Source organism: Cupressus sempervirens, chromosome 10 (assembly GCF_028749045.1).
Source record: "Cupressus sempervirens isolate cs-2001-9-10 chromosome 10, ASM2874904v1, whole genome shotgun sequence".
Lineage (NCBI taxonomy): Eukaryota > Viridiplantae > Streptophyta > Pinopsida > Cupressales > Cupressaceae > Cupressus > Cupressus sempervirens.
Window position 1 is genome coordinate 433,242,723 of NC_143127.1, and position 72,089 is coordinate 433,314,811.

Below are 72,089 nucleotides of genomic sequence, written 5' to 3' on the forward strand. Positions count from 1 at the left end.
AGCTTAACAACTTCGTGGTAGGGTGGTAAAACACTCCTACAATATTCTCACCCTTCTATTCTTAGATAGATTCTGAAGCTCATTTCAACATCGGTTGTCATGGTTAGACCATTTGATATCAAGTATTTGGTATTGGTAATCTGGTAATGAAATTATGATTTTTTTAAATTTGAACACACACACACACACACACACACACACACACACACACACACACACACACACATATATATATATATATATATATACACACACACACACACATATATGTATATATGTATATATATACGTATATACATATATATGTATATATATATATATATGCGCATATATGCATATATATATATGTATACATACATACATACATACATATATATGTAGATATATACACATATATATACATATATATGTATATCTATATATGTATGCATATATATACATATATATGTATTTCTATGTATGTATGTATCTCTATATACATATATGTATATATATATATGCATACATATATAGATATACATATGTATGTATATATATATGTATGTATGCATATATATACATACATATGTATATCTATATATGTATGCATATATATATATATACATATATGTATATAGAGATACATACATACATAGATATACATATATATATATATATATATATATATATAAACATATATATTTATATATATATATATATGTGTGTGTGTGTGTGTGTATATATATGTGTGTATATAGATACATACATATATATGTATATGTATATATATATGTGTGTGTGTGTGTATATATATGTGTGTATATAGATACATATATATATATGCATATGTATGTATGCATATATATACATACATATGTATATCTATATATGTATGCATATATATATATATACATATATGTATATAAAGATACATACATACATAGATATACATATATATATATATATATATATATATAAACATATATATTTATATATATATATGTATGTGTGTGTGTGTGTATATCTATGTGTGTATATAGATACATACATATATGTATATATAGGTACATACATATATAAATATACATACATACATATATATATATATATATAGATACATACATATATAGATATATATGTATATGTATATGTATATATATACATACATACATATATATATACATACATATATATATATATATGTATGTATGTATGCATGTAAGTATGTATATGTATCAATTTGTTTTGCAAGGACAATCATTACAATTTACTATATGTTACCATGTCTATCCTTTTGTGCAAGATCAACCTTAATCTTCATTTACTGGTAAATATGAAAGGTTTAAATGTGTTCTTTAGGAATTTGTTGTGTTCATTGGACTAATTGGGTTAACTGTCAACATTCTTTACTGGGATACATAATATTGCATAATCATTTCTAATTGTTTAGTGGTTGTCAACATTCTTTACTTAGATACATGGTTGTCAACATTCTTTACTGAGATACATGAAATTGCATAATAATTTCTAATTGCTTAGTGGTTGTACCAGGTACTGACAGTTTGAGCATTTATATCAGAACTTGGTGCCAACAATATTCTATTTTACAATTGATTTCATGAGTTACTCTTACTGAATGCATGAGAGCTGAATTGTATTCCAAACAGATTTTGAACAATGAGTATCCTTCAGATCAAAAATTATTCTGAATATTACAAAAAGAAACAACATTAACAAGTAGCCTTAATCTTTAAGAAACGAATTTTCTCACTTTGCTCTCCTTATCTCTAATCTGTCAGTCTCCCAATTTATTTATTTGTTTAGGTCTACTTATAAAATAGAGAACAGATCTAATCATTTGGCATTTACTTTTCAAATTTTTCAATAATGATCTGCCATTTGGAGATAGTCTTGGAATTCCATTCTCCTCAAATTGAAGAATGGTTGTGACCGACTTTTGAACAATTAAATCTAACACTAAGAGATATTTAAGCTTTTGTCAGATTTCGTAGCTGAGCTGGTGAGATGTTTTGTTTTCTAAAACTCTCCTAGGATAATCTAATCTCTTTCAAACTGACTTATAAGATGTAAAATCTCCCATTGAAGTAAGAGCTGTTACTGTTTTGTCTGGTTATTGCAGTAGTAAAGATGATGGGAGAAGTGACCTTTTGCAATTTCTTGCACAAGGAATGGGTGGTTTGCCATGTGTTCAAAGAAAAACGCGAAAGCCATGCAGACCAGCAGATTGGCTATCAAGCTCAGGAAGGTGATGGGCTTGTTGATATACCATTTGAGTCCAATGAAACCCTCTGATGTACTTAAATGCTGATTATCCTTCATACTGCTACTGGAATGCTGATTATCTAGCAAACTCAGACTAGGATGTTGATTACTGGGGATTTTTATGGTATGATCCATTCACACAAATATGAGGACCTGACTCCACGGTAAAGATTACAAATGAATTGATCATATCTATAATCTATAACTTCTATAATATGTTTCGAAGTACATTACTATCGAAGATTTGATTACTGCATGCTCTTATTATCAGCATTTGATTCTCTTATTTTGGAATAATACTTGTTCTTATTGTTTTTACATTCTGTCATTTGCTCATTTCTTTTGGTTCGAGCTGGATTCTTACTAATCTACTCTATTCTCCATATAATATCATTTCTGATGTGAATTGTTGATTGTCCAGGTGATTAAATAATATTAATCCATGAATGATATCGTAAACCCATGAATGATGTGTAAGATACTAGATACTATATGATAATGACAACATGCATTTATTCCTTACACTGATCTTTTAACCTGACCTAACATAATATCTTATGTGCTTATCATGGATTTTTTCGTTTTAACCTGACCCAGCATAATATCTAAGCCTCACAGAGAAGCAGAGATTAAGAAAATTTGCAGGTAAGCACCTAAAAGAAGCAAATAAATAGCTATAGCAGATATACTTAAAAGAGAATACATGTTTATTTATTCCCATTTCTGATTATATGGGCAACTATCATAATCTCTCTGTTACAGATTTTTGTCCAAATAGTTTGTAGATTTTGTATGGACTTTGCGCTTTCAGAATATTCGAAGTGCTCTGAATGAAATATTTCTTATCTAAGTCAAGTACATTGCATATAAACAGATATCAGCACTTTCAAAATATTGGAAGTAGTAATAGTTATACTCTGAACTAAATATTTATTTATTTAAGTTAAACCATATTACATATAAGCAAACATAAGCAATTTCAGAATAGTGGAGGTGGTAAAAGTTTTAATCTGAATTAAATAATTCTTTATCTAAACTTAGTATATTGCAGCTAAACAAACAGAAGAACTTTAAGACTATTGACAGAGGTAAAAAAAATTGATTACAAACTAAGTGTGTAAGGATAAGGATGACTAATGTTTTCCTAAAAAGTGCTAAAATGTAAGTGTCAATTGGTAGCTTTCTGCAACAGTAATCAGTTTTGGAATGTCTCTTAATAGTAACATTTACAATAAAAATGTAGTCCATGGTAAATTATTTGTGGAGCCTTTTACTTGACCATATTTGTATGTGATTTGGTTGTTTGATGTTAAGATATAGGATTTTGGATATTGACAATGCAAGTTGAAGTTATTATGAACAAAAATGGTGAAGAAATTGTCATTTCAAAGTGTCCACCCATACATGACCCCAATTAAACTTATAATTGTTCATTGAAAATCATCAATATTAAAAATTTCTTATGAAGAGAAACAAATATGAAGGAACACTATACACTATATGTTTGATTCCTATTAAATATATGTATTATAAATATTTTGAAGAACTAGATTTAATGACATCTTAACTATGAAATTTCATTAAACAAATTCATTTAAAGGAAAAAGAAAATAAAATGTCTACACATTAAATTAAAAATATCTATGATATAAAACTCATTTTTCTTTGTCAAATGGTATTATTTCTTTCCTCCATTACCTTCAATTTTCACAACCTAGAAGCCTAAAAAATTGAATGGTAATAATGGCCAAGATCAAGATTTTAGTCAATGACAAGCAACGTTCTTGGTAAAAATCTATTGTAGGGTGAAATAGAATTATTGACAATAGCTCTTAGATTTTAAAAAGAAAATCTTTCTACATGACCTAACTAGAGATGTGAATAGAGGCATAAATAAAAAGTGGCAACTAAAAGTTAAACAAAAACTAATCTAAATAGAGTTTGGAGAATTATGTGTTAATAATAAAGAAAATCAAATGCATAATATATTTTTATTAATTCTCAATGCATTTGTAACTTTCATATTAACATTATTTAACTCCTACCCTTGTTTTGTCATTTGACCATTTTGGTTAGCCTTGTCTCTTTGTTTTTAAATTAAAAATATTACTTTCCATAGTAAAATTTCATCATCGTATTGTATATGGGTGAACTTATTAGAATTACTTACCTCTCAGCAAAGAAAAAAAAGGTTTGCAAAACCTAAAAATTCCTTCACTTTAGAACAAAGCCAAGCACCCTATTTTGAGGATAGGAAAGAAATGTGTCCTAGCACTTTTGTGTGTGACTATGGAAACAAACTAAATAATGGAGATTTTTAGTTGGATATAGATGCCCTCTTGGATCAAGTTCTACCAAAATAATGTGGAGATGCTAATATATTGTCTCATCTCACAATAATGACATTTAGACAATATCTTTATAGGAAAAACCGTGACTAAAGTAGACAACAAAAAGTTCAAGCTTTTGAATGTTTGTGGTTTATTCAATTAATTTATTGTTTATTGCATGTATGCAATCCCACATACTCTCAAATGATGACATATGAATACCAAATTAAAAGAAAAATCAATGCTAAAACTTCATCCCAATAATACTTTCCACATCCCAAACTTTATTTGCCTAATGGAATTAGTTGGCCACTAAAGTGGGTTCGATTAAAAAATTTCAAACTGAAACGCCTAACCCTTTGAATTGATCAATTAATCACCTAGTTCTGATTAGATTTAAATTCAATCACTATTACATAATTTAAAAAATCATTTTCCCCCTTCTTGCAAACTATGATTTTTTTCTAGGAAGCCTTTAAAACTTGCTTTAAAAACTGACTAAATCAAACAAACAAACTCTCAAATCTGATATATCTACTCCTTGGTTCACACTCTTTTGCCCTACCAAATTTCATCTCATGATGACATATGGGTCAAAATAAATTGACTTTCAATGTTTGTCACCTGAAAATGCCTACAATCAAACATGTCAGAAAAACATTAATTGTGTTTGGATTTGGCTTTAAAAATAGGTCAAATCGACACTTGAAGGCATGAAAACTGGGGCATTAGTTCAATATCATATGAAAAATACAAATCTATGATTTGGGCTCATGATAAATAACTAGAAAATTTTGGCAAGTGTGCAAAATTGGGTTCCTAGAATTGCAAAACTAGGAAGACTAGCAGAACACTGATTTTCACAAATGGAATGGACTTGGTAAAGTGTGCAGATAGATTTATTAAGACTAGAAAATATACACACTTAAGTATTTTCAAAGTAAAAAATAGTGGTACAATAAATTTGAACACATGTATAATGGATTCAAAGTTATAACATCCCAAATAGGACTACCAGTCAATCTGTACTTTTAGACACAAGTGAAAAATCAAAATTTTCTTTTAGAATTGTGTTTGAAAACTAGTCAAATGGACTCGTGCTAGGCTCAAATCTAGAACATAGAATGTATCTGAACCCTAGAATCCAATTCAAAAATAATTTCTTCAATAGGGTCAACTAAGTCAAAGTTATAACTATTCAAATAGGGCTTCGCAGAATTCTAAATAATATACATCAGCATTACAACAGTAAATAACCAACTTCTAGGATTCAAAACCTAGTCAAAAAATATCTAAACAACATGAAATATAAAAAATAGATTCTTTGATATGCATATGAAATATTCCCAAAGTGGCAAGTCATGAAACTTAATTAGGTGCAAGATATTCAATTACAAACTAGGCTTCCTATTATCGTTTGACAGTTAGGCAAACATGCAAATTTGAACAATGCTCAAAATGAAACTTCACAAAATGACTTGGAATAAAAACTTATCATTATGGGATGCATGCATATATTGAATGAAAAGTTTTAAACACTTGAAACACAACATAGGCCTCAAAGTGGAAGCTAGGTACACATGCATGAAAATCTCTTAGAGGGGATCAATTTGTCTCAATTTTTAGAATGGTACTCAAAACCAAGGCTTCCACTTTGATTTGTAACACTAGAATTGATTATTTAATCAATGAGGTCAGAGGTGGTGGAACATAATTATGTTAGCTCAGAATCATTTTTGTGGATATATATAGATGTTATTACCATGTGCACAAAATCTATTTGAAGGATTGCATGAGTTACAAGAGAATAAATGAAAACTCATCGGAAGGAAGTGACATGCAATTTAGCTAAGCACACTTAGATCATAGTTGAATACATATTCATGATGATTTTTTTGAGGTAGTAGAATCTAGATTTCACTTGATGAAGGACACTTAATAATAGCATGTGATTTATTCAATATTAGTCAATTATTTTGTTATGGTTTTTTGGGATATGTAAGCATAATAAAATGTGTAATTTAATTTGCTAGTGAGGTCCTACATTATTCACTATATATTGGTAAATCCTCAAGGTTGGATCAATTAGTTGGTAGGAAAAGGTCTACTATCTCAAATTGGGTGCACTTTCCTTTTTAATACCTTTTAGCTCCCTCTTCATAATTCCTTTTGCAGAACATGGAAGTACCTATGCTTGATCCATTTTTATCCTTATTTCTTCCTCTTTCTACCCTATTTCTCTTACAATTTTCCTAAGCCTCCTGTGGCTCCCCTAACCTAACCTCTAGGGTCAGATCGCCCTAGGTCAATTTGGACTAGACGAGGTTATTGCATGTTCACCTAGGTCAACCTAGTCCTCGGTAGTTTCAAGGCCCAAGGCCTAAAAGGCTTGACCTATACATCTAATGATATACCAAACATCAATTACAAATAAAAAGAGCTAAAGTTTATATTTGCATAAGTAAAGATGCATAAGAACATATTTACAAAAGGGCTAGTGCAAAAGAATCATTTACACAGTTAATGTCGAACATTAGTGAAATTTTTTATATTAACCAAGCATTACCATATGGACTAAGTACTTCAAATGCTAAATTGGTGTATAGGCCATGTTATATGGAAGATATCAAGCTATATAGTGAAGACCTAGTTCACAAGGCACAATAGCAACTGAGATAGTTGGCTTCCACCCACATGAGTACATAGCATTAATGGAGGCCCTAATGCAAGCCAAAGGAAGTATATATCAAAATTTGGCAATATATATTGTTAATTTATTTGGCAATAGTCATCAATTTTGTATTTTTATATGAACTAAGTCATAGGCTTAAGGGGGTCCCTCTTATTATTATTGTAATGATTGAATCATGACAAAGTGTATTTGCCACTAATGGCAAAGGGCAATATTGTTGGTATCTCTAATTGTTATCTATTAGTGTCAAACACATAGTCATATAGTAGATAGAGTTAAAAAGTCATCACTACGATCAAGCTACTCTATATATGTTGAATCATGTAAAGAATTTTGTATAAACATGTATATGTTGAGCTCTATAGGATCCGATCAAGTCTTAGTCATGAAGTATTTTCAAATTATAAGATGATTCTAATGATTTTCAAGTACTTTGAGAATATTGATGTCAATTTACAAAGAATGTGTTGAGCATAGTATATACCAAATGTTAGCAGAATTTATAGTGAATACCGAGTAACATAAATAGTAAAGACCTATCATAGGTTATATCATTAGATATGGTAAAAATTCTAACCCTAACAAGTTAACTTTATTACTGTAGTTGTCAAGATTTATGGCTATCATTGCTACCCCAATTTTACCTTCACCTTGGAGTTTTTCAAGGTAACCAAATCTCTTTGTTATGTTTGAACATTTCATGCATGTGATAGACATATTAGAGCTCCATATAACTACATTTTGATTTTATAACTTATGCATGTATTGCATATGAGATGGAAAATTTGGTGAATGCACTAAAGTATTAAAAAGGTTTAAAGTGTTATAGATTTTGATTCAACCCCTCCCTCCCCTCTCAATATCTTATTTTCTCAATTAAGACATTAAATAGAAAGATTAAACAATATTATTGACATTGATAAGCATGATGGGGAGGTGAATTTAAAAAATGAGGAGGAGAGATCTTTGAATTCTAAAATGCAAAAGGAAAATTTTAGCTTAGGTGAGAGGAGATCTATGAGGTTGAAAAGTAAAAAAGGAAAGAATTACATGCAAGAGAGTAAGGAGGAATATCACCACTCTTAAATGGAGGACAAGGCTAAAGAAATGAAAGTGGAAAAAACATAGAAGAAATATGGTTATTATTTCTCTGATGAAGATGATTTTGATGTGGACGTAGTAGAAATGGATGATGAGAATGAGTTTTAGAAGGAAAAGAGAATGGTGGTGGACTTAGGAGTTATTGGAGGTGATGAGGGGATTAAATTTAATGAAAAAATCGAAGATGGGGACATGGAGAATTCACTACCCAATGTTCAGAGGAGGATGGAAGTGTTTAAGAAGGATTACTTTGATAAGTTTGTAGAAATTAATCAGAAGATTGATGACCTAAATAAAAAGTTCAAATTTTGTGTCACTAGTCTTCAATTAGGAGAGGGTATGTCTTCCATTTTGAAATTTTAGAAAGAGATGATGAGAAATGCTATTTTTCAGTTCATTAATGGGAAAAGAAAACTAAAAATAGTGAGCCACGCTAACAAGGAAAAATGCAAGGAGATAAAGAGTGCCATAGTGATTAAGAACTGGATAGAAGAAATTGGGTACCTAAATGAAGACTAGGAGAACATAACAAAGGCTACATATTTAATTACCTTTACTTTGGTATTTTTTAATTCTTAGTACGTCCTATGTTATTCTATTTTTTTAAAGACTTTGAACCTCTCGATTATGCAAAGGTTTTATCTAAAAATTGTTAAATTTTTTAATCCGCACTATTGTTGGGGTAGGAAAACTTGGAATATGGTTAGCAAGTTTGCTAGATTAAACATAGGTATAAGTATAGTTTATTCTAGGTACTTAAAGAACATGGATAATTTTGATTAAATTTGTTGTTTTAGTTGGGTAGAACTCTAACTACCAATGTTAGAGTGTGCATCTCTGTTGCTTGGTTGTAATGGCCCAGAGAAAAGATGGTTGTAGTAATTTTCTATTATCTAGGTACATGATCCTCTTCCTTCGTTTTCTAGTCAAAATATTGGAGTTTATGGCATTGTATTTTGAAGGTTTGTAATTTGATGTAATTGTACACTCAGTTTATATATTAGATTGATCTTTTGTTTACATGGTTATAAGAATTTGACTTGGATATGAATAATGATTTATTTGGTCTAAAAGTTGTACAACATTGTAAGTGGTCTATACCTATAGGTTACATTTATGGCTTGGATATTAAATGTATTTTCCCATAAATATTTGATTATTTATGTATATTAAGATTGGTATCTTGGATTTGGATTGTCTATGGTACAAGATTGCCCACTTTTAGATTTAGATGCTTGGCTTATGGATGCAATAATGGAGCCATGGAATTCGGCATGATATTATTGGATATACAAGAACTTCATGTTTCTCATTGCTTTAGATTATTGATTTAGTTATGGTGGTATATCTTCTTGGTTACAGATTATAGTTATTTGATTTTCTTTTTCAAGGTCTCATGATGTGTACTTTGAATTATTTGATGGTGTGATTGCTTAGTTGATTCTCATAGTTCTATAACATTTTTCATCATGATGTCACACATATCTTGGATACATATTTTAGTGGGAGCTTTTGATAGTGATGCTATAGCAATGGAAGACCAATTTTTGTCTTGGTTTGTATCTCCTTGGTTTTAGTTGTTAATGAAACATTGGTTGTGTGTGTAGACCTAGGGAATATTCATGTAGGAGATATATTTTATGGTTTCGCGAGTGACTTAGTAGAATGGTTTAGTGAGATTTATTGGCATTAATAAATTTATTGAGTGTTTGAAGATATTGGAGGATGTCCAACTTCCTATTGTTGTACAAGAATGTTTGATCTTTGCAAGGTGTGCTTTTTGCTAGTGTTTATCATCATGGTTTGTGGAGATGGTTGCATCTTTAGGAATCACATGGTCCTTAATAGAGGTATACTATATTCTTTCATTTGACATGTAATCCTTGGTGTTGGGATGGTTTCATTAACCAGTCATGGTATACTCTTGGTACACATTTAGAGTTTTGACGTTTCATGGTATTTTTATATGGAGCATGGTATCTTTTTTGGTTGAGATGGTTTAGACCATGTTGACATTTTTATGTTGCTAACGTTATGGTTGGAACTTTGCCATTGACCTTCAATTAGTTTCTCGATATTGAGTAAATCGATCATTTTTTATACGTGTCATGATATTTATAATTTGTATTTGGTGTTGGCATACATTTATTGGTTACGAGTGCTCAAGGATACTTAGAGAAAATGTCGAGGTTAATTTTTATTGGACTAGAGATGTATTTTTCAGGATGGTTGATAGTTTTTGAAGAAAGTCATAGGACAATTCAACTAATATAACTCAAAAGAAGATTTTTCTTAGTTGAGTCTTGGTTGGATACTTTGATATCTTGATAAGCCTCATCCCCCACTCTTGGTCTATTTGGCAGATTAGTAGTTGAGAGTTGTAGCTCATTGTCTCTCTCAAGGGCATTAACTTTATGCTTGTATTTTATTGATATGTTTCTTGAGTTATGATACATGAGTTATTTTCTGTGGGTTCTTTTGAGATGTGGTTTAGTATTGGTTATTTGCTTGTACATATGTTTTTTTCTTTCTTTCAATATGATTGAGTTTGGGACATGGTTTGTTTGGGAATATTCCATGGTTTAGGATTGGTTTATGAGTTTTCTCTTTTTGTGAGAGGCTTACATATATGATTACTCATATGGTATGGTTTATTTTTTGTTATACCTTTTTCATTGGAGTTTTATGGAGGAGATCTTACATGGCACAATTTGCATCTAGAAGTTGGGATAGATGGGTATTGTACAAGTTATGATTTGAATGGTTTCTCTTTGGTCTTGGTTACCTTCCTCGATGTTTGGTATTGATTACAATGGATTTAAGATTAGTTCAAGATTTTTTTCTCTAGTTTGTGTTTGTGCATGTCATGTGAGAAATGACATTATTATTCCTTTATCTCTTTCCTATGTCGATGTGGAGAATTTGGGAGAGTTTTGGAGACTTATTATAAGAGTTTTTCTAATATGTTATTGGTTTATATGTTTTTGATGTCCTTGACACTACATGGAAACACTTCTATGCTCAAGATGTTGTGAGTGCATTGGTTACATATTCAATGTTATGTTTTTTTAGTGGGAGCTTCTTGGTGTATATGTGCAGGTATTGTACAAGAGGATTGTAATCATAGGTTATAAATTTGATATGTTAAATTTTGTGGGATTCACTTAGTATACATTTCAAGGCATTGATAGTCATATGGGTTGGCACTTATTGTGGGTGCTAGTTTAACTATGGATTTTTTCAGCTATAGATTGATATGATTATCTGTGGATCAAGTGCTTGGTCTTGTAATTTCAGTAGTTATATGATTTTATGATTCTCATGTGACAGGTTGGGGTGGTTTTCTCTATGGATGGCTTCTTTGTATGTCCAAATGTAGTGCCATAATAGGTGGTTGGATAAATCATGCTTTAGATACCAGAGACATTGAAATTTTTCTTGTGTATACCAAGATAAAGAAACGATATACTTTGATTCATAATAGTGGATGTGCTAGGAGGGATTATCTCCTTGTTTTTTTTATGGCTATACATTGATTCTATGAAATGTATACAACAAGTATCTATTGCACACATTTCATAATATTGTTTATATAGAATTATTTTATTTTATCGTGTAATGTTGGACCTAGATGGATGTGCCATATCTAGAGATTCCCATAGAATATAGTTGATGAGTTGTCTTAACACATTGTAATAATATTTGATGTCATTACTTAATATTAGGGAAAAATAAATTGAATGCCCAATATTAGATGTGGGTCAATAGGGGTTTGGTAACATATAATTTATGTAATACCACTTGGTGGTTTTGTGGGAGATTGTTACTACAAAATAAACCACAAGCTTAGTTGTTGATGCAAGACAAGAGAGACATGTTAGCTAATAGAGTGGTTGTGACTGGGTTATAAGCATATCATGGGATGTATGGATTCATGATTGTTTACATGGTTTTCTTGATTGTGTCTATAGCTTTGAAGGCTTCAATGGTTGTATTGCAATAGTGTTTTTGCTTAATAATATATAGTGATGGATGGTTTAGAGGCTAGAGATTTTCCCTCAATAAGGGCTTACCAGGATATATCTTCTATCCCATTTTTGTAGGTATTGTATTTCTCTCTTGCATGTGGATTTTAAGTGGTTATTTTGTTTCAAATCTATGATGGGTTATGAGAGAATGGTGATATTTTTAGTAGTAAGTTTCCCTACATAATCTTGATGAGTTGAGTAATAAGTTACAATTACCAATAGACTAGTCAATGTCATATTTTTCAAGAATATATTCCTATAGTTCATAGTAGTGTGACCACATTTCTAGGTGTAATAATTTCTCTTTTCATCTCTCTTACTCTATTTTTCTTTCATACTAGTAGGAATAGATTATGAAGCTATGTTACTTACACATAAAACCTAATGCTCATCATGTTCATGGGTTTGTGTTTTCATGTTTACCTTTTTGATGATAGATTATTATGCCTTAATTGAAACACCTTAAGAAGCATTAGATGTATGTTTTTGATATTAATAAGCAACCAAAATGGAGGCTAACACATACAAAGAAGAACACAAACTGAGAGTCAGTTGGAAGTCATTACAATGCAATTACCTAACCCTCTTCTTAACCATCAAAAAGCCTTTGGATAAAGTGCTTTTAAAAATACTACTAGAATAAACCATTAGAATGTAAATATTATACATAAACATGGCCATAATATATATAGAGGCCATTGAACTAGTCTAGTAGAAATTAACCAAGAAAGCCTATAGGCTACTAGAAAACCTAATAAACATAGAACAAAAAAAAAAACTAAAAGCCCACCAACCAGTGCTAATTCTCCGTGATCTTGTTCCTTTGATTTTATAGGAGTAGCCACAACCAATCATCCACCATGAAATCATACAATGAGAATGTTGTCTCCCTGTTCTTTTCATCCTTAGTCCCTTCCTTGTTATTTAGCATGAGGTAAAGAGTGGTGGCTGCCAATTGCATCACCCACATCGAGAAATTGGCTACACTATCAAACTTGTCTTCAAGTTCCAAATTTTTCTTGACCATATTCACAATGGACTTCTCTAGCCTCTCAATCTCCTAGATTTCATAAACTTCATTAGTTTCTCCTAAAGTGGTCCCCTCTAGTTGTTTGTGATCTCCCCCCAATTTGTTTAGGCTTCTTCCCATCATCTCCCCCCATAATCTTTATTTTTATTTGACTCCAAATATTCCCCATTCTTATAGGTGAAGTAACCATACCTTGTTCCAAAACATTTTTCCCTTTCTCAAAATCTAGGGTTATGGTCTCTATTTTGAAGGTATAAGAAACCCTAGAGGGTAAGGAGCTATTTAGTTCCTCCTCCATTAATTCTTTCATTTTCAAAATTTTCTTCCTCTTGCTCCCCACAGTTCCTTCTAGTAGATTTTTGTTTGGGTCTAGGGTGACACTTCCTTCCAGAGGTAAAAGTTGAAGTAGATTTATTAAATTTAGCCAAACCAGGGTTGGGTAAGGAATTTTTTTCTCTAGATTTATGTGTTCCCTCTTGATAGTGGTGCCAATACTATCGACATTAAGGACATCAACATTCTCCATTCTTATCTTCTAGATAGAGGTAATGGTATCCCTATTGGTCTAGGCATGAAGGGATGAGGAATTTTGTCCCATGTCTATGATTTTCAAAGATGAAGGGCTCAGGCTTGGGATTTGGAGGTGAAAGCCTTTGTTAAATTTAAAAAGGAAAATAATTAAGGCTTGGTGACAAACGAAAAAAAATTTCCTCCTCTCCTTTTTTCTTATGTTCCACACATAGTGTTCCATGGAATGTAAAAGAAGATGGGGAAATGAATTTATTCCTTATTTCTAAAATGGTTCAAGATGGGGAAGTGTTAATAGTATCATACCTTGAGTCTGCCTTCCAAGGTTATGTATAACATTATGACATAACAAACCATATCATGGGGTTCTAAGAGATTTTCTCTGGGCAAACCCACCATGGAAGCAAATCGGGGTTTCATTAGAAAAAAAAAAAATTCCCCATGCTTGTCATGTCCACCACCATAGCTTGCTTCCTTCAATTTTTACCTTCTATTTCCAAAGTAGAACCATTAGCAATTAGCTCTTTAGTGACCTCGAAGGAAACTCCATTGATGCTAACCCACGAGTTCTCCTATGAGTCAAGCATTAGATATATGTTAAGTGTTAACCAATAGTTTGAAAAGCTTTTGAGTTTATTGAAAATAACTTATTGACCTTGGTTTTAGTTAGTCTTGGGAGCTTATCACTTGTAAGAAGGATTGGGGCCTACTTAGACACTTTACAATTGGACATATTGAATTAGAAATCAACTATTTAAAAAATAATGCAAATGAATATGTAAATCTTTATAGAGTGTTATTCCCCAAAAAATTACCCCCCTAACTACCATCCACTTTTTTTAAATAGGAATGTTGTCATTATTTTCTATTAGTACGAACATATATTATGTCATGCTTGATCTTGAGTATGGTTACTTAAAAGTGATTACTCTATACAAATCATAATTTAATGTATAAACATTATATGATAGAGACATAACTTAAAGGGAAGGTAAGATGTTGATAAATAATAATAAAAATGAAGGCTTATTAGTACTTGCTAGTAGGCTAAGTACTATTGTGATACTTTTTGAATTTTATGCTTTAACTAGTTATTAAATTTTTTGGTTTCTATGACTTTAAAAATAATTAATTTTTAAAAAAAATTGAACTAATATGTTGTATAGCATAGATGTATGATTATTTTTGAATTAATAGCAGCCAAAACAAGGGGGTTAGCCCATAACAAAAAATTGGTCAACTACTAGAGGAATACCATCAAAATTAAACTATCCCCTATTGCTGCTAGAAACAAAAACAAAGTTCACTACCATAATTAAGAGAGTATCAGCATGCTTAAACAAAATTCTTGTTATCAAACTTAACAGATTTAAAAAAAATATTAACGAAGGCATAATGGTAGGTGCAGTATCATGGTCAACCAAACTATGCCCTTAAGTGGCAATAAAAATTAGAAAATTAGTGTTATGTCAAGTTGACATGCAATTTTCTACTTGTTATTAACTTTATATCAAAAAGTTGAGAGAAAATAATCTCTATAAAATTGAATCTAGTTTCTAAACTACTAGGACTTATCTCAAAAAAATAAAAATTGATTGGTCAAAATTTTGAATTTTAATTTAATATTACAAAAATTTCAGAACAAAAGTAAGAAGTAGACATATGTCTGACCACCTTAATCAAAATCAAATGATAATTTTTTTAATAATATTCTAGATATAAGTAGTAGACTCATGCCTAGATGTGATACATATTTTTGGGTATTTTTAGTCTATATAAATAATTAATAAATAAATTTTGAATTTACTATTTTTGGAATTAAAAAACTCTCATATCTAACCACCTTAACTTATTAAAAACTTTGTAAAATTCAATTTTTCATTTTTTTCCATATATTAGAAGAAATATAGAATGTGATGCATCTTGTGGATTTAAAAAATGTTGTACCATTTGAAAGTTATAGTTTTTTTTTAGGTAGTGTGTCAGTCAACACTTTATACATAACTCCATTAGAAAATAATTAATAATTAATTAGTAAACTCATAATTTCATAAACATTACATTTATGGAAAGATAAGAATACTCTTAAGAAACCCTTTTCATTTCATCAAATTTTGGTGGAAAAAAAGTTTTCAGCTACATGTTTGTAGTAAAAATCACATAAAAATAGGCCAAAAGCACATTTTCAAGATGTTTTTAAAGTTGACCATATAGGTTTGGTATCAAAATATATAGTAGACCTTATAAATATATTAATTGTTTTCATTTAGTATTAGGGTGGGTGGAAATAAAGTTGGAATAGATTTTGAAATGGTTTGAGATATTTCAGAACTACAAATTTTTCAGATCACCAGTTTTTGGCACACCATGATCTTGCACATACCCATAACAACCTTGCAAACTAATAAGTTCGGTAACCTGCAGATTAACAACATAAAAAGAAAAAGAAGGGAGGCCTTAAGATTTTTTGGCCTCTTTCCTCCATAGGAGGATGTTCACCCAATCTTCCACTAGGAAGTTAAATAGCATCTTAGAGTCCTCCTTAGACAAGTCCCCTTTAGCATCCTTGAGTAGGCATAGAGTGGTAGTAGTTGTGTGTGTCACTTTTACCATGAACTTGGTTAGTTGGTGTAGTCTCTCCTCTAGGACATGGATTCTCTCCCACACCTCATTACCAGCCTTATGCAAACCACCTGGATGGCCATCAATACTAGTCTTAGCAGTATCCTACACAAACAGAGGGTTAGTAGCATTTTTAGAAACAACCTTAACAAGGGAGAAGATCATTATGGGTGCAGGCATCCTATCCACTGTATTAGAGAACTGATCCTTTGTTAGGTCCACACACCCTAGCTCAATTGTCACCAAAACATGCAACACATCCTTATTCTCCTTTTCATCACTCAAATTTGACCTAGAAGAATCCAAAGCCTCCTCCTCCACCTCCTCCATACCTCCCACCCCAAGGTTAACCAATTTTTCTTTCATCCTCCATTTGGGGCAGCCCAAATCCTCTAAATCCAACTCCTCCTCTTGTGAGGCTCCCTCCTTCAACTTCATCTTAGCATTAGATTTCACTAACCTCCGTTACCTCCTCCTACCCCCTCTCCCCTCATGCTCCAATTCCACCACCTCCTACTCCTTCCCTTTATCCTACCTCCCACTTTTCCCCATGGGGGAGGGATTCACTAGGGACCCACTAGGTGAAAGATGTGGGGTAGGGGCTCTGGGACCTGTAATCCTAAGGGAAATCATTTGGGATTGTAGGTTCAGATGGTCAAGAATGTCAATTTCCACAATCCTAGTGGGGGCCAGGGTGAGGTGGAATTGGTACAGCCTAAAAATTAAACCCTAGTGTAAAACTATAAAATTGACCCCCTTTTTGATTTTTTCTTTCACATCAACAACAATATCCTCTAATTCATGTAGCAGGAAGAAAGGAAGTGAAATCAAATCATGGTGGCGAAAATGATTAAGGAGAGGAAAGTGATAGTAGTAGCAGACTCCATACCTTCCTTCCAAGGTAAGATATTTCATCAAAACCAAACAAACCTCATTCCAAATGTCAAGAAGCTTCTCTTGTAGGAAACTACCTCTATGCTAAATCGGTTCCACACCATCCATGAAAAAAAATTGCAGGCTCATATAATCTATCACCCTAATCACCTTCTACCATTTCCTACCCTTCATGGCCAAGCCTATCACCAGAGCAATTGCCTCCTCCAAAATATGAAAGTAGATACCATTTATGGTAACTCTACAGTTCTTCCAGTAGTTAGCAAATTGCATAGAGAAATTCTCCTTGTGCCCATTAAATGCCTCCACAAATGAGACAAAAACAACCCTCCTTTAGTAAGTACCACACGAGGGGCTTCCTCATATTTTCATCAATCACAACCAATTCAATGCACATCAATTCACCACCCATCTCTGCAATTTCTTCCTCTCCCCTCTTTCTCTTCAGAGCCTAGATAGGGTTTCTAAAGAGGAATTCACACTTAGGCAAAAAAACCCAAAAGTGGAGATGATAATCACAATTAATAGTAACAATGAAAACAAGCAACTCGGTAAGAAAGATTACGTGCTGGCCGCCATGATCTATCCCCAAATCATTTCTATCATTCCCAATGCACATCAAACCTTGAAAAATTAATTCCTTTCTTTGCATGGTGTATGATGACACATTTAGGGAAATAAATAAAAAATCCCCCATTTTAAACTTCCAATTTTTGGGCCATGTGTATTTATTATTACATGTACTTGATTCTTTACTCCTTGCCACTTGTACTTCAAGGACATGTCCTCCCCACTAGCTCAATAGCATAAAAAATAACTAGCTAGGACTCATCATTTCTCACTTTGTGGTTCACTAACTCCCTTACCAACTTTGGAAATGCATTTAAATCCCTCCAACATCTAAGCCCCTTCACCCTTAATCTAATCAATGTCATTCCATCAGCCACACTATTTCCCTCCAAAAATATGTGATTCAAATCAAACCTATTAAAAATGGTTAATAGGTACTTTATATCATCAGTCACATGTTTGATAGCCCATCCCTCACTGATATTACCTTTGATAGTCTCAATAATTATTTTAGAATCTCCTTCAATTTGCACATCCCTCTAGCCCACACTTATGACCAATTTTAAGCCCCAGTACAAGGCCATCACCTTCGCTGTATTGTTAGAAATTTTCCCTAACTAACCTATATATGCCAACAACATCCTTCCCTTACTATCCCTGACTATCCCTCCCCACGTTGAACCCTCCTTTTTGGTTGCACCATCAAAATTGAGTTTGACCCAATTAGGAGGCGGGGGTTTCCACCATGTTCTTTTTCTAGACAAAAGATTAGAATTATCAATTTCCATAATCCCTTATGCCAATGACCAGCACTTGGCCACCCTCACCTCAAGGGTAGAAGGGGGAAACACTAGTTTTTTCCACTTGGTGCAACTAATTTTCTCGAATATCAATTTGTAGATCCTTTCCACCACAACAAACTCCTCTCTCTCCTCATTCCTAAACACCCTATTATTTTGCTCTTTCCAAATACCCAAATAAACATGGTGTAGAATGATCTTTAATTGATAGCTCAGGAGGGGGTCTGTAAAGGGGCCCCTCCAGTTCATTACCAATTGCCCCATATCCACATTAAACACCCAATTCACCTCCAACATCTGAAGAATTCTCTCTCACACCTTTGAAGCAAAACTATAATGCAAGAATAAGTGGTTGATGTTTTCTTCCTCCATTTTACACATGATATTTATTTGGTAATTGAAATCCCCACTTCTTTAATTTGTCTATAGTGAGAATTTCCCCATGAATGGTGGTCCACCAGAAAATATTGATCTTCAGGATTAAGTGATTAAACCAAATATTCCCCCAGTCATTAGGTTCAAGATTTTTGTCAACCAATAATTTCTAGGTAGATTTAACCGAGAACTCCCTCGTCAAGGTAGCCTTCCAAATGAACTCATCAATCCTGTCTCTTCCTGAGATTTTGTACTCCTCCAACAAAGAAGTAAGATTATCGATTAGCTCCCTTCCAACCATAACATTCTATTGCAACTTTTCCTTTTTCTACCTTCTTCCCTTACAAATAAAATTAGTTACCCTTCCAACCCCTAGTCCTCTAGGTAATACCAGAGAGACCCAAACTTTGTTTTTATTAAAGGTTTATCTATAAACTATAGATCCTCCAAAAAATTAATTTGGTGACCATTCCCCACAAGCCACCTAACACCCTCCTTCAAAAGGGTTCTATTTCTCACAATATTTTGTCAGATTTTAGAGCCCATACGAAGATCATTTCTCCAGGTACAATGAGAGAACATTAAATTTTCAAGGTACTTAGCTCTCATAATATTGCACCAATTAGATTCTCCCTTCATCAAGTTCCACCCCATCTTAGTGAGAAGCACATTGGTTAGATCAATTATCTTCCTTACTCTCAAACCATCTTTTTGCCTCAGTTTACAAACCATTTCCTAGCTGACCAAACTTATTCTAATCTTCTCACTCCCTCCAAACCAAAGGAAGGTAGGTTGAATTTTCTCCAATTTCTTAGCCATACACTTAGTTATTTTAAATAAGGATAGGAAATACACTGGTAATCCTTGGAGGGAAGAAATCAGGAATTGAAGCTTGCCCACACTACTCAGGGTTTTACCTTTCCAATCAATCAATTTTTTCTCCATTCTTTCTAGAATCCCATTTTAAAAGTTGTTACTCACATCTTTCACGATTAATGGGAGACCCAAATAAATATTCAGTAGCTTAGCAATGTTGCATTCTAAAATATTAACAATCCTCCATTGAATCTCAGGGGGGTATTAAAGAAGAACACATTGCTTTTATCAAAATTGATCTTTTGGCCTATGTTCACTACATATATCTCCAACACTAACTTCCAAACTCTAGCTTCACCCACCGAGGACTCCCCACTAAGAAAGCTATCATCCACAAACTGTTGAATCACTTCAGGAGGTAGAGTGGAAGTAGGTTTAATGCCTTTGATTATCCCCTCCTCCAACTTTCTCATGAACACTCTTCCCAGGACTTTACTAACCATAATAAACAAGTAGGGAGAGATAGAGTCACTCTACCTAAGTCTTCTCTCCCCTAAAAAATTTCCCGAAGATGACCAATTAACCATCAAAGAATAGCTTACAATTTCCACCATCAACTTAACCAATCTAATAACCTTCTAACTAAGGCCTATCCTTTCTATAACTTTATACAAGAAGGTCAAATTAATCCTATCATAAGCTTTAGAGATGTTGAGTTTCAATGCCATACTAGGGTTACCACTTTTCTTCATAGAGTGGAAGACTTCATGCATTGTTATAGCAGCATCAAGCATTTTTTTTCCCTAGAACAAACCCGCTTTGGGTTTTCCCTATGAACTTATCCAGCATTGACTTCAACCTATTCAATAGAATTTTAGAGAAGATCTTGTAAGTAGTATTACATAGACTGATTGGCCTAAAGTCAGAAAGGACCTCTAGGTCTTTTACCTTGAGAATTAGTACAATGAAAGTTTTATTGATACATTTAAGAAGGTTCCCAATTTCGAAAAAAATCATGGGCTGCCCAAAGGAGGTCCAACTTGATAATCTTCGAGAAGTGCTAAAAGAATGCCGATGGGAAACCATCTGGTCTGGGGGATTTATAAGCTTTCATAGAGAACACTACTCTATGGACTTCCTCCTCAATCACCATTTGCACTAACTCCTCATTCTCTTTAGCTGATATTACTATGGGCATCGAATCAATCAACCATTGCCTATCCTCCTCTTTAAAGTCTATTTGCTCTTCTAAGTAAGAGTTTTTGAGGTAAGCCATCACCTAGCTTCCTATCTCTTCAGGCTTAACTAACATCACATTATTGTCATCTTTGATGTTATCAATTATGTTTCTCCATTTATAAATTGAGGAAGATCTATGAAAAAATGTAGTATTCATGTCACCTACTTTGAGCCATAACACACTATACCTCTACTTCTAGTAAGTCTCCTCCCTTATCATGTTTCCTTCCACACTTTTCTGTATATATCCTCCTCCTAGATAATGTTATACGTGGGTATGCCTTCTTGCATAGCTTTCTGGAGCTCAATAGAACTTCCCTTCCACCTCAACCTTAGTCTGGAAGATATCACCAAAATATTTTTTTCATCTAGGGCTACACATTTCTTCTTACAATATTCTCTAGCTTAATGGAGAGTCTATACATTGTTGTCCCTTCAATTCCATTCCCCACCACTTGGCCACCCTAGAGTAGAAGTCAAGATGGGATTGCCACATTATTTCATATCTAAAAGGTCTTGGGCCCGCCAAGGAATTTTCTTTGTATTTAAAAAGGGTAGGGGCATGCTCCAAGACCGTCTTGGGTAGTCCCATAAGAGAGGAGGAAGTTAATCCTTCCCATCTAGCTAGGACCAAAAGTCTATCCAATTTGACTTGAATAAGGTCAACACCCTTCCTATTATTCAACCATGTGAACTTCACTCCTAGCATCTCCATGTCCATTAAATCATTATTAAAATGCATGATTGTTAACATTACAATTTTAAGAAACTATTTTTCGTAAGATTTGAGTTGTTAAATTCATTTAGCTCTTATAATGGCCAGGTAGATTGTAAAACTAAGTTTTTTTAAGAGTTTGTTTTTATTAAGGTGAATATGATTCATTAATGTTTAATAATTTTAACGATTTGGTTTAATTTTTTATATTTTAATATTATATTTTTTATAATATAATATTTATCATTCAATTAAAAATGCTAAAAAGATATCTTTCATATATTATATAATAGTTTAATAGTTTAAGAAATATTATTATTATAAAAATATTATTATTTTCATATTTAAATATATTTGTAATATAATATTATCAAATGACATATATTAATAGAACATATATATTATTAAGTATATTTATAAATAAAATTATAATTATAATTATAATTAATACAATTATAGAAAACTATAATTATCTAATATTTTTTAAATTAAAATATTTTATAAAGTGTAATAAATTTATTAAATTAAAACTATATTTATATAAAAGCTAAAGGCAAGTACTAAGCCACTATGTGTATCATATCATAGGATTCACACAATTACTATTACTTTATGATTATGTGCTACCCAGTCATAGCATGAAAAATTGAGTGGCTGAGATATTGGCTCTAATCCCAACATTTGGTTTATAAGTCAATTTCAAAAAAGGATGGTTTGTATTTAATTATAACAAATAAAAACCAACATTAAGCTAGGTAAAGGCCACATATAATTAATACTAATGATAAAAGCCTAATATTAAAAAAAAGAACCAATAAATATTAAACAAGAAAGACAATAGCTCATGATTACTGGTAAATAACTTCTAAATGAATGTGAAAATATTTGCGGTGTTGTTGGCATAATTATGGAACTTTTCAAAATCAAGTTAGCTCAGCCTTTGAATTCAAAGTCTGTGGCTTGAAACTACCAAAGAAAAAGGAAAAAAATTCAATGGCTGTTAGGGTTTATGGCTTGGAAAAGTACACTTAACAACTTTTACTTTGTACCAATTATTGTGTAAATCTTGTCTTCATTTGATTAAATTAAATTTAGTAGGTATTGATTAGATTTCTTGGATTCACAAAAATAAAGTCCCAATGTGATAAGACAATCAGACTCATTTTATAATGTGATAAGCTTTGAGCTAGGGTCATGTTATAATGTGTTCATATTTTAAAAGTCTATAGACCTGTTAAAAGTTACCCTAAAAGGATTTGACAAAACCCTCCTTTCTACAATTACCTCCTGTTACATTAGAGGATTTCCCTTCTACTATTTTTGGAGGATTTCTGTTTTTAGAACAAAAGTTTTCATAGAGGGTATATTGGGGGCAAGAGATTGAAAGCTTCAGAAAAGTGTTGGTTTTGGAGGAAATTTCCAAGACCAAGTACTCCAGGTAGGGTTTATAAAAAAATTGCACTAAGTATTATTGATATTTATGATCTTAGTCTTTATCATAAATTGCTGAAATTCTATTTTGAGAACTAATAGGGTTTTAAGAGAAAACCTATAGAGAACATTTGACTTTGAAAGGTTATTTTTAATGTTGGGCTTTCCATCTTTGTTAAAGCAATTGAGGTATTATCATAACTAATTTTTTTGGGAAGGGGCCGAAGGGCCAAAGTTTTAATAGTAAAATATGAAGAAAATGAAACATAGTTTGAACCAACAAAGAAGCTGGAAGAAAACCAAGAAAGGAGAAAAACATAAGGAAACAAGGATCACTAACCCGGAACTTCTTCCATTAGATCTAAGTGAATATAAAGATTTTTATAATTATTCTTTAGTTTGCTGAAGACTCACTCGAATTGTTGAGGGTTCAGTCCCTAAAAGTCATCCTTCCCTACCCTTATTACCTCAACATCTCTCGACTCAACCTCTATATCCTTCTAGGGCTTATTATAGAGTGCCTCATATTTATCACCAAAATGTTTGTCAAAATATGTACTATAACAAGTTGGCATTATGAAGAGTTTATTTAACACCAAAATGTGTATTATAACCATGAATAGTACTTTTGCTTAGGTTTATTTGCTTTGTCAGGATAACTTGTCAAACCATGCTACAGTACCGGTCAAATGTAGAGCTAATTCAATTTGGTTTATAATTAGTGAGCATTTCATTAGTTGATTTGTGGGTCCTGCGTCCTGGTTATTTGATTTGTTACATGGTTGTGCAGGTAGATGTGAATCACTGTCAGATTCACCGATGATGTTCTGATTTATATTCTGAGGAAGAAAATTACGTATCGAATGGTGGATGTCACCAGCGATGCACTAACGAAGCTCCGTGGCCTTTTAAACATCATCGTTGAGAAAAATGTCTATGACACGGAACCTTGGAAGCTCAAAGGTATTCTGAACAATGCAGTCATGTTCTTCTTATGCATGGTGTCTCAGATAGTAAGGTGATTGTACTTGATATGGTGTTTTCCTTTTAATCTGAATGTACCGAGATAGGATCATACTTCTTCACCCCCACGAAGAACATATACCCGTTCATAGGAAGAGGCAGTCGAATAGACAGACGCACAACAGCTGGCTTATGGAAGAGCATAGCTGAGGAGGAGGCTGTTCTCTGCAAGCGGAATCATGGCAATCGAGGCTTAATCAATCATCGCATTGGAACTAAGAAGACTTTTCTCTTCAAATCAAATGAACAAGAAACAGACTGGAGAATGCATGAATACAGTCTTAGGACAAACCACACTAATCTTCCTCAGGCAAGAACATTGAAAAACTTTTAACCGTAATATACTTAGATGTTCCAAATAAAAACCCTTCGTTGTGTACTTTAGCTCTAACTCTTCTCATGGAAGTTTTCAAAATCACAAGAATATTTTGTTTCCCAGATATCAATCAAAATCAATGTTAATCTTTATATATTGGTGAGTTTGAAAAGTCTCAAATGAGTTCTTTAGGTATTCGTTAGATTAATTAGACTAACTGTCAACATTCTTCTTTGGACTATAGGACATGGCTTAATCACTTTTTGTGATTTAGTGGATTTAAAGGGTATTCACAATTTGATCATTTGGTGTAATAGAAACCTTAATTTGTACAAGTGAAATCAGAACTTGGTCACAACCATGTTCTCCTTTGAAATTCACCATATATTGTCATGCCTGTTCTTTTGTGCAAGATCAACCTTAATCTTGGTTTACTGGTAAATATGAAAGGTTTAAATGTGTTTCTTAGGAATTTGTTATGTTCATTGGACTAATCGGATTAATTGTCAACATGCTTTACTGGGATACATGACATTGCATAATCATTTCTAATTGTTTAATGGTTGTATCAGGTACTAACAGTTTGATCATTTGATATCAGAGCTTGGTCACAACCATATTCTTTTTATGAGGTCCCGGATTTTTACTTTGGCCACATCTAAATGTTGACATTGAATTGAACCTTTCTGACTACTTACCTGAGGTGGATCAGCGTTGTGAACCTGAAGACCGTATTCTTCCATTCTCCACTCTGTTTCTTGTTCATTTGCTTTGAAAACAAAAGTCTTCTTCGTTCCAATGCGATGATTTGTTAAGCATGGATCGTCATGATTCTGCTTGCAGAGAACAGGCTCCTCCTCGCCTTTGATCTTCCATGAACCAGCTGGTGTGCGTCTGTCTATGCGACTTTCTCTTCCTATGAATGGGTATTTCTTCTTCGTATATGATAAGAAGTAGGCTCCTATCTCTGTACGTTCACATTAAAGAAAACGCACCAGACCTTAATATCTCAGAAACCTTACATAAGAATAGCATTGCTATATTGTCGAAAATACGTTGGAGGTCCCAAGGTGCACTCTCGTAGACATTTTTGTCAATGATAATGATGTTAAAAGCGACATAGAGATTCGTTTGTACATTTCTGGAGATAAGTATCTGTCTCAGAATGTTGATCAGCACTTTATCAGCTATCATCCTGCACACATAGATTCTGCTCCTGTCAGCCATCTAACTATATGGATTTCCAATTTGCCATTGGTTAGACTGGTTCTTTTTATGGGGTCCCGGTTTTTTACTTTGGCCATTTGATATCTGAAAATATTGAGTTTATGGCATTGTATTTTGAAGGTTTGTAATTTGATGTAATTGTATATTCAGTTCATATATCAGATATGTATAATGACTTATTGGGTTTAAAATTTGTGCAGTGTTGTAAGTGGTATATACTTATAGGTTGCATTTATGACTTGGATATAGATTGTCTTTTGCCATCAATCTTTTAGTATTTATGTATATTAAGATTGGGGTCTTTGATTTGGGCTGTCTATGCTACCAGATTGCCCATTTTCAGATTTAGATGAACTTGGTTCATGGATGCAATAATGGAGCTATGGAATTTGACATGATATAATTGGATATACAATAACTTTTTTGTTGCTCATTGGTTTAGAATTTAGATTTGGTTACGGTGGTAGATCTTTTTGGCTACTGATTATAGCTATTTGATTTTCTTTTTGAAAGTCTCATGATGTATACTTTGAATTATTTCATGGTTTGATTCCTACTACTACATACAAGAGCATTTTAAGATGTTTCTTTCAGACAAAATTAGCATTTTGTCTTTAAAATATAAAGTCTTAATTTAATTAATTTAAGTTTTTAAAAAAAAATTTTATTACCTTAGTTTTACAACTACGACAAAACAGAATATGCGTTACCCCCAAAAGTGAAAAAGACATGCATTTTCACTTTCAGCGAGCGGACGAATAGCGGGGAAGCAAAATGTTAATTCGTTTTAGGATTAACAGATTGATCCAAATTGTATTGCATCTTTATTCTTCCAAAATGCAAAAGAATATATAAAAATCTCTAGTTGGAGAGTACAGTTGGAGGATATATTAGTTTATGCAGTGAAATCTTTTCTGATTTGTGAAAGGGGTTTTTACCAGGTACCAGGCAAATATGTCTATTTTAGTTTACCTGCTTATTTCATTACCCGCTACTCTTTTCTTTAATGTGTTTGATATTATTTATCTATAGGGTAATAGTGATCTTCTCTTTTGTTCTTTCTTATGACATGTCTTTTTCAAAAGTGATGATCTCTTCTGTTCTTTCTTAAGGTACATCTTCTTCAAAACAAGGGTTTTGTTGAAAAAATACTAAAGATTTACATTCAATTATACATTTTCAGGTATCTAATGTATTACTATTTTTTAAATGAAATTTTCTGAAATTTTTCTGATTTGGGGTTTGGAAAAATAAAATAAACATTCAAAAAATCTACAAGTTGTAAATGTTGTGATATAAATTCTCGTAAAAAATCTACAGACTAAGTGATCTTATCCTCTGTTTTTTCTCAAGGCACATCTTTTCAAAAGAAGGTTTTGATGGAAAAACTCTAAAGATTTACATCGAATCATACATTTCTAGGTATCTCATGTATTACTGTTCTTTAAATAGATTTTTCTAGTTTATGTTTCTAAAAAATAAAATAAACATCAAATAAATCTACAAGCTATAAATGTTGTGATATAAATTCCCCTCAAAAATTTTGTAAGGTGAGTGATCTTCTTCTCTGTTCTTTCTCAATGCATGTGTTCTTCAAAATAAGGTTTTTGATGAAAAAGCACTAAAGATTTAAATGCATTTTTCTTATTTGGATTTTAGAAAAACAAAAAAATGATCAAAAAAATATAGAGGCCATAAATTTTCTGATATAAATTCCACTATAGAAATCTATAATTTATTAATATAGACTACATTTGGACTGATGAAGTGAGGGAACTAAAATTTCTTGGGTCTCATAAATAGTTTAGGAATTATTGCATTTTGGCTACATAATTTATGATTTTATTATTCTCTCATATTATTTGGTTATTACATTAAGGCTATTTGGTAATCATTGTGGCTTTATAGTTTAAGATGTAAAAGACTAGTTCAATGTTCCCATGGCATCTCATGGGTACTCTTCTGACATTGCAAGCAACTCTTCCTAATAACTTAAAAGCAACTAGTAATTTCTGACTTAGATATCAAAGTTGGCTACTCTTCAAAAATTTCTATTGTTTTGAAACCTAGGTTAATTGTGTGATTTTATTTTAGATCTTAGACAAACAATTGAGAAAAAAAATCACCAAGCAAGCAAATTATCATCTATAAGACATTTGGACATAGGATTAGGCTTTCCATCTTTGAACACATTATTTGATTGCATCATTGAACTTTTAGTAGATAATGATGTTGGAAGATATGTTAGAAAGTCTAGATCTTGAATTTTTATAAATTAAGCTCATCTTCAAACACATTTGCAAGTCATTTGTTAATATAGTTGGGCTTTTGCTGCTAAACACCGTATCCTCACCAATAACTTTCTGGGTGTTGCTATTGCTCTCCATAATTTTCATTTTGAGCTTCCTCTTCAAATAGGTATGCTAGAAATTATTTATCTCATTATCAATTCTCCCAAGAGGTATCAAAGAAATCTCAGACCACCTGTAACTCATCACAATTTCATAAGATATTAGTAATCCATTACTATTTTGTATAGATCTTAGTTCTTTTTATTGACAATTTTGATGGAAAGTATTTACTCAAATAAATGACAACAGAGTGAAATATTTGAAATATTTTTTCCATTAATATTCCTTATTCTTTCATATTCTTTCATGTGCATCAATGATAATTATTTTCCTGGTCTCAAGTAATGATACATCTAAGCCTGCAACATTTTTGGTACCTATGTAGGCCTGGATTAGAAAATCCAAAGCATTCATTCAATCCACCATTGATAAAATAATATAGAGAAACCTCGATTTTATTTTCAAGGTTATGTTTAGTGCTTTTACCCTATTTCCCCTTTTCCCACTTTTTCTATTAAGTTATCTTTTCATTGTTGTTAATAAAATGTATAATAACAACCACTTATTCACCTATGAATCTTCCATTAAATCCAATTGTATTACTATGATACTGATTTTTCTTTTAACAATGTTTATTTTATTAGTACACTATGATTAATTAATAAAGGCTATTCAATTCTTAGGTGGCAAAAAGAAAAACATGAAGAGCAAGATGAATTACGAGGGCCATCTCATGGTGAAAGAAGATGCGTTGATTGAAAGGAGCTTCATTAGTAGACCAATATTTTTTTTTGGAGCAAGCCATTTGTAGGGTTGTTCTTCCAATCCAAGAGCTTCAACAAAGTCATTGAAATCCATTGCCAACTCTAAACCAAATTTTCTAAAGGGAATAGCTCCAAAATCAAGCATTTCTCTTTTCAAAACCCCTTCTTATGTGCTAGAGGTGAACATAAACTCTCATCATAGACTAAGAATATATCATGTCGAGAATGAAGGAAGCATTAATAAGGAAAAAAAGTTAAAGTTGTAACTTGATTCTACAAATTTGTACTTTTAATTTTATTTCATTATAGAGTTTCCAAGATCCTCTGCTACCAGATTGTTCTAATTAGAAGTTTATTAGATGGAGTTATACCTTATTTTGGTTGCATCCATGTTTTAAATATTTGTGCATGCAATTCTTTACAAAAACATCCTCACAACTAAACATTGAGATATCCACAATCTTTCCAAATACATCAACTGGTCAATGTCCCCAACGTCAACCCAAAGCATTCAAATGGCATTAGTTTAATTAACAATCCCAAACATTCGAAATATGATTGTATGCATTTTAATAGGCCACCTATAAATTGATGCCCTCAAGAAACTACAAGATAATCACATTCGTGTCATCAATTAAAAAGAATATCACCAAAAAAAAAGACCTATATGCAACAATGAAAGATAGATAGACAAGAAACCATTCAAATTACCTCAGTAGTAGACAATTCAAATCTAAATGTAGAAATTTCATGTAGAAAGGTTTCTGTAACTTACACCTTTGTATCAACTAAAATTTTCGTAGAGTTTCCTCTTCCTCTATCCCATATCATAGTGCTTTCCAAAGAGTTGAGTCTAATTTTGCACCTTATATTGCATAGGATGTCGTAACTTGATCACTTATAGATGAGATGTTAATTAGTCTTCAAGGGAATGATATTTGAGTAAAACTTATGAGATAGATGCTTAAAAGACATTGGATTTTGAGTAATTAATGTCATTTTTATTATTATCAAATCTTGTGTTTCAACAAAGAAACGTTGAGGGTTGAACTAGAGAAGACTCTAAATCACTCCACCACAATTAAGTGTTGAAATTTATACTCCATTGATAGTAATATATCATCTGTAATAGAAAAAAGACTATTTACTTTTAAACCTTTAATGAATGAAATCAACAACATTTTTATTTGAACTATCTATCTATTTTTTATTTGTGTAAACTTTTATTTATAAGATACAAATGCACTCTACATACTTAGCAAAGCAATCTTGATGTAGAGGCTGTCAATATGTAATTGGGAAAAGGCTTTGAAAATTGAAGTACATCTTTCATGAAACTGAGCATATTGAATCAAATGAAAAAAAATTAGTGTCACACTAAGATTCAACCAACCAAAATACTATTAAATTTATGTCTAATGTTAATATTTTCTCTAATGTGCCATCAATAGTACATATTTATGGACTTGACCTTTGTCAATACTTCTAATAGAACAGAGGAAGTTGCCCAAACAAATGAACAGATGAAGCTTCCAACCAGAACTTATGATTCTGGAACCATGGGAAATGTGATTTATTAAATGGTAGGTACAATGGGTGAATATACTCATATGCATTTTTTATCTTGTAAAAAAACAACTATATTTGTATTTTAGGCCTTGAAGCCATAAAAAATGTGATTTATTAAATTTTGTTCATTCAATGCTAAAAGAGTGTTTCAAACAGTTTCCACGCAAACAAATAATGTTTTAATTTTTTTTTAAAGAGTCAAAGCAATTGAAAAGTAAAGTAGATTCATTCTATTTTAAATCCATATAGGGCTTGAGTCTAGAATATTCACATGAAATGAGCAGCAAGTGCTAGAATAGAGACATTACATTCAAAAAATAATGAGACAATTTTCACCAAAAACTTTAAATATCTATATTACTTGAGCCAAGATAATTCACATGAAATGAGCAGCAAGTACTAGAATAGAGAAATAATAGTCAAAATACAATGAAACAGTTTTCACCAAAAATGTTGTAACTTTCTTAGTTTTTCACAAACAAAAGTCAAATTAATTGCAAAATAATGTAGAGTCACCTTTAAATCCATATAAGAATTGACTTGAGAGAATTCACATAAAATGAGCAGCAAGTGCTTGAATAGAGAAATTATAGTCAAGAACAATGAGAACAATATTTTTCCTTATTGAAGCTTCTATTATTGTTGCTTCCTTTTTGTGACAATTTCAATATTATTTGGCTTCTTAGTAGTATCTTTTATGTTCATCTTCATAGTCTATTATTGGCACCTCATTTCATTGAATTATATTTCATTTTTTTTATTGTATATATTATTTTGCAACATACAATAGATTTATACAATGGTCTAACTATAATATTTTTTTGAAATTTTTATATAGATCAAGCCCCAAGCATAAAATTATGAAATTTTGTACTCAATTTGGTTTTAACTTGTTGATTTGGTTTTGGTTTGTTCAGGGTTCCTATAAAGGTAAGCATGAAGATTTTGTGTTTAAAAGTTCTTTTTTTTGCTATTTTGGGTGAGTTCTTTTTTTTTTTTTGGATACATGTATTTAATGTTTCATTATCTATTTACATAATAATCTTGACTAGCATCAAAATGCTTTTATTTACATCATTCTATTAGGTTTTCTTCTCTGTATTCATACAAAATGGCAAATTAGGTATTTATGTCATTATCAAACCACTGAAGTACATTTAATAGGTAGCATATAGAATAATATTTCTTGTCTTTGTTATAATGAAAATATTGAAATGGCCAGTAATGTAAAATAAAATGTTTAAGAGAAAATTATACTAATTTTCTTTTTGAAATCACTAAAACCCTTCAAACTAGCAAACAAATCAAAAAAAATCTTACCATACTACAAAACTAGGGGGATTTGATGTGGAAGATCAATTAAATAATGATTCAAATTATTCTAACATATTATATTAAACTACTTGAGACATACAAGAATTAATATTAGGTAATTCATCCATATTTTCAAAGTTTAAATTTTTTGTAGTTGTATTAGTCTCATTCTCTTCAACAAGATGTAATTCTCAAGTTAGAGTTTGTACTCTTATTGTTAGTAGTACAAACAAAATTCAGGGAAACAAAACATCATCGATGTTCAAATGAATCTGAGAAGGAACTTCTCTAGGTACAAATGATACTTGAATGAAATGATTATTTCAATGAAATGATATGTTTCACTTGAAAATGCTATCAAAAGAGGAAACTAAAGAAGCAACAAAGTTTGTCGGTATCCATAGATTGAACTATGTAATTTATATATAGGAGATATACTGTAATAGGCATATGGATATGAAGACAATTTAAGAACACAATTTCTTTGACCTCCAATGCTGACGCTATTCATCTACATTGAAAATGTATAAGAGAGGGTGATCTTAAAACAAGAAAATGCACTTAAAACTCCATTTTTTCAAAGTCCAAAATTATTTGTAAGTTTTTGCACTGATAAATTGTAACATATCATACACCTAAGAGGTTATGTTCTCTTCAAAAATAAGTGAATCAAGTTAAACGTTGCACTCTTATTATTGATGATACATAGTCTATTTAAAAAAAATAGCATATCATCTGAATAATTAGATGAATGCATACCAAGACCTACTCTAGGGACAAATCAATACTAAAATGAAAAGATATATTGCAGTTGTAAATGGTGCCAAAAGAGGAAACTCAAGATGCGAAGAATTATTTGTACTCATAAATTGAAGTATGGAGTTTTTGTAGAAGAGGTATACTATAACCAACAAATTGGTATTCTTATAATTAATGATATGCATACTATATTTTATCACCCAATTATTGATCAATTTAATTAATTTTTTTAATAAAAGCCACTTCCAAATCCCAATATTCTTGAAGAACCTATGGATGTCACTTATGATAGCCACTCTCAAGATGAACAACAAGACACATTTATGGATGAAAACACTTCGCATATAAATGAGGCTGGTAGTAATGAATTTATCCAAGACTTCTACACATCTTCAAAGAAGTTCTTGATTCTCCCATTCCTCAATTGGCTAGGACACCTCTTTTCTCAAATGCAAATACTTCTATATTAGCAACACTTATGTTGTTGTTGATCTTGAAGGTTACACATGGATTGACAAACACATTCTTTATAGATTTATTATGGTAGGATTTGATATTCCAATGAATTAATGTAGTAGATGTCTTAAGATTTTCAAATATTGTGTATACTTATCTAATAAAATGTATTTATTACCTTATGTAGGCTTTTGGCAAAGAAGATTCTTCCAAAGGACAATAAGTTGCCTCATTCACATAGAGAAGTATCTTTAGTGATGAAAGACATCAGAATGGAGTTAAATACATATGATGCATGTCCAAATGAACATATTTTATACTATGGAAAGAATGCAAATTTGCAAAAATGCCTAGTGTGCCACACAGATAGGTATTGTCAAGATCAAGTTTCCCAGAAGGTTCCTTATAAAGGACTAAGACACATACCACTAAAGCCAAGGTTTGAAAGGATGTTCAAATGTAGAGACTTGGAAAAATATATGAATTATCATGCATAAACAAGAAGCCAAGATGGTGTCATGTGTATGGCCACAAATAGTAAACATTGGAAAGAGATTGAAGAAAAATGGCCACATTTAAGAAATGAACCAAGGAATTTCTTTAGCAATGGATGTTGTCAATCTTTTTTGAGAACTTAGAACAACATATTTTGTCTGGCTAGTTCTAATTATTAACAAAAATCTTCCTCCTTGGATGGCTATGAAAAAGGAACATGCAATGTTAACCCTTATCATAACAGGTACTATAACTTATAAGTTAAGTGTTTTCTTGAGGATTATATAAAAATATTTTAGTTTAATTAATTTATTATTATAAAAATTTTGTTTGCATAGGGAAGTATCAAGTAAAAGATATGGATGTACTCACGGATTCCCTTACTGATGAGCTACATGAATTATGGGATGGTGTAAATATGCATGATGTGTCAAGACCTATCAATGATAGAAACTTTATTTTTCATGCAATCCTTATCTGGACAATTCATGATGCCTTGGGGCTCTCTATTTGTTGCAATAGTATATTATAAATTATATTTGTAATTAATTTTCTCATTTTATTATTCACTAACTATGGTTTCCATATTCATTTTAGGGTTGCAAACAAAGGGGAAACATGGTTGTCCATCATGTGGGCCAAAGACTTGGTATATGCAATCAAAGGATCTTAGTAAAACTATTCATGATGAGTATAGACAATTTCTATCACATAATCATCACTATCACGAGTAAAATAAGTTCAATAGAAAAGAAGTGGAAATGAGGAAGCCAAGAAGGATGACCCCTACTAGGTGGAAATCACTATATGACAAAAAAGAAAGGACATGTTTTCCACTAGGAATGAAAAGACTATCTATTTTCTACAAATTACCATATTATGAGAACTTGTTGATAGCCCACCTATTTGATACTATGCACATTAGGAAAAATGTGGTAGAGTGTTTATGGAAACATCTTAATGGAACCAACCTTAAAGCACAAATAAAGTTAAAGAAGGATCTCCAAGTTGCCATTATTATGCCAAACATGTGGTTGCATGAAAATAACTCATTTGATGTTTCTCCATGGATTTTTACATCAAATGAGAAACAAAACATTATTGATACAATGAAAAGAACAACATTTCCTTCAGGCACCCTCATTTGATGTTGTTCCATGGATTTTTACATCAAATGAGAAACAAAACATCATTGATACAATGAAAAGAACAAGATTTCCTTTAGGTTTTGGTGCAGAATTAAAGAACTTATTCACAAGAGATAGATTAGAGTTCTTAGGGCTAAAAACATATGATTGGCACAACTAGATAAAGGTAACTTTGTAGAATGTTATATTTATTTGCAACATAACTAGAAATTTATTTCTCTTAGTGATAGAACAAATTCAGGCATAATTTAACTTGGTTTATGTAAACAATCTTCTAGTATGTGTTGCCTGTAACAATACCAAGCACTTTTGATCATGATGTCATGTTAACCATTTACAAACTATCCAAATATTTGAGTTATTTTCAATCCATCCTATGTATACTCTCTCATGACTCTTATCCTTTGAAGTGCGATAATTGTAATATCTTAATATATGCTTATACTATTATTTTTAACAAATAATAAGCCTTCCTTATAACACACTAAATAATATTTGTAGGTGTGTTTCATCTAAAGAGATACATCAAGATGAATTGAATTATTGGAAGAAGAATGTTCCACTTTTGATGTGTGATATTCAAATGTTCTTCCCTCCAAGCTTCTTCAATTCTCAAGAGTACTACCTTGTACAGCTAGTAGAGGAGATTGAACTATGTGGTCCTATTCATATTCAGACAATGTTGCTCATGGAGAGATATATTAAGGTTTTAAAGAAATTTGTGAGGAAAAAGGCTCAACTTGAAGGGTTCATGGTTGAGGGGTACATGGTTTTCTAGACAATGGTTCATTTGAGTGAGTACTTACCTGAATTGCATCTTGAAGCACCACGATTATGGGATTATAAAAAACCTCAATCATTTGATGGAGAAAAATTAGAGGGTCAAGGGACTTCAAAGAGGATACAAGGTACATGAAAATGTTGCAAGTAATTATTTTTTTCTTATTTTTTATAATACAACTTTAAATTATTATTAATACATTCAATAATTGTATTTTCAATCATAGATGCTAAGGTATGGGAGTCATTGCATTTATATGTTACATACAATTCCGACTTTATGTTGGAATGGATGGAGAAGTACATTGGACAAAAAAACTTAGAGGATGAAATTGCATGAGCCAATATATATATAATAGACATGGTCCAAATAATGTTTGAGGACTTCCGGCAAGCCATAAAAGAAAATGGCCTAATAGATGCTCATGGCATTGGCTAAAGACCAATATTGAGCATGAAGCAACAAAGAGGAAGAATAGAGTGACACAACAACAAATGGATTTTGTTAAAGGATCTAGAAATGGGGAGGTGATACATTTATATTAACATATTTGAGTAATTTAGTAATATTATTTTTAACTTTTATATTCTTCAATCTAACAAGTTACTATACACGTGAATTTAGGTAACATATTACAAAGGAATGTTGAATTTTGGTCATCATTTTTGCATCAAAAAGGTTGATGACAAGAGACAAACTTATGATTGTGGAGTTTCAGCATCATTTGAGGTGGAATTTCTTTCACATGAAAATGATAGGTGACCAATCACAAGCACACTTCACTATTATAGAGTATTGGAGGATATCACAGTGCTTGATTTTATATCTTTCTAGAAACTTCTTTTTCATGTTGAGTCGTACAAGCTTATAAAAGTGAGTGAAGAAAAAACTATCCTCTTGCACAATAATGGATTCCATATGATTACTATATCTAGGTTTGAAGCCATGTCTAAGCCTTATGTCTTTCCAAATCAATATGACCATATGTTTCTCATTCTAAATTTAGAACAACCTGGTGGGTCATTTGTGATCAATTATGACCCAAGTGGACAATGAGTAACATTTTTTCAAGATGAAGAGAACCTTGATTTACTTGGAGATGTAGAAGTTCCCCTTGAACACATAGATGACCAGGATGGTGATGATGGAAACTTTATTGTCAATGATATTTATGACCAAGAGGAAGATCACGATGAGCCTATTGAATTATATGAAGGACATGAGTAACCACATGGGCATCAAGTCCATGAAGATGATGATTTTATTTATTTTCATTTACCTATGGTTGAAGGTGAAGACTAAGATGGAAACAATGGCATTAATTTATTTGTGGATTTAGGGCCCATCAATGATGGTCCATTTATGTCATCAGATGAGGATATTTTATGTGAGAATGACATTGTTTGATCATCATACCCATATGAACATGCTTGTGAAGATTCAATGCAATATAATTAGATCTTTATAGCTTAATTATTTTTTTCTTTTAATATAGACAACATGTAATGGAAATTAAGTAATTTGAATGTTTTAAATGATTAATATGATGCAAAATGTATCTCATTCTTGAATTCTCTACTTTTGATGAGGTGGGTGGATTTTTTTTCAATTGGATAAGTTGTTTCATTTTCTTACTTCTTTAAAAACTTACTTGAAAAACACTTTTGTATTCTAAGACTTAGCACTTTCAACACCTAGGTAATTTATACAATTAAAAAATAGGCTAGCAAAGGACCATATCATAAAGCTAAGAAATTTGGATGTTGAACATTTTCTTTTTCTATTATATATTGAAACATAATGAAAAATATGTATATTATTGTTCATGTGTTAGTGGATTTGAGTTATGTTAGTAATATCAATTGCATGTGCTCTCTAATCTATATTTTATCATTTTATGTCATTATGTTATTCTTTAAGAATGTTCCTGTGGGTGTTCAAGATTCTACCATGGGGAATCCATTGATTGTAAATGGTCTAATTGAGATATTAAGGAATGGGCAAGGGTAAAATATTTTTGAGATGGTGCACAAGGTAAGTTTGAAAATTGTATTTAATAGGTTCAATTATCCTATCATATGTACTATATTATGTTAACTTATGTTTGTGGAATGCAAGCCATATCTAACACAACTCCATAAAGCACAAAACTTGTAGGAATGAAAGATCCAACTATGTCATCCAATACCCCCAATATTATGCAAAAGGTAACATTTTGATCTTATGTTTTTCTAGGTTTGATTTTCTTATTTTCTTGAGTACACCTCTTATAGTTTTTCCTTATAGGGAACTTCAAGAAGATGTGTCATGTCATCTACATCTACACCAGAAATACCTATCATAAGAGTGGCATCAAGCACAATACCTATTGGCACACCCTTTACATTAAACATGGATTCTTCTAGTGTTCCTCTTATAGAAGACATCCATGCCCCTATGAGGAGTGCATCTAATCCATCAAATATGGGTTCAATCAGAATTCTCCCACCAACATCTGAGCAAGTTGCCTTGAGGAAGGTTATAGAATCTCAATCAAGAATATTTAGGCTACTACCAGATACCATTGAAGCTATTGAAACTAGAAAAGAGATACTTAAACAAATTGAGATATGTGAGAGGACATTGCTAGGGAGTTTAGGGAGTCCTTTAGATGAATAGGTAAAGCTACCTAAAAATATTATCTTATTATTGTTTAATACAATGGATTAGGTTTTACTTTAAATTTTTAAATTTTTATATAGTAGATATGTTTTAATTTTGAATATTGACTTTATAACTACTAAATGATCATCTCACCAATTACTGCTATAGTTTTATAACATAGTACAAAGAGTAATTAAGTATTGAAAATTATCATCCTATTGTCTTCACATAATAGTCATTACTTAAATTTTCTTTTTTTCTTCATAAGTCTTTTCTTTGGGATTCCTTCCCAAAATTCATAGGCTTTTTTAATAAAACATATTCTTCTTAGCACAAATATTCATAAAAATAAAGTACTTCCTTATTTAGCATACGTCGTAATGTTGACAAGTATAAAGAACAAAGCATTTTCAGCTTGTAATATATTGTGAGATATTCTATTACTGAAACCATTTCTGTATAATAATCCACAATCCAAACATAGAAGACAAGTTTTTAATGAAAATCTTATACAACCTTCAATAGAGGATTCTTTTGAACTGTGTACATTTCTAATGCTACATATCGTTTAGCTTACCATCTTATATCCAAATGCGACCATTCTTATCTTCCCAATAAAAAAGGATCTCTTATTGCTGATTATGATTTAGCCTAATATAATTATGCACATTTAGCTCCATGTAAAAGTCCATTTCATCATCCTTATTTATGAAAACCTTGCAAGCCTCTTTTCCTTGCTTGTAGTTGTTCATTATCTTATAGAACACACCAAGAAATATCATTCATTTTTATGTAGTTGTAATATTTTATCATTTTTATATCTCTTTAGCACTATGTTTATCTTTTATTTATTTATTATGTGAACCTCTTTAGCGCTTATAACCAAATGAAATTTTCAATAATTTCACAATCTCGTTGTCGAACTTCATGAAAAAGTAACAAATGTACCTATAGGGGCATCTACCTCAGCCCCTAAGACCACAAAATATGCTCAATGACTAAAAAAGGAATGCAAGAAGTTACAATCTTGCTCACCTCAGAAGAAGTCTTGAAGGATGAAAGGGGGCTAAAATTCTATCATTTCATTTTTCATAATGTAGAAGAAATATTTGGCAATACTATTCAAGTGGATTGGAGGAAATAGTCCAACTCTAAGAAAGATCAACTATTTAAAGATACCATACTAGCATTTAGAGATCCTGGATTTCATAAGAAATGCATTCTAGATATTGCACAAAAATATATTCACTCTAAAATAGTTAACTTAAGGTCAAAGTTGACAAAAGATTTTAAATATCCATGTCCAGCTTGGATCACAGACCAAGTGACATGGGATGAGCTTGTGAAAGATGCTAGATTTAAGAGAAAAATTTGTAATAATCCAAATTATTTTCCATCTACACATGACGGAACTAAAAGACACCTTTGAGATTTTAAAAAAAAGCAACTCAAACTAGGGTGTCAAGCATTAGATCCCACAAATTAGGATCTGGTGGGTACAATAGTATTCATGGTGGTTTGGTAAGTGAACATTTTCATGTATAGTATTTTTTATTTCTTAAAACATAGTCATGAAAAACTTATGAATTAACTATAACTCACAAGTCATTATATCTTATGAATTCAGTTTTATTCATTCATGTAGGTGCACCAATTCCTAAAAGAAGCATCTGATGAGGATTTAAAATATGCCTTACTACATGGTTTCTAGGGCCTTAGAAAACATATGCTAGATAGAGGAGAGAAATTAGTCATTGGTCATGAATCAGAGGTAATTTTATTAGTATCTTGTATGGTTCATGCAAAAATCTTATTATAGGTATTATATTTTTTAGTAAGTTAATCTATGTTGTGTATAGGAAGCCCAAGAATCAAACTTGTTAGGTACTAAAAATGAAGAGGACCGAGAGGAAAACAATGAATTATTTGGTGCACAAAATGATTAAATTATCATTCTTGACCATCAACAAGAAACCATCCTTGAATTTCAGCAGTTGAGAAAGAAAAGCAACAAGGAGGGTGTTCAAAGTGATGAACAATTAGTACCTTTGATTCAACTAGTGCCATGGAGAAAGAGGACACAAAGGAATAGAATTTATAGAAACAAATGAACAAAATAAATATGTTCAGTCAAATGTTATTTAATTTTCATTTCTATTATAAACCTACTTCATGTATCATCATGTACTTGTTCAATGATACATCATAATTGTGTTGTTTGATACATGTGGATTCTGAATATGATTTCAATTTTGAGATATGTACTATTTTACTATGTCCTCTATATTATCATAACAATATAAATAAATACTAAATCAGGTGAACAAAATAGTGTCTATTTTGGATTTATTGTCTTGTTGAAATCAGTAGTTGAAACAACGATTCCATCCTTTTCTATTTTTTTTAACTTCGTAGATTTTGGTTTTTAGTGATTGAAAACCCTAGTGTGAACCTCATTCCACCAATCTCTTGCAATATTTTATATTTTTGAAGGCACAGATTTGTGTCTAATGACTAAAAGTTCTATAAGTTTCACTTATGTGAGGATTTTATAAATGCTAATGCAGTCCAGACAAGTTAAAAAATGAGAAATAGAAGTGTAAAGAGCGTAATTTTTTTTTAACAATTACAAGTAAATGGTACATTTGCATGCAAATTTGATACATCAAAACTATAAATATTTTAATAGCATAAGAATATTTACAGGTTTTGACTTTGTATCCATTCAAATATGTTACAATTTTGTATCGCAGTATAGAGTTTTTTGTTGTAATTTTTTATAGGTTATGACTCTATGCCCATTCAAGCAAGAAGAATAGGTATTCATGTGCATGATATCTACTATTGTCCAAGTCATGGTGTTAGGTATTATCATTTCCATGATTTACAATCATGGATGAAAAGTGAAAACCCTTGATTTCCATTGCTGAGTTGGGGATGAAACCCCCTGATTTAGGTAGATCTGAAAGCACTTTCAAAGAAGACATGCCTGATGAAATCGTTGCAGTTTGAAGAAGATAGAATAGAAAAATTAAAGATAACATTTTTTATTTTTCAAAATGAATTGATCTAAACTATTGTTTTTCATAAAAATCCCTCAAGAACTATTTCACAATCATTATATATCTCATAACATCATTAGTAAGCTACATGTAGATTACAGATAGTATTCCCATGACTTAGATAGAGTGCTTCATTTCAACCTATTGATTATAAGATATTGATTATCAAAAAGACTAGCTGAAGCACTAGCTATTTATAATAGTCGCACCAGATCACTCTTTGTTATTAAAAATTAACACATATTGCCAATTTGTTATACTAGGATAGCTAGAATGTAGCTGCTACGGGACCCACTATGACTATACTATTGAAATCATCTAGTTTCCATTGAATTCATCTATGAAGTAATCTTCCCTATTGCTGGTATCAAAATGAACTAATGGTCATGCTAAGAGTTGGAACCTTGAGTGTTTGCATCCAAAGAATGCACATTGTGGTAAGACTGCTGGATATGATGATGTTTTCAAAGAAATCTATACCACTACCTTCTATTATCTTGCTAATCACCTATCTCCTTGTTTTGCATGGCTAAGTTTTTTGGATGCCATAAGCTAGTGATGAGTTTTCAGAGACTTTTTTGCATTGGTGCTTTTTGTAGGCATTGTTAGAACTCGAGTGATTCTTGCAAGATATGTATATAACATGTAGATACCGACTGAAGATTTTAAGACTTGGTAAAGTATGTCTTGTTTAATAGGAAAATTTGTCTATTTTTGATAGTGGTGAATTCTTGGGTCATTCTTTTTTGGGTTCTAGTCGATGGTTGTATAATATAATACTATTTAAATTCCATTTCTATTTTAGAATCCGATATGAAAGTTTCTTCTCATCCGACTCCTTGTGAAGAATCTATGGGAATATCTTCTTGGAGTAATCGTGTTTGTTTTGGTAGATTCTCTTCAGGAATTGGAACTTGTTTGGATCACATCTGGTAGATAGAAGCAGGATGACGAGCAATTACTCGTTATGCTCGTCACCAGCTGGATTTCCATTGACTCTACTTGTGTTGGTAAGTAAAGCCATAAAAAAAAACATCTTCCCACCTACTCCTCACCCCCCTTTCTCCCTCCTGTTGCTTGTGATAGCTGTAGTTATAGCTGAGGGACCACCAAAAAATAAACAGTACCACTACCACTAGTAGTAGTTGCAGGCAATGGCAATGAAGAAAAAATGAAGCTATGCAAAATTCAATACCTATGGCTATTATGGTAAAATAGAGAAAACCCAAGTGGAGGAGGCCATATATGAATGAAAAATTCAAGAGAACTCCACTAGAACTTGACAACTCTATGCCAAAGAACCTATAGGATAGAGTTGAGCAAAAATTGCACAATTGTTTAGACTTGGAGAAACAAATTAGAGAAACATCTCTAGCCCAAGTGATGCCTGAACTAACAAAGACACAAATTTTTAAGGTTGTAAAGAAATATGTAGTTACGTTTTTACCTAAATACAGAGCCTTTAGCATTTTATAGATCAATAGAATAATTGTGTTGATTGTTTACTTTTAATTATTCTAATATTTAGGAACATGTCCAATGATTTACCACTAAATTATCAAAATGAAATTTAAAATAGGTAGTAAAACATCTTCTTTGAGATGAATAAATGTTTAAGTATATAGTTTATTCTTATGGTAATGATTAGGTTGTGTAATTGACATTAGTATTGGAGGGCTTAAAAATGATCTCTGTTTCAGATGTACATATCTATCACAGAAACATCTTCAATGCTTCCATGTGAATCCAGATCAAAATATGGTAGGTATATTATGAATTTATCATTCCCATCCACACAAGTTATGTTTTTAATGTTTAAGGAAAAGTTAGAATCTAGAAATGTTGTGACTCTTCATGTTCTGCTTGGTGTCTCTACTTTATAACTATCATTATTGGTTGTGATAACACGATTGTCATTTCTCATGTCTTCTTTCTCTCTAATTGAACCACTTTTATAACTTAATTTTTTCTTATCCATCATTGTCATCTTCTCTTGTCTCATGTCTTCCTTCTCTTGAATTGAACTACTTTTATAACATAATTTTCTCTTATCAACCATTGTCATCTTCTCATGTATTCGTTTTCTTGAATTGAAATAGCTTTATAACTTAAGTTGTTCTTATACAAAATGTAGAGCTTAAACAAATAAACACCTTTTCCTACTCCTCTACCTAAGGAAGGGATTCTAGCTACTTGCAATGCAACCCTTTTTTTAATATAGCTTTAGATGTTCGAATAAGCTTTAGATGCTAAAATAGATCAAAGATAGTATTGCTATTGTTTAAGGTCCTATTTACTAATTAACAACATTTCTTTCAAGCTTTTAATTTTTATAAGTAGTTTTTGGTTGTAATGTATTCCTATATGAGGGGAAAACACAAGGAATTAAGATGGAAAAATAGAAACCCTTGTCAAAATTCATGGAAAGTATAATCTAGAGAACAACTTGTCAAACTCTTCAACATACTATGGAGGTTGCTGGGTTTTATCACATTCTAAATGCAAATCACTATGATGTATATTTTCAGCTTAGTCACTCTCATCATCATGATGTATATCTTCAGCTTATTTATTATTAGTTGCACTCATCAAATTATCTAGATTAACACTTTTCTATGTTTTCGACACAAAATGTTCATTTGAGTTTACAAATGTTTTAAGGAATCTAATGTTTAATGATCTCTATTATTTAGTGAAAAAAGTTTAGAAAAACTTACTATGGTTATTAAGATACTCTTATCACAGGTTATATTGGTAGTAAAACATCTATAATGATCCATGAACCCCATTTCACTGTGCATACAAGAAAGAGGAAATTTGTGGAAGGTAAGTTTACATATTCTTATGTTTTATACTTAATGAAAAGATCATGAATATTAAAATAGTTTTTCTTTTCTTTTCAAATTATAAATTGGCTTGGTAATATAATGATGCAACTTTGTCTCTGGTAAAATATAGAATTGCTATTAATTTTATTCAAGCTAGATTTAAATGAGAGAATATTCATGACAATAAAATATACTTATGACTAACAGTGTGTATGATCCATGCATAGTTCATTTTAAGTGATCTCTATTATTCATAGTATTCTCTATAAGTTATTTCTCTATTTATGAGTTATGCCTATATGGGAAACATCATTTGATTAGTTAAATTAGATTTCTTACATCTATTTTCTATCTTCCAGGATATAGGAGAAGGATGAATAATAGAAAATGTTTGTTGTTTGACTGGATACTTTCTATCTTTCAATTTATAGGAAGAATATAAGATGTCTCTTTCTTAGTTGAAAGAAAATGCTAGAAAATTGCATCTACAAGTTCTCATTCTAGACATGGCATGCTGAAAATAGTACAACTTTAACATGTTCAAAATGAAACATTTTTATTTAGTTTTTTCCATTGAAATATGTAGTCAAATGAAGCAACTGATCATGGAAATGTATAATATGGAGGAAATAATGGTAATACCATTTCTATTATACGCTTTTTTGGTTGTGGAGAAACTCCCACATCATTATGTAAGATACAAAACTAGAAGATAATTAAATCAATATAACATTTACTATGAAGTTTTCTTGTCAATACCATTTCATATTTCTATCTAGCTTTTTCCATAGAAATATGTAGTCAAATCAAGCAACTGATCATGTGTTGTAGTGGAAATGTATAATATGGAGGAAATAATTTTAATACCATTTTTGTTATATGCTTTTTTGGTTGTGGAGAAACTCCCACATCATTCTGTAAACTACACAAATTGGAGATAATTAAATCAATATAACATTTATTGCAAAGTTTGCTTGTCAATACCATTTCATGGTTATGCCATTTCCATTGTACATTTGATTGGTTGTGGAGGAATTGAGCGATCATTTTATAAGATAAAAAGTTTGAAAATAATTAAAATTAATATAATAGTTATGAGAAAGTTATTTTGGAGTGCTACTTTGTTTAGTGTTTTATACGAAACAAAATATTGTAAATAATTATAGAAAATATCGTATTATTTCTATTTGAAAACATTGATTATTAAAAATCACACTTAAATTATTTTTTAAAAATTATTAATTTCTTTTACTATATTTTTTCATGTTGTCTTTATAAAGACAATAGTTGAGTTTTAAACATATACATCTTTCAAGAGACAATAGTTAGATTTAAGAAATATTGTCTCTAAGGAGACAAGAAATTTTTTCTTAGAGAGACAAAAATATTCATTTTTCATAGTCTTTACAAAACAATATTCCAAGACAGTCTATTGAGACACTAGTCTTGAGACCATTTTTGAGATAATATGCAACTTTTTTCTTGTCATGAAATAAGACAATTCATACAAAAATTGTCTTCAAATTTGTCTTATATATATAATAGTGTTAGTTGATTCTCATATTTATACTATATTTTTCATCATGATGTCATAGATATGTTGGATACATAGTTTAGTGGGAGCTTGTGACAGGGATGCTATAGCAATGAAAGATCAATTTCTTTCTTGGTCTGTATCTCCTTGGTTTTACTTGTTAATGAAAATTTGGTTATGTTTGTATACCTAAAGAATATTCATGTAGGAGATATATTTTATGATTCCACTAGTCACTTAGTACAATGGTTTAGTGGGAGTTATTGGCTTTAATATATTTATTGAGTACTTGAAGATGTTGGAGGATTTCCTACATCCTATTGTTGTATAGGAATCTTTGATCTTTTCAAGGTGAACTTTAAGGTAGTGGTTATCTTCATGGTGTGTGGAGATGGCTGCATCTTGAGGAATTACATGGTCATTGATAGAGATTTACTTTATTCTTTCATTTGACATGTTACCCTTGGTGTTAGGATGGTTTTATTATTCAGTCATGGTATACTCTTGATACACATTTAGAGTTTCGATACTATATTTTCTTTTTATATGGAGCATGGTATCTCTTTTAGTTGAGATGGTTTAGACCATGTTGAACTTTTTATGTTGCTAAGGTTATGGTTGGAACTTTGACATTAACCTTCAATTAATTTCTTGATATTGAGTACATTGATCCTTTTTTGGATTCGTCATGATATTTGTACTTTGTATTTGGAGTTGGCATGCATTTATTGGTTACAAGTGCTCAAGGATACTTAGAGACAATGTCGATGTTAATTTTTATTGGACTAGAGATGGATTTGTTGGGATGGATGATAGATTGAAAAGAAATTCAGAGTCGAATACTGATTTAACTCAAAAGTATTATTTTCTTAGTGGAGTCTTGGTTGGACACTTGGCTATCTTGATGAGTCTCATTCCCAACTCTTGTTCTATTTGGCAGTTTAGTAATTGAGAACCATAGATCATTGTCTCTCTCAAGGGAATTAACTTTATGCTTGTATTTTATTGATATGGATCTTGAGCTATGATACATGAGTTAGTTTTGGAGGGTTCTTTTGAGATGTGGTTTAGTATTGGTTATCTACTTGTACATATGTTATTTTTTTCTTAATATGATTGAGTTCGGGACATGGTTTTGTTGGGCATATTCCATGGTTTAGGAATGGTTTATGAGTTTTCTCTTGTTGTGAGAGACTTAAATTAATGATTACTTATATGGTATGGTTTTTTTCTTGTTATACATTTTTTATTGGAGTTTCATGGAGGAGATCTTACATTGAACAATTTGTATCTAGAAGTTGGGGTAGAAGGACATTGCACAAGTTATTACTTGAATGTTTTCTCTTTGGTCTTGGTTATCTTCTTTGATGTTTTGTTTTCATTACATTGAATTTAAGATTAGTTTGAGATTGTGTTCACTAGTTTGTGTTTGTGTATGTCATGTAAGAGATGATATTATTATTCCTTTATCTCTTTCCTATGTCGATGTGGAGAACTTGGGAGAGTATTGGGGACTTATTATAAGAGTTTTCCTTATACATTATTGGATTATATTTCTTGGATATCCTTCACACTACATGGATACACTTCTATGCTCAAGATGTTGTGAGTGGATTGGTTATAGAGTCAATGTTATGTTTTTTAGTGGGGGCTTCTTGCTATGTATGTGTAGGTATTGTACATGAGGCTTGTAATTATAGGTTACATATTAGACATGTTAAATTTTGTCGGATTCAATCAATATAACTTTGGAGGCATGGATAGTCGAATGGGTTGGCACTTGTTGTTGGTGCCAGTTCAACTATGGATTTTGAAAACTATAGATGCATGTGATTATCTTTGGATCAAGTGCATGTTCTTGTAATTTGAGTAGGCATATGATTTTATGATTCTCATGTGAGAAGTTGGGGTGGCTTTCTCTTTGGATGGCTTCAATGGATTTTAAATTGTATTGGCATAATAGTAGGTGAGATAACTCATGTTTGAGATACTAGACACTTTTCATAATAGTGCATATGCTAGGAGGGATGATTCCATTTTTATATGTTTATGGCTATACATTGAATCTATGAAATGTATACAAAAAGTGTCTATTGCACACATTTCATAATATTATTTATACATAATTATTTTATTTTATCATGTAACGTTGCACCTAGATGGATGTGCAATATCTAGAGATTCTCATAGAATATACTTGATGAGTTGTATTAGCACATTGTGATAATATTTGATGTAATTATTTAATATTAGAAAAAATAAAATTGAATGCCCAATATTAAATGTAGTTCAATAGGGGTTGGTAGAATACAATTTATGTAATACCATTTGGTGGTTTTGTTAGGATTGCTGCTACAAAAGAAACCACAAGCTTAGTTGTTGATGGAAGCCAATAGAGACATGTTAGCCAAGAGACTGGTTGTGCAAGTTAGAATCATATGAAGGATGTGCGCATTCATGCTTGCTTACATGGTTTTCTTGGTTGTGTCTATAGCTTTGAAGGCTTCAATGGTTGTATTGCAATAGTATTTTTGCTTAATAATATATGGTGATTGATGGTCTTGGAGGTTTGAGATTTTGCCTCAATAAGGGCTTAATAGGGTATATCTTCTGTTGCATTTTTGTAGGTATGTTGTTTTCTCTCTTGCATGTGAATTTTAAGTTCTTACTTTATTTCAAATCTATTATGGGTTATGAGAAAATGGCGATATTTATAGTAGTAAGTTTCCTTACATAATCTTGATGGGTTGAGTAATAAGTTGCAATTATCATTAGGCTAGTCAATGCTATGTTTTTCATGAATATATTCCTATAGTTCATAGTAGGGTGGCCACATTTCTAGGTGCAATCACTTCTCTTTCCATCTCTCTTACTCTCATTTTCTTTCATACTAGTAGGAATATATTATGAAGCAATGTTAAACATAAAATCTAATGCTCATTATTTTCATGGGTTTGTTCTTTCATGTTTACCTTTTTAATGATAGATTATTATGCCTTAATTGAAACCCCTTAAGAAACATTAGATGTATTTTTTCTATATTAGGAAGCAAGAAAAATGGGGGCTGAACCATACAAAGAAAAATAAAAATCGAGAGTCTATCATAAGTCATTTAAATGCAATTACCTAACTCCCTTCTTATCCATCAAAAAGTGTTTGGATAAAGTATTTTTAAAAATACTATGAGAAAAAACCATCAGAATGTCAACATCATACATAAACATGCCCATAATATTCACAAAGGTCATTAATATAGTACAGTAGAAATTAACCAAGAAATCCTACAAGCCACTAAGAAACCCACTAAACACTGAATTTTTTTTTTTTTTTAAATAAAGGCCTACCAACCAGCACTAATCCTCCTTGCTCTAGTTCCTTGGATTTTCAAGGAGCTTCTACAACTAGTCATCTACTAGGAAACTGTATAGTGAGAAAGTTGTCTCCATGTCCTTTTCTTACTTACTGCCTTCCTTGCTATTCAATACGAGGTAAAGAGTGGTGGCCACCAAAAGCATCAGCCACATCGAGAAATTGGCCACACTATAAAAAAATTCTTCAAGCTCCACATTTTTCTTGGCTAGGTTAACAATGGACTTCTCTAGCCTCTCAATCTCCTGGATTCCCTTAACTTCATCAGTTTCTCCCAAAGTGGTCCCCTCTAGCTGGCCGTGATATCCCACCATTTGTTTAGGCCACTTCCCATCCTCTTCCACCATAATCTCTATTTTTATTTGACTGCTAAAATTTCCCATTCTCATTGGCAAAGTAACCATACCTTGTTCCACAACATTTTCCCCCTTCTCAAAATCTAGGGTTATCGTCTCTATTTTGAAGGTATGAAAAACCCTAGAGGCCAAGGGGCTATTCGGGTCCTCCTCCATTAATTCCTTCCTTTTCAATTTTTTCTTCCTCTTACTCCCCATAGTTCCTTCTAGTATCTTTGCGTTTGGTTCTAGGGCTAGACATCCTTCTAGAGGTAAAATTTGAAGTATATTTATAAGATTTCGCCAAACCAAGGTTGGGTAAGGATTTTTTTCTCTCTAAGTCTTTTGCTTGATTTATTGATTCCCTTCTTGATAGTTGTGCCAACACTCTCGACATTGAGGACATTGATATTCTACATTTTTATCTTCCAAATAGAGGTAATGGTATCCCTATTGCTCTGGGTATGAGTAGAGGGGGAATTTTGACCCATATCCATGATTTTCAAAGGCAAAGGGCTTGGGTTGAGGATTGGAAGTGAAAGCCATTGTGAAATTTAAAAAGGAAAAAAAATCAAGGCTTTGTGACACACAAAATAATATTTTCCCCTCTCCTTTTTTTCTTATGTTTTACACACAATCTTCCATGGAGAGTAAAAGTAGATAGGGAAAGGAATACATTCCTTATTTCTGAAATGGTTCAAGATGGGGAAGTGATAATAGTAGCATATTTACACTTTGTCTTCAAAGGTCATGTATTGCATTATGACATAACAAAGCATATCATGGTGTTCCAAGAGCTTTTCTGTAGGCAAACCCACTAAGCCAACGAATAAGAGCTTCATTAAAATGAAAAAAATCCCCATGCTTGCCACGTCCACCACCCTAGGCTAGTTCCTCCAATTGTTACCTTCCATTTCCAGATCAATAGCATTAGCAATTAGCTCTTTGGTGACCTCAAAGGAAACTCCATTGATGCTAACCCATGGGTTCGTCCACAAATCAAGCATTAGATATATGTTACAGTGTTAACTAATAGTTTGAAAAGATTTTAAGTTTGTCGAGAATAATCTATTGACCTTCCTTTTAGTTAGTCTTGGGAGTTTATCAGTCCTAAGAAGGCTTGGGGCCTACTTAGACACTTTACAATTGAACATATTTAATTACTGATCAACTATTTTAAAAATAATGAAAATGAATATGCAACTCTTCATACAGTGTTATTCCCCAAACAATTGCCCCCTAACTACCATCCACTTAGTTTAAATAGGAATGATGTCATTATTTTCTATTAGTACGAATAGAGATTATGTCATGCTTGATCTTAAGTATGGTTACTTAAAACTGGTTCTTCTTTACAGATCACAATTTAATCTATAAACATTATATAACATAGACATAACCGAAAGGCAAGGCAATATGTTGATAAATAATATCAACAATCAATTGCTCTACAATAATGACTATAGCGAAAAGACGCAAATGAAATTTCATATGGTAAGCAAGGCTTCTGGTATAATATCATACGATTCACACAATTATCATTACATTGCGATTATGTGCTAATGAGGAAGATAGCGAAAGACCCAAATGACATTTCATAGGGTAAGCAAGTCTTCTGGTATTATATCATACGACTCACACAATTATTATTACATTGCAAGTATGTGCTACCCAGTCCAGTTCAAAAGGATAATGGTATAAGAGAATAGTTAATCTAAAAGAAAGATATCAATTAACTATAACACTCACTATGTATATCATTCATGCATGTAGCGAGTACTTCAATGTTATCTTGGTGCTTGTTCTTTGAGCATTCCTTTTACTAATCATTACATGAAACTCTACAATTAAATAAAAGCTTATAAGTATTACATAAAAGATTACAATTACAAACCAATGCTGATGAATGAAAATGAATAAGCTCACTTCTTTAGTTCAGTTCTAAAAATGACCGATGGCTTAAACATCACACACTAAAATTTATTCTTAAATTGGAAGTGTTAAATTTAGTTGCTAAAAAATGAAAAGAAAGTCCAATGATCATTATAGTTTGAAGCTCAAACATAGCCAAATAATAACTACTAGCAACTAATAAGCTCATGGCATGAAAAATTGAGTGGCTTAGATCTTGGTTGTAATCTCCCACCTTTTGGTTTATAAGTCAATTTTGAAAATGAATGGTTTGTATTTAATTAATGCTGATAGGCATTCTACAATAGCATAATAAGAGAGTGGGATGGTGTGAGTTTGTTAATGTTAACTTTTATTCTTCTAGATTATATTTGACAAACATCTATATTAAATAGAATATACTTTTAAAAATAATTTAATAAATACCACATAAACCATCTATTTTTTAAGAAATTTAAATAAAAAGCTTATAATTATATTGTAGCAATATTTATCGGCATTTCTTTAGGTAGATTTATTTAAGATATCTATACAAGTTATAACGAATAAAAAGAAACATATGAATGGAATCGTAAGCTAGGTAAACTCCACAAATAATTAATACTCATAAAAATCCAATGTTTTAAAAAAGTGTGAGCAGTGGTGATTCATTGTACTCTTGAAAGGGAGGTCATATACGCCTCATTTGTAGTGTAGTTACAATTAATGCTAAATAACTTTTAAATAAATGTGAAAATATTTGTCCCGTTGTTAGCATAATTATGGAGCTTTACAAAATCAAGTTTACATTTACAGTTGAATCAATGAATGAAAGGGCTGCTGCTTCGTGCATTAGTTCAACCTTAAATTCAACAGCCATTAGAGTTTATCGCTTGGAAAAATACACCTAACAACTTTTACTTTGTATCGATTATTGTGTAATATTTTTTAATAAATTAAATTTAGTGGGTATTAATTAAATTTCTTGGATCGACAAAATTAAATTCCCAATGTGATAAGATAGTTGGACTCATTTTATAATGCTAAATAACTTTTAAATGAATGTCAAAATATTTGTCATGTTGTTAGCATAATTATGGAGCTTTACAAAATCAAGTTTAAAATTATAGTTGAATCAATGAATCAAAGGGCCACCACTTCATGTGTTAGCTCAGCCTTTGAACTGAAAATCCCTAGCTTGAACCTACAAAAGAGAAAAGAAAAAATATTCAATGGCCATTAGAGTTTCCGGCTTGGAAAAATATACCTAACAAATTTTACTTTGTATCGATTATTGTGTAATTTTTTTTTGATTAAATAAAATTTAGTAGGTATTAATTATATTTCTTGGATCCACAAAATTAAAGTCCCAATGTGATAAGATAGTTGGACTCATTTTATAATGTGATAAGTTTTGAGCTAGGGTCATGTTATGATGTGTTCGTATTTTAAAAATCTATAAACCTGTTAAAAGTTACCCTAAAAGGAGTAGACAAAACCCTCCTTTCTGCAGTTACCTCCTATGACATTAGAGGATTTCCCTTCTACTGTTTTTGGAGGATTTCTGTTTTTAGATCAAAAGTTTTAATAGAGGGTATTTTGGAAACAAGAGATTGAAAGCTTCAGAAAAGAGTTGATTTTGGGAAAAAATTCCAATACCAAGTATTCCAGATATAGTTTATGCAAAATTTGCACTACATTTATCATAAATTGCTAAATTTCTATTTTGAGAACTAATATGGTTTTAAAGGAAAGCCTAAGACCTTCACAGAATAGTTGACTTTCAAAGTTTTTTTGAATATAATGATTTTTATCAATTATTCTTTAGTCTGCCGAAGACTCACTGAATTGTTTAGAATTCAGTCCCTACAAGTCATCCTTCCCTACCCTTATTACCTCAATATCTCTTGACTCAACCTCTATATCCTTCTAAGGCTTATTACGGACTGCTTCATATTTATCACCAAAATGCTTCTATATCCTTCTAAGGCTTATTATGGACTGCTTCATATTTATCACCAAAATGTTTATTATAACAAGTTGGCACTACCAAGAGTAATGTTGTTCATGGAATGTTTGATGTCAAAATGTGTATTATAACCATGAAGAGTACTTTTGCTTAGGTTGATTTGCTTTGTCTGGATAACTTGTCAAACCATGTTACAGTACCGGTCAAATGTAGAGGCTAATTCAATTTGGTTTATAAATAGTGAGCATTTCATTAGTTGATTTGTGGGTGCTGGTTATTTGATTTGTAACATGGCTGTCCAGGAAGCTGTCAATCACTGTCCGATTCACCGATGATGTACTGATTTATATTCTGAGGAAGAAAGTTACTTACCGAATGATAGATGTCACCAGCGATGCACCGAAGCTCCATGGCCTTCTAAACATAATCGTTGAGAAAAGTGTCTACGACACGGAGCCTTAGAAGTTCAAAGGGATTCTAAACAATACAGTCATGTTCTTCTTATTCATGGTGTCTTAGATAGTAAGGTGATGTACTTGATATGTGTGTTCCTTTTAATGTGAATGTACCGAAATAGGATCATACTTCTTCACCCACACGAAGAAGATATACCCGTTCATAGGAAGAGGCAGTCCAACAAACAGACGCACACCAGCTGGCTCATGGAAGAGCATAGGCGAGGAGGCTGTTCTCTGCAAGCGGAATAATGGCAATTGAGTTTTAATCAATCATCACATTGGAACTAAAAAGACTTTTCTCTTCAAGTCAAATGAACAAGAAACAGACTGGAGAATGCATGAATACAGTCTTAGGACAAACAACACTAATCTTCCTCAGGCAAGTACATTGAAACAATTTTAACCTTAATATATTTAGATGTTCCAAATAAAACCCCTTCGTTGTGTACTTTAGCTCTTACTCATCTCATGAAAGTTTTCAAAATCACATGAATATCTTGTTTCCCAGATATCAATCAAAATCAATGTTAATCTTTCTTTACTGGTGAATTTGAAAGGTCTCAAATGAGTTCATTAGGTATTCGTTAGATTAAGTAGACTAACTGTCAACATTCTTCTTTGCATTATAGAATATGACTTAACCACTTTCTGTGATCTAGTGGTTTTAAAGGCTATTGACACTTTGATCATTTGATGTAATAGAAACCTTAATTTGTACAAGTGAAATCAGAACATGGTCACAACCATGTTCTCCTTTGAAATTCACCATATATTGCCATGCCTATCCTTTTGTACAAGATCAACTTTAATCTTGGTTTACTGGTAAATATGAAAGGTTTAAATGTGTTCTTTAAGAATTTGTTGTTTTCATTGGACTAATTGGGTTAACTGTCAACATTATTTACTGGGATACATTCAATTGCATAATCATTTCTAATTGTTTAGTGGTTGTATCAGATACTGACAGTTTGATTATTTATATCAGAGTTTGGTCCCAACCATGCTCTCTTTTAAAATTCATGACATGGGTTACTCTTACTGAATGCATGGGAGCTCAATTGTATTCCAACCAGATTTTGAACAATGAGTACCCTTCAGATCAAAAATTATTTTGAACATTACAAAAAGAAATAACATTAACAAGTAGCCCTAATCTTTAAGAAATGAATTTTCTCACTTTGCTCTCCTTATCTCTAATCTGTCAGTCTCCCAATTTATTTATTTTTTATATCAACCTACTTATAAAATAGAGAACAGATCTAATCATTTTGCCTTTACTTTTCTATTTTTTCAATAATGGTCTGCCATTTGAAGATAGTGTAGGAATTCCATTCTCCTCCAATTGAAGAATGGTTGTGGCTGACTTTTGAACAATTAAATCTAACACTGAGAGGCATTTAAGCTTTTGTCAGAGTTCATAGGTGAGCTGGTGAGATGTTTTGTTTTCTAAAACTCTCCTAGGATAAACTCTTTCAAACAGACTTCTAAGATGTAAAATCTCCCATTGAAGTAAGAGCTGTTACTGTTTTGTCTGGTTATTGCAGTGGTAAAGATGATGGGAGAAGTGACCTTTTGCAATTTTGTGCAGGAGGAATTTGTGGTTTGCCATTTGTTCAAAGAAAAACGTGAAAGCCGGGCAGACCAGCAGATTGGCTATCAAGCTGAGGAAGGTGATGGACGTGTTGATATACCATTTAAGTCCAATGAAACTCTCTGATGTACTTAAATTCTGATTATCCTTCGTACTGCTACTGGAATGCTGATTATCTAGCAAACTCAGACTAGGATGTTGATTACAGGGGCTTTTTATGGTATGATCCATTCACACAAATATGAGGACCTGACTCCACGCTAAAGATTACAAATGAATTGATCATATCTAACATCTATAACTTCTATAATATGTTTTGAAGTACATTACTATCGAAGATTTGATTACTGCATACTCTTATTATCAGCATTTGATTCTCTTATTTTGGAATAATACTTCTTTTTCTTATTGTTTTTGCATTCTGTCATTTGTTCATTTCTTTTGGTTCGAGCTGGATTCTTACTAATCTACTCTTTTCTCCATATAATATCATTTCTACTCTTTTCTCCATATAATATCATTTCTGATGTGAATTATTGATTGTCCAGGACCCAGGTGATTCAATAATATTAATCCATGAATGATACCTAAACCTTGAACCCTAAATCCATGAATGATGTGTAAGATACTAGATACTATATGATAATGACAACATGCATTTATTCCTTACACTGATCTTTTAACCTCATCTAGCATAATATCTTCTGTGCTTATCATGAATTTTTTTCGTTTTTATATGCACTATGTTCGTATTAATCTAAGCCTCACAGAGAAGCAGATGTCAAGAAAAATTGCAGGTAAGCACCTAAAAGGAACAAATAAATAGGTATAGATACTTTCAAAAGAATACATGTTTATTTATTCCCATGTCTTATTATATAGGAAACTATCATAATCTCTCTGTTGCAGATTGTTGTCCAAATAGTTTGTAGATTTTGTCTGAACCTTGCGCTTTCAGAATATTGGAAGTGCTCTGAATGAAATATTTCTTTATCTAAGTCAAGTACATTGCATATAAACAGATATCGGCACTTTCAAAATATTGGAAGTAGTTATAGTTTTAGTCTGAACTAAATATTTATTTATTTAAGATATAAGAAAACATAAGCACTTTCAGAATAGTGGAGGTGGTAAAAGTTTTAATCAGAATTAAATAATTCTTTATCTAATCTTTGTATATTGAAGCTAAACAAACAAAAGAACTTTCAGACTATTGACAGAGGTAAAAAATTTGATTACAAACTAAGTATATAAGGATAAGGATGACTAATGTTTTCTTAAAAAGTGCTAAGATCTAAGTGTCAATTGGTAGCTTTCTGCCGCAGTAATTAGTTTTGGAATGTCTCTTAATAGTAACATCTACAATAGAAATGTATTGTCCATGGTAAATTGTGTGTGGAGCCTTTTACTTGATTATATTTGTATGTGATTTGATTGTTTGATGTTAAGATTTAGGCTTTTGGATATTGACAATGCAAGTTGAAGAAGTTATTATGTACAAAAATGGTGAAGAAATTGTCATTTCAAAGTGCCCACCCATACATGACCGCAATTAAGCTAATAATTGTTCATTGAAAATCATCAATATTAAATATTTCTTATGAAGAGAGACAAATATAAAGGAACACTATACACTATATGTTTGATTCCTATGTACTATATGTATTATAAATGTTTTGAAGAACTCCATATAATGTATTTCATTAAACAAATTCATTTAAAGGAAAAAGAAATGAAAAGGTCTACACATTATATTAAAAATATCTATGATATAAAAGACTTTTTTCTTTGTGAAATGGTATTATTTCCTTCCTCCATGGTCTTCAATTTTCACAACTTAGAAGCTTAAAAAATTGAATAGTAATAACGTCTAGATGAAGATTTTAGTGAGTGAAATGCAAGGTTCTGAGTAAAAAATCATTGTAGGGTGAAATGGAATTATTGACAATAGCTCTTAAATTAAAAAAAATTTTTAAAAAATCTTTGTACATGACCCGGCATAAATAAAAAGTGGCAACTAAAAGTTAAACATAAACTAATATAAATAGAGTGTGGAGAATTATGTGTTAATAATGAAGAAAATCAAATGCATAATATATTTTCATTACTTCTCAATGCATTTGTAACTTTGATATTAACATTATTTAACTCCTACCCTTGTTTTGTGATTTGACCATTTTGGTTAGCCTTGTCTCTTTGTTTTTAAATTAGAAACATTTCTTTGTACAGTAGAATTCCATCATAGTATTGTATATGGGTGAACTTTTTAGAATTACTTACCTCTCACCATAGAAAAGAAAGGTTTGCAAAACCCAAAAATTTATTGACTCTAGAATAGAGCCAACCTTTCTAGATGGGGAAGCAATGCTCCTAGTTTGAGGATAGGAAAGTAATGTGTCCTAGCACTTTTGTGTGTGACTATGGAAAAAAAACTTAATAATGGAGATTTGAAGTTGGATGTAAATGCCCTCTTGGATTTCTACCCCAATAATGTGGAGATGTGAATATATTGTCTCATCTCACAATAATGACATTTAGAGAATATCTTTATAGGAAAAACGATCACTAATGTAGACAGCAAAAAGTTCAAGCTTGTGAATTTTTGTGATTTAATCAATTCATTTATCATTTGTTGCATGTATGAAATCCCACATAACTCTCAAATGATGACATATGCATATTTAATTAAATGCAAAATCAATGCTAAAACTTGATCTTAACAATACTTTCCACATCCCAAACTTTATATGCCTGATGGAATTAGTTGGCCCCAAAAGTGGGTCTGGCTAAAAAACTTTCAAATTGAAACACTTGACCCTTCGAATTGATCAATTAATCACTTGGCACTAATTAGATTTAAATTCAATCACTGTTGCATCATTTAAAAAATCACCGTTCTCCTTCTTGGAAACTATGATTTTCTACTAGGAGGCCTCTAAAACTGGCTTTAAAAACTGACTGAATCAAACAATAGGACACTGAGATCTAACATATCTACTCTTTGGTTGATACCCTTTTACCCTAATAGATTTCACCTCATGATGACATATGGGTAAACATAAATTGACTATCAAATTTTCTCACTTGAAAATGCTTACAATCAAACATGTCAAAATAAAATAAATTGTGTTCGGATTTGGATTTGAAAATAGGTCAAATGTTTGAAGGCATGAAAACTGGGGCATTAGTTCACTATCATATGGAGAATACAAATCTATGATTTTGGTTCATGACAAATAACCAGGAAAATTTGGCAAGTGTGCAAAGTTGGGTTCTCAGAATTGCAAAACTGGGAAGACTAGTAGAGCACTAATTTTCACAAATGGAATGGACCTACGAAAGTGTGCAAATAGATTCATCAAGACTTGAAAACTAACACACTTCAAGAATTTTCAAAGTACAAAATAGTGGTACAATCCATTTGATCACACCTATCATGGATTGAAAGTCATGTCAGCCCAACAGGGCTACTAATCAATCTGTACTTTTAGAAACTAGTGAAACTTCAAAAATTGCATTTGGAATTGCATTTGAAAAATAGTCAAATGAATTCGTGCTAGGCTTGAATCTAGAACATAGCATGTATCTAAAACCTACAGTAAAATTCAAAAATAATTTTTTTAATAGGGTCAACTAGGTCGAAGCTATAACTAGTGAAATAGGGCTTCACAGAATTCTAAATAATATACATCAACATTGCAATAGTAAATAACCAACTTTCAGGGATTTAAAACCTAGTCAAAACATATCTAAACAACTTGAAATCTTAAAAATAGATTCTCTAATATTCATATGAAACACTCCCAATGTGGCGAGTCATGAAACTTAATCAAATGCAAGATATTCAATTGCAAACTAGGCTTCCTATCATCGTTTAATAGTTAAGAAAAAATGCAGATTAGAAAAATGCTCAAAATGGAACTTCACGGAATGACTTGGAATGAAAACTTATCATTATGGGATGCATGGATATATTGAATGAAAAGTGTTAAATACTTGAAACATAACATAGGCCTCAAAATGGTAGCTGGGTGCACATGCATGAAAATCTCTTATAGGAGCTCAATTTGACTCAATTTTTAGAATGGTACTCAAACCTAGGGCCTCCATTTTGAATCACAACACTAGCATTCAATATTTAATCATTGAGGTCAGAGGTTGTGGAACACAATTCTATTAGCTTAGAATCAATTTTCTAGATATATATATAGATGTTTTTACCATGTGCACAAAAGCTATTTGAAGGATTGCGTGAGTTACAATGAAAACTCATTGCAAGGAAGTATATAGAATACTATTCATTGCTAAGTTAATTGTATTTATTAAGTGACATGAAATTTACCTAAGCACACTTAGATTATAGTTGATTACATATTAATGATTTTTTTTTGAGGTAGTAGAATCTAGATTTCACTCGATGAAGGACACTAAAGCATAACATGTGATTTATTCAATATCAGTCAATTAATTTTTTATGGTTTTTTGGGATGCGTAAACATAATGAAATATGTAATATAATATCCTAGAGAGGTCCTACACTATTCAATTTATATTGCTAAATCCTCAAGGTTGGATCAATTAGTTGGTAGGACAAGGTCTACTATCTCAAATTGGGCGCACTTTCCTTTTTAAGATGTTTAGCTCCCTCTCCATAATTCCTTTTGCAAAACATGGATGTACTGATTCTTTATCCATTTTTATCCTTCTTTATTCTGCTTTCTACCTTGTTTCTCTTAGTATTTTCCTAAGCTTCCTATGGCTCCCTAACCTAACCTCTAGGACTAGGTCGCCCTAGGTTAACTTGGACTAGAGTAGGTCATCCCAAGTTCACGTAGGTCAACCTAGTCCCTAGTAGTTTCAAGGCCCAAGGCCTAAAAGGATTGAACTATATATTTAATGATATATCTTACATCAATTACAAACATAAAAAAGCTAAATTTTATATTTGCATAAGTAAAGATGCATAAGAACATATTTATGAAAGGACTAGTGAAAAAGAATCATTTACATAGTTAGTGTTGAACATTAGTGAAATTTTCTATATTAACCGAGCATTATAATATGGACCAAGTACTTCAAATGCTAAATTGGTGTATAGGTCATGTTATATGGAAGTTATCAAGTTGTATAGTGAAGACCTAGTTCACAAGGCACAATAACAACTGAGACAGTTGACTTCCACCCACAAGAGCACATAGCATTAATGGAGACCCTAATGCAAGCCAAAGGAAGTATATATCAAAATTTGGAAATATAAATTGTTTTTTAATTTGGCAATGGTCATAAGTTTTCTAGTTTTATATGAACTAAGTCATATGCTTAGGGGAATTAATCTTATTATTATTGTAATGATTGAATCATGAAAAAGTGTTTTTGCCACTAATGTCAAAGGTGGATATTGTTGGTATCTCAGATTGTTATCTATTAGTGTCAAACACTTAGTCATATAGTAGGCAAAGTCAGAAAGTCATCACTATGACCGAGCTACTCTATATATGCCAAATCATGTAAAGAATTTTCTATAAACATGTATATGTTGAGTTCTATAGGATTTGAGTAAGTCTTTGGTCATGGAGTATTTTCAAATTATAATATGATTCTAATGATATTTGAGTACTTTGAGAATATTGATTTCGAGTTACATAAAAGGTGTTGATCATAGTAAAGACCAAATGTTAGCAACATGTATAGTGAATACCAAGTAATAGAAATAGTAAAGACCCCACATAGGTTATATCATTAGATATGGTAAAAAATTGTAACCCTAACAGGTTAACTTTATTACTATAGTTGTGAAGATTTATGGCTATCATCACCACCCTAGTTTTACCTTCACCTTGGAGTGTTTCTGGGTAACCAAATCTTTTTGTTATGTGCTAACATTTAATGCATGTGATAGACATATTAGAGCTCTATTTAACAACTATTTGATTTTATAAGTTATGCATGTATTGGATATGAGATGGTAAATTTGGTGAATGCAATAAAGTATTAAAGAGGTTTAAAGTGTTATAGATTTTGATTCACCCTCTTCCTCCCCTCTCAATATCTTAGTTTCTCAATTAACACTTCCAATAGAAAGATGTAAGAATATTATTGAAATTTATAGGCATGAGAGGAAGGTGAATTTAAAAAATGAGGAGGAGGAGAGAGATCTTTGAATTCTAAAAGGCAAAAGGAAAATTTTAGCTTAGGTGAGAGGAGATCTACGAGGTTGAAAAGTAGAAAAGGAAAGAATTACACAGAACAGTGTAAGGAGGAATATCACCACTCTCAAATGGAGGACAAGGCTAAAGAAAGAAAAGTGGAATAAAAATCAAAGAAATATGGTTATTATTTCTCTTATGAAGATGATTTTGATGAGGAGTTTGAAGAAATGGATGATGAGACTGAGTTTCATAAGGAAAAGAGAATGGTGGTGGACTTAGGGGTTATTAAAGGTGATGAGGAGATTAAATTTAATATAAAAAATTAAGATGGGGACATGGAGAATTCCCTACCCAATTTTCAAAGGAGGATGGAAGTGTTTAAGAAGGATTACTTTGACAAGTTTGTAGAAATTAATGAGAAGATTGATGACCGAAATAAAAAGTTCAAATCTATGGTCACTAGTCTTGATTTAGGAGAGGCTATGTCTTCCATTTGAAAATTTTAGAAATAGATGATGAGAAATGCTATTTTTTGGTTCATTAATGCGAAAAGAAAACTAAAGTTAGTGAGCCATGCTAATGAGGAAAAATGCAAGGAGATAAAGAGTACCATAGTAATTAAGAACTGGATAGAAGAAATTGGTTACCTAAATGAAGACTAGGAGAACATAAAAAAGGCTACATATTTCATTTCCTTTACTTTGGTATTTTTAAGTTCTTAGTATGTCCTATGTTATTCTAATGTTTTAAAGACTTTGAATCTCTTGATTACACAAAGGTTTCATTTGAAAATTATTAAGTTTGTTAATCCCCACTACTATTGGGGTAGGAAGACTTGGAATATGGCTAGCAAGTTTGTTAGATTAAAGTTAGGGATAAGTATGGTTTATTCTAGATACTTGAAGAACAAGGATAATTTTGATTAAATTTTTTGTTTTGGTTGGGTAGACCTCTAAATACTAGTGTTAGAGTGTGCTTCTCTATTGCTTGGTTGTAATGACCCAGAGAAAAGATGGTTGTGGTATTTTTCCATAATCTACATGCGTGACTCTCTTCCTTCCTTTTTTAGTTGAAATATTGGAGTTTATGGTATTGTATTTTGAAGGTTTGTAATTTGATGTAATTTTATACTCAATTTATATATTAGATTGGTCTCTTGTTTATATGGTTAGTAGTATTTGACTTGGATATGTATAATGACTTATTGGGTCTAAAAGTTTTACAACATTGTAAGTGGTCAATACTTATAGGTTGCATTTATGTCTTGGATATGGAATGTATTTTTCCATCAATATTTCATTATTTATGTATATTAAGATTGGTGTCTTGGATTTGGATTGTCTATGCTACCAAATTGCCCACTTTTAGATTTAGATGCTTGGTTCACGAATGCGATAATGGAGCCATGGAATTTAGCATGATAAGATTAGATATATACAAGAACTTTTTTGTTTCTCATTGGTTTAGATTCTCGACTTCATTATGGTGGTATATCTTCTTGGTTACAAATTATAGTTATTTGATTTTATTTTTGAAGGTCTCATGATGTTTACTTATTTGATGGTTTGATTCCTTTGTTGATTCTTATAGTTATATTATATTTTTCATCATGATGTCATACATATCTTGGATACATATTCTAGTGGGAGCTTGTGATAGTGATGCTATAGAAATGGAAGATCAATTTCTTTCTTGGTTTGTATCTCCTTGGTTTTACTTGTTAATAAAACTTTGGTTGTGTGTGTAGACCTAGGAAATAGTCATGTAGGAGATATATTTTATGATTCCAAGAGTGACTCGGTACAATGGTCTAGTGGGAGTTATTGGCATTAATAAATTTATTGAGTGTTTGAAATATTGGAGGATGTCCTACATCCTATTATTGTACAAGAATCTTTGATCTTTGCAAGGTGAGCTTTTTGGTAGTGGTTATCTTCATGGTGTGTGGTGATGGTTGCATATTGAGGAATCACATGGTCCTTAATAGAGGTGTTATTTATTATTTCATTTGACATGTTATCCTTGGTGTTGGGACGGTTTCATTATCTAGTCATGGTATACTCTTCATACACATTTAGAGTTTTGACATTTTAGGGTATTTTTATATGGAGCATGGTATCTCTTTTGGTTGAGATGGATTGGACCATGTTGACATTTTTATGTTGCTAAGGTTATGGTCAGAACTTTGACATTGACCTTTAGTTAGTTTCTAGATATTGAGTAAATCGATCATTTTTTAGATACATCATGATATTTATACTTTGTATTTGGTGTTGGCACACATTTATTGGTTCCAAGTGCTCAAGGACACTTAGAGACAATTTCGAGGTTAATTTTTATTGGAATAGAGATTTATTTGTTGGGATGGCTGATTGTTTTAGAAGAAAGTCAATGGGAAATTCAATAGATACAACTCAAAACAAGATTTTTCTTAGTTGAGTCTTGGTTGGATACTTGGATACCTTTATGAGACTCATTCCACACTCTTGGTCTATTTGGCAGATTAGTAATTGAGAGCTATAGCTCATTGTCTCTCTCAAGGGCATTAACTTTATGATTATAGTTTATTGATATCTATCTTCAGCTATGATATGTAAGTCAATTTTGGAGGGTTCTTTTGATTTTCTGGTACATATGTTATTTTTCTCTCAATATGATTGAGTTTGGGGCATGGTTTTGTTGGGAATATTCCATGGTTTAGGAATGGCTTATGAGTTTTCTCTTGTTGTGAGAGGCTTAAATATATGATTACTTATATTGTATGGTTTAGGTCTTGTTATAACATTTTCATTGGAATTTTATGGAGGAGATCTTACATGGCACAATTTGCATCTAGAAGTTGGGGTAGATGTCTATTGTAAAAGTTATGATTTGAATGGTTTCTCTTTGGTCTTGGTTATCTTCCTTGATGGTTGGTTTAATTACAATGGATTTAAAATTAGTTCGAGATTGTGTTCACTAGTTTGTGTTTGTGTATGTCATGTGAGAGATGACATTATTATTCCTTTATCTCTTTCATATGTCGATGTGGAGAACTTGGGAGAGTGTTGGAGACTTATTATAAGAGATTTTCTTAAAGGTTATTGCTTTATATGTTTTGGATGTCCTTGAAACTACATGGAAACACTTCTATGCTCAAGATGTTGTGAGTGGATTCGTTACATATTCAATGGTATGTATTTTCAGTGGGAGCTTCTTGGTGTATATGTGTAGGTATTGTACATGAGGATTCTATTCATAGGTTACAGATTGGATATGTTAATTTTGTGGGATTCACTTAGTATACCTTTCAAGGCATTGATAGTCATATGGGTTGGCACTTGTTGTGGGTGCTCGTTCAACTATGGATTTTTTCAGCCATATATTGATATGATTATCTTTGGGTCAAGTGCTTATTCTTGTAATTTGAGTAGGTATGTGATTTTATGATTCTCATGTGACAGGTTGGGGTGGCTTTCTCTTTGGATGGCTTCTATGTATGTCAAAATGTAGTGGCATAATAGGAGGTGCGATACCAACAACTTTTATTTTTTTTGCAGATACCTAGATAAAGTAACGATGTAATTTGATTCATAACAGTGGATGTGCTATGAGTGATTATTTCCTTGCTTTTTTTTATGGCTATACATTGATTCTATAAAATGTATACAACAAGTGTCTATTGCACACATTGCATAATATTGTTTATATAGAATTATTTTATTTTATCTTGTAATGTTGCGCCTAGATGGATGTGCCATATCTAGAGATTCCCATAGAATATAGTTGATGAGTTGTATTAACACATTGTGATAATATTTGATGTCATTATTTAATATTAGGAAAAAAAAATTTGAATGCCCAATATTAAATGTGGGTGAATAAGGGTTCGGTATCATACAATTTATGTAATACCACTTTGTGGTTTTGTGGGAGATTGTTACTACAAAAGAAACCACAAGCTTAGTTGTTGATGCAAGACAAGATAGACATATTAGCTAATAGAGTGGTTGTGCCTAGGTTACAAGCATATCATGGGATGTGTGGATGCATGCTTGTTTACATGGTTTTCTTGGTTGTGGCTATAGCTTTGAAGGCTTCACTGGTTGTATTGCAATAGTGCTTTTGCTTAATAATATATGGTGATGGATGCTTTAGAGGCTAGAGATTTTCCCTCAATAAGGGCTTAATAGGTATATCTTCTGTCACATTTTTGTAGGTATTTTTTTTCCTCTCTTGCATGTGGATTTTAAGTGCTTATTTTGTTCCAAATCTGTTATGTGTTATGAGAAAATGGTGATATTTTTAGTAGTAAGTTGCCTTACATAATCTTGATGAGTTGAGTAATAAGTTACAATTACCATTAGACTAGTCAATGCCATATTTTTCAAGAATATATTCCTATAGTTCATAGTAGGGTGACCACATTTCTTGGTGCAATCATTTCTCTTTCCATCTCTCTTACCCTATTTTTCTTTCATACTAGTAGGAATAGATTATGAAGCTATGTTACTTACACCTAAAACCTAATGCTTATCGTGGTCATGGTTTTGTGCTTTCATGTTTACCTTTTTTATGATAGATTACTATGCCTTGATTGAAACACCTTAAGAAGCCTTAGATCTATGTTTTTGATATTAAGAAGCAACCAAAATGGGGGCTAACACATACAAAGAAAAACATAGACTAAGAGTCATTTCGAAGTCATTACAATGCAATTACCTAACCCTCTTCTTAACCATCAAAAATGCTTTGGAGAAAGTGTTTTTAAAAATACTACTAGAAAAAACCATCATAATTTAAATATTATACATAAACAAGGCCATAATATATATAGAGTTCATTAAACTAGTATAATAGAAATTAACCAAGAAAGCTTGCAGGCCACAAAGAAACCTACTATATGTAGAACAACAAAAAGGTAAAACTAAAAGCCCACCAACCAGTGCTAATCCTCCTTGATCTTGTTTCTTGAATTTTCTATGGGTAGCTGCAACCAATCATCCACCAAGAAATCATACAATGAGCAAGTTATATGCATGTCCTTTTCATCCTTAGTACCTTCCTTGTTATTCAACATGAGGTAAAGGGTGGTTGCTTCCTAATGGATCACCCACATCGAGAAATTGGCCACACTATGAAACTTGTCATCAAGTTCCACATTTTTCTTGACCAAGTTCACAATGGACTTCTCTAGCCTCTCAATCTCTTAGATTACTTTAACTTCATCAATTTCTCCTAAAGTGGTCCCCTCTAGTTGGTTGTAGTCTCCCCCTCCATTTGTTTAGGCTTCTTCCCATCCTCTCCACCCGTAATCTTTTTTTTTATTTGATAGCAAATATTCCCCATTCTCATAGGTGAAGTAACCTTACCTTGTTCCACGACATTTTCCCCCTTCTTAAAATCCAGGGATATGGTCTCTATTTTGTAGGTATAAGAGACCCTAGAGGGCAAGGGGCTATTTAGTTCCTCCTCCATTAATTCTTTCATTTTAAAATTTTTATTCCTCTTCCTCCCCATAGTTCCTTCTAGTCAATTTGTGTTTGGGTCTAGGGCTTGTTGGATTGTCTTGTTGGAAAGAATGCTTCTGAGAGGGGGTGGGGTGAATCAGAAGTACTAGCCTTTTTAACTGTTTCAAATCCTTAATAACATATTTTTGAAATGAGCATGCATGCATATAAACTCTAAGCAATCATATGAAACCAATATGTATCACCACATAACACTTAAGGTTTGGTAACCAAGAAACACTCTAGAAATAAGAAGGTAAAACTGGGGTGGGGATGATACCCACAAAATCACTGCAGTAATAATGTTTAACCACTTCTGATGGTCTGCCCTGTTAAAGGCCTACCCTGTCAAAGGCTTTACACTGTTTTAAACTGACCTGGTTAAAGGATTTCAAACACTTTACATGAAGTGTTACCCTGTTAAAGGATTTAATCACCTATTGAAAGGGTTTACAAAATAGCTGCTAAGCTAACCTATCTTCATAGGGTTTACTTTCTAATACAATGGCTAAAGAGTATTAGGTATGATAAACTTGATGGCTTACAATCCTTCGATTGCTGAATACAGGCACTTGATCTGCTCTTCTGTGATCTTGATCCTTTTTGAGATTTGATACTCTTTTTTGTGAAATAGTTTTCTTTACACACATTTTTTCATTCGCCTCTCTATCTAATCTTGATCTGATTTCATCTTCCTTATAAAGACACTCGAAGAGTTAGGGTTAGGTATGGATCTATGATCCATATTTAATCTCTGATATTTGCTTATTCCTTGTGCATTGCTTATTTTTTGCATGCCTTCTCCATTTTTCTTATGGGATGCATGTAGATTGCATAGGAAATATAAATGATTTGATCTTATTACTTAGATCCTTCGAGATTTGTCTTATGTTGGCTATGAAAACATTTTACATCTGAGTTTGTGAAGTTTCAAACTCATATGTTGATTCTATGTTACTCAGCACTTACTACTTCCTAGTGCTCGAGACCTTCTGTAACTCGGCTTCTGTACATGCTCTTATCTTGCTCAACATCCTTTAAGATTCAACACCTGAATGATGCTCGGTACTTGGATCATGCTCAACACCTGTACTCACTCAACACCTGATCTTCACTCGGCACCTGAAAGCTGTTCAGCACCTGATGTCTTTTCTGACTCGACTCATGTTGTGGCTCAGCATACATGATGTACTCGGCTCCAATGTAAAATGTAATTAAGTGTGTTGGCACTCAATTGTCAAAAACCATTATGAGGTTAACAATCTCCCCCTTTGACATGAGCGACAAAAACACTTAACTGACCTTATGAGTACATGTACTAAACTTACTCGATATATACAAAGGTTGAAAAACATTACTCAAAATTGCATAATGTATATATACCTCAAAATTTGTGTAACTCCCCCTGAGTTGATTGTGTTAGTATCTATGCTATCTTGTGTTGTGTATTATACTCCTTCATTAACTCATTGCCAGTATCTGTGCTATCTTGTGCTATGTATTATGTTCCTTCATTAAGTCATTATTTCCCCCTGTGTATAATATCTATATCCCCTTCATTATATCTTTTCTCCGCCTTTTTTGACACTTATGTCAAAGGGTCCTAAATAGTAATGCCATGTTTGGCCAAAAATGTCTTGTTTACCTTAAGAAGTACTTGGAGAGCTGCATCCCAATTATTTAAGGCATTATCCAATGACTTTTGTTGGATTACAAGCTCTGCTATGAGATCAACAAGTCCTTCATATGTGGAAATATTGGGATCCTTCTTCAAGACTATTTCTGCACACAATTGCTCCTTATGCAATACTTCTAAATGAGGAGTTATGGAGGCTTGAATTTACATCAGCTTTTCTTTGATAGTGGCCTCTTCTGCTGATAATGCAGCTAATTCCCTCTAAGTGTGTAAAGTATGAGAAAATTTCTTTTCACTCTATGTAGGATCTAAGGGTAGTTGCATGCTGGAGAGTTTTAATTTACTCTCAAGGTTCAAAATTATCTGATTTATTTCGTGTGTGAACCTGGAAAAATTACACAATTTACTGTAAAGGGAGAATATGTTCCCTAATACTCTTTTTACATTTTCTAATTTCTTGGCTAGGTCAACCTATCCCAAAATTATGTTATTAACTATTTTCTAGTTGACTTTGCCCAAAAACTTCTTTTCTGACCATTCCAATAGTTTTGCATTAGTATCATGGTCTTCATTATTTACTTGATCAACTATATCAGATAATTGCTCAAGTATTGGCCTGTTTTCATTTGGAGGTTGAAGACTAAAAGCATCGATGAATATATCTTTTATTTCATTTAGTGCCTGCTTGTATTTGTAATCTCTTCTCATTGCCTCTCGTCTCCTTCTCTTATCTAATGCACTCTGTATTTCATTCATCTTTTCCTCATTGAGAGTGCTTGAATCATAATAGGGCATTTTGATTTCTTCATCAAGCTCAGGAATACCATAATGGATGGTCCTGGCTACCCTTGTAGAACTTGAACTTGGAGTATTGGCATATAAAATTATCTTTTTAGTAATGTGCTCATGACTGGGTTTTGTGGGAGTTGTTGTTTTTGGTAATTCAACCAAAGTTTGTATTGCAGACTCCTCTTTATTTTGGGTTTCTTCCTTCTCCTCTTCTTCTTGCTTGTCTTCTTCTTGTTGTGTTACTACTGCTGGAGGTATATTCACTGTCTGAGCTATTGTCCCTGTGATAACCTCTATTGTTGCACTCAGCTCCTGATGAGTTTGAGTACCTAATCTTGGTGGTGACAGAGGTGGTAGAAATTTAAGTCCAGTAGTTTGAGTGATTTGAGGTGGTTGTTGTCATGGCACCTTGACCTCTTTAAGTTTATCTACTGACTTTTGAAGACTATCCACACTGACCAATATGGGATTTGTACATAATTGTGCTCGTAGATTCATTTGGTCAAGGATCTTGGTAAGATCTGCTGCACTTAGTGGATTGATGTTTTAACAAGTGGTATCAACAACATCCTTAATCTTTATGATTTATGTAGGTGTGGTAGGTGATTGAGGTGAGCTAGGACGTGAAGGATCTGTGTCTTGCACACTTTTCTGTTCATCAGTTCCTTTTTCTTCATTTCCTTTCCTCCTCTCTTTCTTTCTTATTTTCCTCTTCTTCAACCTTTTTCTCTTCTTCAATTTTCTCTTCTCTCCTCTTCCTTCTTTCTTCCAGTTTGGTAGCAGCTTCTTCTTTGTATATTTCTTCAAGAACATCTTCAAATGTTTTGTACAAGTTTTTCCATACTCTTTTTGTTCTCTGCATAACTTCTTCAATTTTGTTTTGCAGGATGGAGAATGCCCTATATTTTGGTGTAAACCTTTTATTATGCCTTTTGACTGCTTGAGTTACGTGTTGTTTTGTCAAATCAAGCAGTAAGTTTGCTAGGGTTGATTCCCTCATCTCTTTCTCCATCATTAGGTAGAAATGTCATTTGTCTTCTATGATTTTAGATAATTCCTTTGGCAATTGTCCATCTAGTTCAAGAGATGTATACTTGAACTATGCCATAAATGCATAGACTGATTCTTCTATGCTATTTTGTTCCTCTTTACTGAACTTATTGAAATCAAGCTTTTTAATTTCATTTAGGTCTCCATTCCTAATCATCTTACATAATATATCAATTGAAGATTTAGGAGGACTTACCTTTTTAGTATGATCTTCTTCATCAGTATCAGGTTGGGCCACATATCTTTTCCTTTTCTTTGGCTCTTCCTGTGACTTTGTGTTTTTCTTCTTTGTGGCTTCTTCTTTAGCCTTTTGGGTAGAGGCCCTTGTTGTAGCTCTGGTTGTTGGCTTCTTTGGTGTTTGCACAACAACTTTCTTTGGTGAGGGCTGAGAGGAAGGAGAGATCTTTGTTTCCCTTTTAATGACTTTGCCTCCGATAGGTGCTTCCTTGGTTTTTGTTTCCTCGACACTCTCATCTTTCTCTTCACCTTGCTTTTGAGTCAGTTCAGGTGGCTCTTGTTCTGGCTCACCTTCTTCTTCTCCTTCACTGATCTCTTCTTCTTCACCTACTGCACTTGATTCTTCAACACCAAATTTCTTCTTTATCTATTTTACCAACTTGTCCTTTTTCTTTACTACTAAGGTTGTCTTGAGTTCTGTAACAACTCTTGATTTTACAGTGTCATACGTCCCAAATGCCTTGGCAGATTTGTCCATTTCCTCTACAAGTAAATCTGTGATGGGTGCAGAAGCTTGATCAACATCAAGCTCATATCCTAATGGTCTTAGCCATCTTGTTCTAAGAAGGAATGCTTGTATGTAGGTGTAATCAATATCAACAAAAAAACATATGTCATTTATATGCTTTTCTACCAGTGAGACTGGTATTCTCATTCTGTTCTTCATTGCATTTTTGAAATCCTCAAAATAGATAGACATTTGATCATCAAAGCTATCTCCCATTTGTGCAATGAAATCATTAATTTGATCAACAATTGTTTTATTTTGACTCCAGTTGACTTTGCCAAATGAAGGGAATTCCTTCATTACATAGAAGAACATGCAAACCAACACTGAACCAAATTTTCATTGTGCTCCCTTGGATTTTCTAATAGCTCCAAGATTTTCATTAATCTATTGCAACAGGAGTTCTGCAAGATCATAAGTGTGGTCTTTCTTTACAATTTTGCATGCCACATCAACTACTATGCAGGGTACACTATTTAACCTGCTGGATTGGTAAAACTTATGTGAGATGATCCTTACAAAAAAATCTAAAAGAGGATCAATAACAGTATCTATGGTCATTCCTCTATTGTTCCACTTTGCACTTGTATTTTTCTCAATTGTTTCCTTCTTTTCGCTCCTCAATGTTTTTGGCCGATCTAGGGTTGGAAAACTAGTAACCCTATGAACCATTTTCTTAGTAATCTTAACTTGCCCTTGTTCCAACCAGAATGATCCATCATGGATTCTACTAAGTTTAATGTGTATCCACTCATTTTTTAATACGATTGGGAAAACTAGGGCTTTGGTTAAACCCTTCTTTTCTATGATAGAAAACTCATCTTTTAGAATATCATTTTCGTAGAGTTTGTCATAGGCATTGAAGATTTCCAAATCTTCTATTGCTCCTATTTTACAATTGTAGCATTTTTGCACA

The 72,089-nt window shown here is 32.0% G+C and overlaps 2 protein-coding genes across 2 annotated transcripts; one reads left to right on the forward strand and one right to left on the reverse strand.

Annotated features, from left to right (window-relative positions):
• Window positions 1-24,296: 24,296 nt before the first annotated feature.
• Window positions 24,297-24,790, forward strand: LOC149534579 (NAC domain-containing protein 30-like). Its single transcript, XM_089806042.1, has 2 exons — window positions 24,297-24,396; window positions 24,504-24,790. The coding sequence occupies exons 1-2, from the start codon at window positions 24,297-24,299 to the stop codon at window positions 24,788-24,790; spliced, it is 387 nt and encodes a 128-aa protein (XP_089662168.1).
• A 372-nt stretch (window positions 24,791-25,162) lies between these two features.
• LOC149534580 (NAC domain-containing protein 76-like) lies at window positions 25,163-25,999 on the reverse strand. Its single transcript, XM_089806043.1, has 3 exons — window positions 25,828-25,999; window positions 25,471-25,739; window positions 25,163-25,168 (listed from the first exon to the last, which is right to left on the reverse strand). The coding sequence occupies exons 1-3, from the start codon at window positions 25,997-25,999 to the stop codon at window positions 25,163-25,165; spliced, it is 447 nt and encodes a 148-aa protein (XP_089662169.1).
• Window positions 26,000-72,089: the final 46,090 nt, after the last annotated feature.

Bases quoted from the DNA above. Each gene is read 5' to 3' on its own strand.
- LOC149534579 (XM_089806042.1), top strand. From the start codon at position 24,297: ATGGTGGATGTCACCAGCGATGCACTAACGAAGCTCCGTGGCCTTTTA. The intron at 24,397-24,503 runs GTATTCTGAACA...GTACCGAGATAG, and splicing joins GGAACCTTGGAAGCTCAAAG to GATCATACTTCTTCACCCCC.
- LOC149534580 (XM_089806043.1), bottom strand. From the start codon at position 25,999: ATGGCTGACAGGAGCAGAATCTATGTGTGCAGGATGATAGCTGATAAA. The intron at 25,740-25,827 runs GTATTTTCGACA...GTGAACGTACAG, and splicing joins TGCACCTTGGGACCTCCAAC to AGATAGGAGCCTACTTCTTA.